General features: G+C 33.4%; 4 protein-coding genes, 2 long non-coding RNA genes and 1 pseudogene across 7 annotated transcripts; 3 read left to right on the top strand and 4 right to left on the bottom strand.

Moving 5' to 3' along the window:
• Positions 1–5,549: 5,549 nt before the first annotated feature.
• Positions 5,550–10,887, top strand: LOC114370042 (annotated as a pseudogene).
• Positions 10,888–15,627: 4,740 nt separating this feature from the next.
• On the bottom strand, positions 15,628–22,303 carry LOC114372217 (putative pentatricopeptide repeat-containing protein At3g11460, mitochondrial). Its single transcript, XM_028329674.1, has 5 exons — positions 19,648–22,303; positions 17,173–18,361; positions 17,016–17,078; positions 16,668–16,730; positions 15,628–15,960 (listed from the first exon to the last, which is right to left on the bottom strand). The coding sequence occupies exon 1, from the start codon at positions 21,971–21,973 to the stop codon at positions 20,081–20,083; it is 1,893 nt and encodes a 630-aa protein (XP_028185475.1). The 5' UTR covers positions 21,974–22,303; the 3' UTR covers positions 15,628–15,960; positions 16,668–16,730; positions 17,016–17,078; positions 17,173–18,361; positions 19,648–20,080.
• Positions 22,304–35,629: 13,326 nt separating this feature from the next.
• Positions 35,630–40,881, bottom strand: LOC114370611. The gene is made up of 3 exons (XR_003657884.1): positions 40,736–40,881; positions 38,972–39,107; positions 35,630–35,720 (listed from the first exon to the last, which is right to left on the bottom strand). It is a non-coding gene; the product is annotated as an uncharacterized LOC114370611 (long non-coding RNA).
• A 2,832-nt stretch (positions 40,882–43,713) lies between these two features.
• Positions 43,714–49,519, bottom strand: LOC114369298 (ABC transporter B family member 29, chloroplastic). 2 transcript variants are annotated; one of them, XM_028326504.1, is made up of 11 exons: positions 48,874–49,519; positions 47,211–47,297; positions 47,020–47,127; positions 46,768–46,899; positions 46,633–46,641; positions 46,475–46,558; positions 46,033–46,249; positions 45,829–45,914; positions 44,862–45,049; positions 44,523–44,652; positions 43,714–44,093 (listed from the first exon to the last, which is right to left on the bottom strand). In XM_028326504.1, the coding sequence occupies exons 1-11, from the start codon at positions 49,381–49,383 to the stop codon at positions 43,944–43,946; spliced, it is 1,701 nt and encodes a 566-aa protein (XP_028182305.1). In that variant the 5' UTR covers positions 49,384–49,519; the 3' UTR covers positions 43,714–43,943. The 2 variants fall into 2 exon arrangements, with proteins under 2 accessions (XP_028182305.1, XP_028182304.1); XM_028326503.1 differs by having other exon boundaries at positions 46,633–46,899; positions 48,874–49,518.
• Positions 49,520–50,063: 544 nt separating this feature from the next.
• On the bottom strand, positions 50,064–54,036 carry LOC114372012 (F-box/kelch-repeat protein At1g57790-like). The gene is made up of 3 exons (XM_028329379.1): positions 53,882–54,036; positions 51,906–53,022; positions 50,064–50,369 (listed from the first exon to the last, which is right to left on the bottom strand). Exons 1-2 carry the CDS (start codon positions 53,911–53,913, stop codon positions 51,924–51,926), a joined length of 1,131 nt encoding a protein of 376 aa, XP_028185180.1. The 5' UTR covers positions 53,914–54,036; the 3' UTR covers positions 50,064–50,369; positions 51,906–51,923.
• A 4,268-nt stretch (positions 54,037–58,304) lies between these two features.
• On the top strand, positions 58,305–59,332 carry LOC114370203. The gene is made up of 2 exons (XR_003657791.1): positions 58,305–58,354; positions 59,134–59,332. It is a non-coding gene; the product is annotated as an uncharacterized LOC114370203 (long non-coding RNA).
• A 7,242-nt stretch (positions 59,333–66,574) lies between these two features.
• Positions 66,575–67,255, top strand: LOC114371301. The gene has a single exon (XM_028328774.1). It carries the CDS (start codon positions 66,575–66,577, stop codon positions 67,253–67,255), a length of 681 nt encoding a protein of 226 aa, XP_028184575.1.
• Positions 67,256–72,089: the final 4,834 nt, after the last annotated feature.

Below are 72,089 nucleotides of genomic sequence, written 5' to 3'. Positions count from 1 at the left end.
TTTTATGATAGGAGGCTATTAAAGAGTTGGCATCATGCTTGGAAATTATATTGAAGCACCTAATGACTGCATTTGGGAAATATCAGGTGATTTTCCAACCTTAATAGTTAATAGTTAATACATAGTATTTGTTTATTTGTTTATTGTAAAATAAATCATGTTTGGATGACCTCTTTTGTTATGATATTGTGCTACATTTCTTATCATTATGTGTATGCTCATACATCTTTAATTGTAGTCTTTTGTTTTAAACTTTAGAGGCGAAACCTCGGAATTGTATATGATGCTATTGGAACTCTAGCTAAAGCGGTTGGAGGAGAGGTGAATCAGGTATGCTATTTTTTAAAATTAAGGAGTTAATTCTTTTTGGGGATGGAAGTAGGTTTTATGGATTATCTACAATATTCAATATGTCCATAATGTTTGCTTTTCAGTAATAAGAATAATTGTGAATTCATGTTTGGTGGTTTCATTTGCAAGATTGGAGGCATCAACCGTAGATTATTTCTTAGGTTCCAACATGATATTATCTTTTTCTCTATAAGACTTACTTCTTTGATGGAAATCATTGATAAACTAATTTTTTCAAACCCTGTTCTAAGATTTTCTCCGCAAGGTTGGAGGCATCAACCGTCAATTCTTTCTAAAATCAATCATGACTAAAGTTGTTCTAAGATTTTTTTAATGTTAGAGAAGTCCTTAATTTGGCTTTTAATTTAGTTTCTTTAGTTTTCAAAAATAATTGCAGCTAATGCTATCCATATCCCTTAAAGGCATATTTCCCTTGTCTCCAAATCTTCAATTCTTTTTTGTATATATAAAACCTGAAATGGACAACAATTTTGCATCTTCTGAACTTTCCTTTGTTATTTGACATATTGTTATCTGATTGAGATTAATTAAACCAGAAATTGTATGATTTCTTGAGATTATGTTGATCTACACTATTTCTGCATTGTTCTTTGAGGGGTTACACAATGTTCTTTGAGGGACCTACTTCTGCATTGTTGTGTGGATGATGCTCCTAATGTAAGACAAAGTGCCTTTGCCTTACTTGGATACCTTGCGTGAGTAAGTTGTATGTATACCTAAATACATTATACCCAAGCCCACATAGCCATAATTTGTTCCTTGCCCCTGGTGTCTTTTGAAAGTAAATCCACTTTTTGAAAGCAAAAATTTATTTATTTATTTATTTGGGGTTGGTGAGGGTAGGAGACTGGGTGGAAATAAGTTTGGGTTTACCCAAACATGTTATTTTTACATCTTTTTTAGGGGAACAAGGATTGTTCTGTGAACTGTATCTTTTAGTTGATGGAATTCTAACGATGGTAATTTGGCTAGGTGTGCCCGGTTCATTTGCACTCTCGTTTGTTTGATTTTCTTGAGGTTGCATCTAGGGGTGGGGTAAACGGGCCCAGGTCCATGGACTAGCCCACGGGGCCCGTGGTCTGCGCGGATTACAGACCAATTTTTTTAAATGCTCCATGGTTATGTCATATTTTTTGGCCCGCCCCGCTTAACTCGTGGACTATGCAGGTTTGACCCATGGGGTCCACGGGTTGCCCGCAGCCCGCATTAGGTTTGATTTGTGTGACCCTGACCCCATTATATTAGGATTGATTTTCTCTTTTTCACTTTAAACTTTTCTTTTAAGATAATAGATAAAGAAATATATTAGATAAGATAAAGATTTAAAGATAAAAATAAAAGATTTAAATTAAAAGATGATAAAGATAAAAAAGGATAAGATAAGAAAAATAAAAGATAACAAAAATAAAAGATTAAGATAAAAAAAATAAGTGATAACATGCTAAAAATATTCCTTTTTGATATTTTCTCGATCTTTTTTTCTTTTAATCTATCATTTTCATATCTGCAAGCCATAAATAATAAAAATATCAATTCTTATCATTTAAGCTAAAAATAATTGTTAAATGAATATTTTTAAAGATATTTCAATATATTTTTATTATAAAAAATAGTTCACATCATATTTAGCAGTTATCATTGTAGCAGACTAAGAACACTTTTTCTCCTCACGATTTTTCTCCACCAAGCAGTCACGCACGCGCGCAAGTCATACGACTCTTTCCTTTACAAGGAAAACAAAACGCGATTCACACTCATGCAGTCACGCGACACACCACAGTGGCACAGCCTCGGCCCACTACCGTGCCACCATGCAAAGTACATCTCTTCTCTCTCTAGAATTTGTTTTTATCCTATTTTTGTTGGGACTAATTCATTGTTGTTGTACGCTTAAATGTGGAGATGGAGAAGGCTCAAGCTACTTCAAATATGGAATCATTTGTTGTTGGAGATGTTTAAATTTCATATTTTAGATTTATTGCTTGAATTTTCTTTTGTTAAGACATTATTTATTTTATTGATGTAATTGACTAATTATTGAGATTTTATTTACATCTATATTGAACTTAATTTGATTGTATTGTATTTTTATTAAAATTGAAATTCTTTTAAAACTAGGCCTGTGGACCGGCCTGTTTGACCTGCGGGGTACGCGGGGCGGGAGTGGACCAATTTATTTGGTTCGTGTAAGAAGCGAGGCGAACTGGCCCAGTCTGTTGCCAATGTAGGTGGGCCTTACGCGGGGTGGGCTGACCCGCTTATCCACCCCTAGTTGCAGCCAAACAATTGGTATGTGTGTGCATGATATAAACTTATCCATTAAGGTTGCATTTATTTGGTCATTTTAGTCTTATATTGTGTCTGATGTATAGGAGATTTCTAAGGTAAATGAGGCTATTTAAGTAACAAATAATGCATGCTGGGCAATTGAAGAATTTGCGGTTAAGGTATGCAATTTTTAATGAAGCGGAAAAGGAGATCTTCTGTTGGTGTTGGTGTATGGGCTATATTAGTAACAAGGTCTTTATCCTTTGCTTTAGAATATTCATTTTTTTTCTTTACTGCTTGAGTTTGTAGCATTTGCTCCCTACTCAGTACATTATCATTAACATAATCTTTTTCCTTTTGTTATATATAGTTTTCTGCATTACTCACTTATCAATTAGGTTCTTATTTATTTTCTGTATCTATTGTGGACTTGGAATACAATTGGTTTGTTTGGGGGTGCCACACAAACTAATATTTTGTATAGTATTGATATATGGTTTGCTCACCATGCAATACTTTTGGTGGCACTAGTTGGTCAATTTCAGAATTCAGTTGAAACGTCTTACAAAGGTACCCTTTTAAGACGATTTTTAGCTAAGAATCATCTTAGGATTCTCTATGGAACCGTCGTAGAAAGTGCAAACTTTCTACAATGTTGATTATGATGACGGTTAATAGCTGACGTAGAATGTGCAAATTAACCGACATATAAAGTTTTTTTCGTTGTAGTGCATAGATATTACACATCTACAATTATAAAGCATACAAAATAAACTATGGTGAAATAGATTAAACGAGAGCAAGGTTTTTCTTGCTTAAAATCTAAATATATAACATTTGGGATAAATTGTTGCACGGTACTAATCGAGTAGTCCTTTTCAATTGAACTGAGAACTACAGTTAGGCAATTAATAATTAACTTTTTGATTAGTGATGCAGGAAGGGATGCCTAATGCTGCAATAGCGAGAAAAAGTTATTTAAAGTGAGATTGTATCTAAAAGGTTACATGTAAAGATATATTCACCCAAAAAATTTAGTGGTTCAAGATTACAGTATATATGAAATATGGTAAATACATTATCAGTTGCTTATTTTATAAATAATTCCATTTTAAAAAGTCTTGTCCACTAAAATGGGATAAGAGCCTAAATGCTTGCAGTTTTCAAAAACATGTAAAACCACAATATGTGTAGTGTAAGGTCGAAATCACAAGATATATAAAGGCATTTTACTATATTTTTTTTATAAAAGTTTAAGCAGTGTTAGTAACTTAGTAGTCTTATTTGCACAGGAAGAGCTAGCTGCAAACCATGTTCCATGTCTGATTCAAAGAACTACAATAGTTGACCTCCTTTAAAGTTGACTTTTTCTGTCAAGTGCAAAAAGTTGTGCTAGACATTATCTATTTTTCACTTTTTATTTTACTTGTTAATGTCTAACTTTGTGCAAAAAGATTATTGGAGCACTACAAAAAAGTCCATGAAAATGATTAGAACATTTCAGCAGTCATTGTGGTAGAAAAAGAGTTGGACAATTTATTGAAACTGGAGGAATTGATGTGGCCTAAAGATCATGACAATTTTTTTTCACAAGAAAGTCTTTCAAAGTAAAAAAAAAACACAATAGATAGAATAAAAGATGATGAAGTGGTGGTGTTTAATGATGAAGAGATAAAAGAGATGTGTTCACAAACTATTTTGCAAATCAATCTTTTTATTTCAAAATTCAAATCCCAAGTGGAGGAGGTGATTAAATTAGTTGAAGGGGGAAAATAAAGCTAGAAATGGTGTAGGTGCTAAATAATTTTTTTACAAGAAAGGAAGTATCAGAGAGTCAATCAAATGCATTCTACAAAGGCACCATGAGTAGGTGAAACACCTACTCTTTTCTATCTATAATTTTGTGGGTTGGTGGGTATAAATGTTACTAATTTGGTCCTTAGCATTCTCAATGCAAATGGTGATCCATTAATAAGATCCTGATAACTCTCGTACTTAAAAGTGAAAAGTCCATCACATGCCACCTATTGGTCTATGTAATGTGTTTCTTAAGTTTGTTACCAAGACAATTACGAACAAATTAGAAAGGATTCTTTCAATCAGTGTGGGTGAAATGCAAAGTACTTTTGTCCTTACTAGGCTGATTACAGATAATGGTCTTGTGGCCTTTATATGATTCCACATGAAAATCAAATCATCAAGCATAAATGAACATATAATTAAGGTTATCCTTGTTATGTTATATTGTTAAAATCTATTGTGAATGAAATTATATATGTCAAGATCTGACATAATAATTACATGATTCTCTTTCTCTTTGTAGCCATAAAACAATATAAAGTGATTATATTTAGACATTTATTATTTACAAACACCACAACAATACATCTCATTTCTCTCTATTTCTCTTCTTATCATATCATACCATTAATCTTATCACTAACTTATCTCTCATTTCTTCCTATCTTTCTCAAGGTGTCTACATAGCTAGGGTGTCTAAGAAACATTTTCCAATGGTAAAAGGACAAGACAACCAGGTGAAGCCCTAGTAAAGAAAGTGACATCTCACCCTCTAACTCCCATTTCTTCAATCAAACTCAACTCCACATTCACCTCGTTACAATCATGTGTAATTTACTCTTAAAATAACACAACATTAATAAACATCGACACACAACACAAACATTACTAGTACAACGTGTTCCAACACTTGCATATCAAAACAAAACAAGACATTATTATTACCGAAATGTTCCAAATCCAATCCCAATCTCACTTCCCTTCTTCACCCTCAAGCTCTTCCATTCAACGTGGCTACCCTAGTTCCCACACTAGTAGTCCCGCGTTGGAGGATGATGCATGCAAAAGAAGAAGAAGAAGAAGGAGACTTGAAAATGAATATTGAAAAGGACAAAGAGGGTGATGATCATGTGTCCATTTTGGCACTTTTGGTTGTTGCATTGAGAAAATCTTTGATTGGTTGCAGCAAATATAGTAGTAGTAGTTGTGACCCTTCTTCCATGGAGATTGGCTTGCCTTCCAATGTTAGACATGTTGCACATGTTACCTTTGATCGCTTCAATGGCTTTCTCGGCTTGCCTGTGGAGTTTGAACCTGAAGTCCCATAAGGGCTACTAGTCTCAACTCACTTCATGTGTTATGCCAAATATATTTTTTAGACTTATGTTTGAGATCTATGATATATATTTGATTTTTATTTTGAGTCTTTAATAAATTTTTTCGTTGTTGTGAGGTTTGATATATTAAAAGTTTTGTTTTGGGTTTTTGTTGTCATTTAAGTGATGATGTGGTACCATGCCAACAATTGACATATATTTGAAGAGTCATTAAGATGATGTCACATCACTGCTTAACTGATGATGATAAAAATTTAAAATAAAACTTTAAATATATTTAGGAGGCAGAACAATAATTTTTTTTTCAGAAACTCAAAACAAAAATGAATTATATTAAGAAATTAAAAGTTATTTAAGTCCTTTTTAATATGATTTAGTTTTATGTAATTTCGTTATAATTGTAGTTACTATAGTAGTCATGAAAACAAGACTTATAATGACTTGATAGTTGAAGGGAGAAAAACTAAAGAAAAAAGGTTAGGTATCGGTTCAAATCTCTTTCATTAACAAAAACTAACAAATTAACTACTAACATTTGATGATAAAAAAAAACTATTAGTGACCGAAAACTTTGGTCTTTCATTGACTTGCTAAGTGAGATGACTCAAATAAGGCTTTGTAGTTTTTAGTTACTGGTAGTGTTTAGTGCAGCTAGATTCTCTTCATGTTCTGTTTGCTATGCTAGTCATCTTGAGGTTCTTCTCCATGGCTATTTGCTGATCCACTTGTGTCACAGTGATGTTCAGAGCTGTTTTTCCAAAGTTACTATTTTAAACTTCTGATAAATGTACTAAAATAAAATTTTATTCTTTCAGAATTTTACACTTTTTAAAACAAATACATAATTAGAGTTTAATTTATATACAGTATAGAACATCATAGTAACATTATCTAATAGGAATAAACTGTATCAGGACTTCATATTAACTAACAGGATGACATAAGAAAATGGTCAAATCCTGTTGGATGTCAATGCAAAGATATATATATATAAATTAAACTGATTATAATATATTTAAGAAGCATTTTCTTTTTTTTTTTCAAAGAAAACACTAACAAATGGCTCTAACCTTACCACAGTGTTCGTTTATGCAATTTTAAAAATTAGTACTTATATACTTTGTTAAGATAAATTTTTCAATAAAAACAAAATAAAAAAGTAAAATGAAATAAATTCCTCCATATCCATAAGTTTATTTGCAGAAGTTTTCTCATTTAAATTTTTCAAAAAAAATGTTTTTAACTTACGTGTAAACTAATGTTAATCAAGAGATAAGTTTTATCCATTTTAACTTCTTATTTTTTTCTCATATAAATACTTACGGGGAAGTTTTTCCAAATTGAGCCATAAACTAATATCTCTTATCATGTGAATTTATGTTGTTCTGCATGGAGGTATGATCCCTTGTCATAGTTGTTATTACAAAAGTTTAATGCTGTGCCAAAAAAAAAAATTACCAAAGTATAACAGAAGCCAGATATTATATAAATAGACATGAAAATAGTAATCCTCTCTCTTCCCTATGTGGTTACGATCATAAAACATTTGATCATTTCTTGCAATTCTGCATCAGATTTGCCATTACACCCCTTGTTGATGCATGCACACTCCATTTTAGATGACAAACAATCCTATTTGTATTTTGTTCATCTACTTTTGGCACTGTTCTCCACTTGAATCATTAAATATCCTTGAGAATATTGAATCTCAGGTCTCAACTTATATCATCCAGTGAGTGTTGATATATTTTTCATTTTTTTTATCCATAGTGCAAATATTTTTGGGGTATCAACAGAATCAATGCAGCTTTCCTATGATGCCACCAGAGGAAATAGTGTACCTACATTACTCTTGTTAATGCAAAGACAGCTGTATGCACAAGGAGGTCTACAGGTATATTTCCCATGTTTATTTTTAGAACCTAAAGGTGATTAATTAGAATAATTACATTACTTTGCCAAATATTGCTAGTTAGTGGATGATCAATCTCAAAATTTTATTTGATTTTCATTTCTGATTTTACTAGAAAGCTTTTATATGATTTGCTTTTATGCCAGACTTGAAGTTGATATATTGATGTACATATTCAGGTTGAAGGAATCTTCAGAATTAATGCTGAAAATAGTCAAGAGGAGTTAGTAAGGGAACAATTAAATAGAGGGATTGTACCATATGGCATTGATGTGCACTGCTTAGCAGGTCTTATAAAGGCATTATACTGTTATTAAAAAATTTCTTTAGGATCACTTCCCCCTCCCCCCCTCAAAATACTAATTGTTTGGAGATTATTGCATTAGCAGAGACCATGAGTAAACTTTACTATTGGGATTATTGTATTAATTTGTATTCTTGTATCATTTTTAGGCCTGGTTCAGAGAACTTCTAACTGGGGTATTGGACCCTCTTTCACCAGAGCAGGTGATGCAGTCCCAATCAGAAGAAGAATGTGCTCAGCTTGTGAGGTTTCTTCCTCAGACAGAAGCTACTTTACTAGATTGGGGGATAAACCTTATGGCTGATGTTGCTCAACTGGAACATTTGAACAAGATGAATGCTCGTAATGTTGCAATGGTTTTTTGCACCAAACATGACTCAAGTAAGTCAAAATCTTGTTTTTATTGTAGTTTTTGTGATTGTCTCCCTCAAATCTTGGTTTTTGATTTGTTACCATTTTATTCAAGGCTTAATTACCAATTTGTTTCTCAAATTATTTAAAATAGGTCAATTTAGTTCCCAAATTTTAAAACGCTCCTATTAGGTCTTTCAATTGATAAAATTACATTAATTAAGTCATTTCCTTCATGTCCATTAATTTAAGTAACGGAATTGTCTTACGGGACACTCACTTGGAATTAGGGGTGGGTAAATGGGCCCAGGTCCATGGACTGATCCATAGGGCTCGCGGTCCGCGCGGGTTACGGACTAATTTTTTTAAACGGTCTGTGATTATGTCATATTTTTGGGCCCGCCCCGCTTAACCCGCGGACTATGCGGGTTTGGCCCGCGGGGTCCGCGAGTTGTCCGCAGCCCGCATTAGGTTTAATTTGTGTGATCTTGACCCAGTTATATTAGGGTTGATTTTCTCTTTTTCACTTTAAACTTTTATTTAAAAAATAACAGATAAAGAAATATATTAGATAAGATAAAGATATAAAGATAAAAATAAAAGATTTAAATTAAACGATGATAAAGATAAAAAATGATAAGATAAGAAAAATAAAAGATAACAAAAATAAAAGATTAAGATAAAAAAGATAAGTGATAACCGACTAAAAATATTCTTTTTTGATATTTTCTCGATCTTTTTCTCTTTTAATCAATCATTTTCATATCTGAAAGTCATAAATAATAAAAATATCAAATTTTATCATTTAAGCCAAAAGTAATTGTTGAATAAATATTTTTAAAGATATTTCAATATATTTTTATTATAAAAAATAACTCATATCATATTTAGTAGTTGTAGCAGGCTAAGAACACTTTTTCTCCTCACGTGTGCTTAACAAATATCGAACTAGGCTTCTTGTTGACAATATATACTAAAAATTGGTTACTAGTATTTGATATGCATGGTAAATAATATGTAATAATTATTGTCTTTTAATCACTTAACTTGATTTTATTCTAATATTTATTATTATTTCGAGTTTTAGGAAAAGAAGATGAAGATATGGAGATGGAGAAGACTCAAGCTACTTCAAATATAAAATCTTTTGTTGTTGGAGATGTTTAAATTTCATATTTTAGATTTATTGTTTGGATTTTATTTTGTTAAGACATTATTTATTTTATTGATGTAATTGACTAATTATTAAAATTTTATTTACATTTGTATTGAACTTAATTTGATTGTATTATATTTTTATTAAAATTAAAATTCTTTTAAAACTAGACCCGCGGACCGGTCCGTTTGACCCGCGGGGTCCGCGGGGCGGGGGCGGACCAATTTATTTGGTCCGTGTAAGCAACAGGGCGGATTGGACCGGTCCGCTACCAATACGGGCTTATGCGGGCGGGCCTTACGCGGAGCGGGCCGGCCTGCTTACCCGCCCCTACTTGGAATTGTCATGTCGCATGTCATGCTTACCAAATTATCGCTATTAACATCAAATTGACAAAAAAGACTTCATTGATGAAATTTTAACCATTGAAGGACTTAATTGGAAAGTTTTAAAATTTTGAAAAAAAATTAATGCATTTTAAATAATTTATGGACCAAATTGATAATTAAGTCTTTATTCAAAATTATGGTGTTTGGTTAGCGGTTATTGTTGATCTATGGTGCAATAACAATGTTTCTAATTATGTTAACTTTTGGTGAATATATGCGAGCGTGTGCCCCTTAAGTGCTAAAACTAAAATAAATGGTTTGCTTTCTTTTCTTCCTTTGATGGTGTTTTTTTAGTATGTCTTGCAAGACTATAGTATAGTATGTGGTACTGGTCTAAGGTTATCAATAAATATTAATCCACATTTCAATAACAACATTTCTGACCTGTATACTACAGATGGCAGATCCTTTGACGGCTTTGATGCATGTAGTACAAGTGATGAATTTTCTCAAGACCCTTGAGATGAAGACACTAAGAGAAAGAGAGGGGTCTACGGTAAAATCAAATACTGTTTCAGACTTAAATTCTTTTGGTGATGATAATCACCAGAGCTCTTCACAGCTGAAACTCAAGGATGGCAGTGAAAATGGAAGTGATTTTAGTGAAGAGGATAAGGTATTTGTCGCTGAAGAACCTTCTCAACCAAGCTACCCTAGTCATCTTATTGAATATTATGGCTATGAAACAAAAAGTGGATCCAAGGATTTGCATACACCTACTAAGAATATCATTCCTAGAGAAAATAGGTAATTGACTCTTGTCCTTGCAATGTTGTCTCTCAAATGTGCTCTTTGACAAATGAAATCTTCACTAGTGTAACTATAGGAGATCAAGCAAATATTTGCAAGAGCAAAAGCCTTGATTTTAGTAATTCCAACAATGTCAATGTTCCAAAAATGCGGTTGAGTTGCTAGTAGAAGGGCCTGCAGAGAAAAATAGAACTTCAATTACTAGGCTTATAAACCTTAGAAAAGATTTAGCTGAAGCTTGGCGTTGAAAGAATCTGATTCGTATTTGCATTTGAGATTTTTATGACTATGGACCTCGTGATTGGATGAGGGAATTAATGTTGTGTGAATATTCCAAATTTACAAGCTCTAGGCAACAAGTAAGGTGTGTTTGTGTGTTTCCACAATTGATAATATGCTTAGTAGTAGTTAGTCTTGGTTTCATGTGTGTAAATTGTGTTATTGTTTAGGGTTTGTTTCTTAACCATGTTTCTTCTTTAAATTTCATCAACCATGCTAAGTTCTAACACATTGTGTAGTACACAATTTAATGAATTCATAATTCCTATAGTTTCCTTTTTTACCCCAATACATTTTCAATTTCCAAGAGTGAATGGTTTCATCTTCATTACTTTCAAGTCGTGTGTATGTATTCAGTATTCCTTTGTCTCAATGATCTTGTTACATTAGAGATCGTGATGAAACATTATGCTGACACACTACACACAAGAAAAACTGCCATTTGGGGGCCAAAGTCAGCTGAAACATTACTTCGAATGCTGAAACTACATCCACTTTAGTTTTCTTTTTCTTTTTTTTTCTTTTTTTTTTCCTTTTTCAGCACCAAAGGCATTTTGTGATCGGTAAATTCCTTTGCAGCATAAAAGCTATTTAGGCTTAAACATGAACAAATTTTGATTTTAATTCCTATAAATTTTTTCTTTAGTTTTTGTGCCTTTAAAATTAGTCTATATCCCTGTGAAATGAATGAATTTTGATTTTTGTCACTGAAATGTATTTTTATTTTAAATTTTTTTTCCAAAATTTGAAATAACTACTCAGGACACACTGCATGGAGTGGGCCAATGGATAGGGGTGTTTATGGTCTAAGTCAACTCGTGTGATTCAATTCGATTAATCCAACTCAACTTAATCTATTTATATTGAATTTGATTCTTTAAATATTCAAGTTAAATTCGATAAATCCAATTAAGATCTGATCATATATGGTTGGTAATAAATTTTTTAATCTCAACCCAATCTGACTTAACTCATATCATATAATTAAATTTATTATTATATAAATTAAATATTAAATACAAAACACATTAATTTTATATAGTTTATCAAATTATTAAATTAAATCACTCATATTTTTTTGTTTTTTAAGTTGTTTTTATCTTTGTCTTGATTTTGTCTATATTTTTTCATGTTAATATAATACTTTATTTTAATATAAAATAAAAATATCATATTAACATTGAAATAATTAATATTTTAATCAAATATTGTCATAATTTGATTTTTTTTTATCTTTTTGAATGTATTTAGTCATCATATATTTAAAAAACTTTAAAAAAAGTAAGTTATTACTTAAAAAAAATTTACAAAATTTTTTTTTAAAAATATTAAAACTTATTAACTTGACCTGATCGGGTATGTAAAATTTTTTTTACATAAACCCAAATCTAACTCAACCTGAAAAAATTTAATCCCATTAAATAACCGATTTAGTCAAACTCAATTCTATTAAGCCGTGAACATCCTTAACAATGAGGTGTGTACAACAATGCAAACTCTTGTTAAAAAAAATTATAAAAAAAATTATTGATCACTAATTTGTTTCCCTCGATCTTAGACATAACTCACAAACCAACTCTCTTCCCGTCAATAATGAAAAACTAACACGTGTCCAGCTATGGTTTGTTGTAAATAAAAAGCACGTTAATGTTAAAAAAAAAAAACACTTACCTTAGCATAAAATAATTACTATAAATAAATAAATAAAATAAAGTTGACTTTAACATGAGTGCAAAATCCATTTATTTTCTTTCACTAAAAAACTTTACTTAAACTTAAATAATCCGGTGTCGTCCAGCAGTTAGGATATCTGCTTTCACCCGGAGACCCGCGTTCGATTTCCGGTAACAGAAAACTAAAGCCCTTTTATTTGATTCTCTTGCATAAAATTCATATACTAAATTAAATTGCAAAATGATCCTTCCATTTTGGTATTTGTAAATGATCCTTCCATTTTGCAAAATGATCCTTCGACGAATTGGTCTCAAACTCCCACCTTTTCCTTCAATTCACATCATATGCAAATTTATAAGTATATTGAACTTCAGCTTCAGGAGTTTATTAAATTATGGACTCTGAAGGTTAGTAGTAAGTATATTGAATGTTGCTATTGCTGTTAGGATTCCTATTTACAAGGTTAAGAGTCAGTTGAGAAACAAATGCAACTCTTTGAAGTTTGAACTATGATATTGAGAAAAATAGGTTACTTTTTTCTTTAGCTTCATATCCAATTTTCATTTTCTTTTAACATTATTAGAAAAGTAATGGGGCATTGGTGTACCAAACGAGTTAAAAGGTTCTACCTTATATTGGCTTTAAAGATATTGGTAATACATTTCCATATTATTATGAAACTGGAGTTACTTTAAAAACATCTTCTTACATTAATTGATGTTCAGGTTAAACCATAAAAATGTTGTTTGAACTTCTTCTCGACGGGTAAAGATGCAAGTTAATATAATATTTTTCAAAGTTGTCTACATGATTTGTTCCCTTTTTGTTAGCTCTAATAAAAATAACGTTTGTAGCTCTTGCCCATGGGAGATATACAAGATGCCTTTTTAAATTTTGATTTGTTTACAAGTGTTTTTTTCCCTGCAAAATATTCAAGTAGATGTCAAATATAGGGTCATATGCAGTTACGCACAAATCTCCTTTGAAGCTTATATGTTTTAAAACAATTATAAGCATAATATAGTTAGTCAGCATAACTTGTAGGTTGAAATTCAATCTGTTTTACGGTTCTGCTGCTGTCACTTACAGATACATTTCCCATTTATAGGAGGCTTATGTAAAAGCAATAGGGAGGGGCTTCTCAGCCTCACCTTTTAAGACTTTCACTATTCGATTAAGAGACCTTATGAAAGGAGACAACCATGCTCGAGATATGTCTCGCTCTTGCAAAGTTTCTTTGAACTTTGAAATATAGAGGGCTCCTAATTAGAATAATATTTGATAAGTTGATTTTTCCTCTAGAGTCAATTGCTGTCATATGGGCATGTGGTAAAATATATAAGCTAATATTCAGGTCACTACTGCAGTATAGTGTATGAACCCATGCTTCAGTATTAGCCTATTAAATTTTGGAAGGTGATATATTTGGCTTTGTCTACCTTTAGCATTTTACCCTGCTGACAGGCACCTGATGTTACTGTTGAGCCTTCGGATGATGTGAAGAATCCGTCAAGCAATTGGCAGTTTGTGGTTCTGGAGTTGGCTGGTTCTCATTACGCTGCCGTTTGTATAGAACAGGATGGTACCGATGCAGGTATCAAGTCTTGTGTTATAAGGAGTATACTGTATTAATGCTAGTAGCACAGTATTACGACATTATAACGTACGTGGTTGCATGTTTGCATATTAAACAGCCACATTCGTACTTGTGTCCATTTATGTCTCCAACAATTGTGTGAATAGCATAATTTGTGCTACTATTATGAGTTTGGATAGTTACTACAATATCATGTTTGTGGTTTGCAGGCAATGGGAGTATTCCAATAAATCTGACCCTAAGGAAAACAATCCCATATGTTGAGGATTAATGAAATGGAAATTTCTGCAATAGCTTTACATTCGACCTTCTTTTAGCATCTTGGAAGGTGGTTCCAATTTATTTTAGTGCTCCATTTGTTCTTGTTGCCTAGATTTGGTTTGGAGCATATTGCACTCCTGGATTTCGTGGTCTCTTTAGTTGTGGAACTCTAGTCAACAAAGTTGTAGTCCATGTAATTTATAGTGTTATGATTATGATTTATTTATACATTAAAATGTTTGAAAATTACCATTCATAGTGTGTTATTTTTTACAGACTTCCTTATTTTTATTAACCATAATATATATTTTTTTTAAATGCTATCCAGTCTAACATGTTATTTAATTTAAGTTGTTTTATAATTGTGAAGATTGAATGTCATTCTGAAATCCACTAGGGTCAAACCTGTAGTGGAAGTTTGGATAATTTGCTTGTAATTTCAAGTTCAAACTTCACTGTTACCGTTCTACACCAAAAAGAAAATTGAATGTCGTTATTAATCTTCAGTTTTATATAATTAGAAAATATAAAGAACATATTCATCTGGTAAGCATAACCCTCAATTTAAATTGATGGTTTTATTAACCAAGTTACATAAAGTGAATGCAAGCCCTACCTGAGAATTCTATTTGAGAAGCAAAAAAGCCTCCTTATGTTTTATCGTGTTATTGTTATTTTCTAGTTTGATTAAAAAAAAAAAGTATTTGTATGGTGATCTACATACACACCTAGCTCATTAAGAAAATTGTTTAAATTTTATTAATTTGTATGGTGACGATGCTTTTTTTGAAGAAAAAATATTCTTTTATCTTAAATCAAAACTGAAGAAAATTTGGTGTGAATATGAACGATAGTATTTTAAAAACAGTAAGTCCTAATAATTAACTTGTTCTAACATTCTTTGCAATGACAATTCTGAGATTATATATTAAAAAGAGTTATTCGTCCGAGTTGAGTGGAATAATTTACAAATCAATGAACTTACTAAGCCCTCAAAGAAATATTAGAAAATGATAAGGCGTTGTTGTTGTATGACAGCCACACTCTCTCCATAGAGTACTTAGAGCAGCTATATTTATTGCTATACCCACGCTTCATTGGGATAAAAACAAGATCATTTTCCACTTTCTCACAAAAGGCACTATTTAAAAAACTAAAAAAATAGAAGCGGTCTTGCTGAAGCTATATCAAGTGGACAATTTTGTTAATAGGTAACAAAAATAAATAAAACTTCATAATTCATTTATGTGCTCACATAAGAAATGAGTAAGAATGTATTTAATTTTCTGAAATGGTTTCAAAGAGATCCCCACATAAGTCGTTTTTAAAACTGCTGCAACTGGCACGTCAAGGAATTCAAAAAACACGACCAAAGTCCAAAGCAATGCTTCTATCCAAGCTTGTGTCATTTCGGTTGCAATACCGTATCAGTACACAAGACAAGAAAGACAGAGACACTGACTTAAGTCAAATGCTGTGCTGAAAGAATGAAAGTTATCTAGCCTTCAACCTGCCAGAGATTAAAAGCTTTTTCAAATAACACACTTACAGTTAAATCTGAGCAATCATGAACATCATAGTAAAAATTAAAACTAATTACAGCTTCTTCCAATTGCTAAATCAGATAATCAAAAATTGATATACAAATACAATACAAACAACTTGTTTATTAATTTGAAATTTTCCCTGAGGCACACACGCTTTACCAAGTGTACTCCTTGTCAAGGTTTTAAATTGTGGTACTCAACTACAATTGCAGCTGCAATATCTTACAGGGTACTGATAATGGATATCTGTTTAGTAGAATCACACGCTGAAACCTCAATTTGATTTTTGAACCACACTTCACAGTTATGCTCAACAAAGTGTAGCAAAAGTTCCCCAAGAGCTTGAGAAATTATTGATAAATTATACGCCGAAAGTACAAAATTTCCAATCAACTTAGTCATTTAACCACATAGTACCACATAGTAATACTGAATTTAGTCATAATTAGCTCTCCTTAGAAAACTAACAAGTAAATGCCACAAAACACAATTTTTTTTTTCAAAATTTTCAGCAGCAAAACTAGATGGAACTTATAACAGTTAAATATGAGCAATCATGAACATCATAGTAAGAATTAAAACTAATTGCAACAGGAAAATCTCTCTATACTCAAAATACCATCACAAAATAAGGTTGAGTCTATGATGGAAAAAACACATATGAACTTACCATGCACCTTTCTCTACTCTCCAGCATAGAATCTTCAAGCACAAGAATAGATAGTATTTCAATCTGCAAACACAAAAAAGAAGAAAACATAAGCACTTAAGCACTGATGCTTCAAGTGAAACAAAAGCAAGAATTGTCTAATAACTTGTGAAACTTGAGCTAAGAAGTTACTGAAAGGGGAAATCCCCAAGTCTCAGCGCTGCAAAGTACACACAGAAAGTTCACTAAATCTAAGAATTAACAATTTATTCATCCAGGAATCAAAGCATTCACAGATTTGAGATTTACTAGCAGACATGTAATTATGTTTGTCAACTACAAGATACTCATTATTGAAAGTAAGCTTACTTTAATCCTCATAAAGAATAGGATAGCTTGAGCTAACACCACCATCTTGAGGGAAGACCACTTCTGCAAAAAAATAAAAGGCATCCTATGAATATTATTTATCAAGTCATAATCAAATAAGTAATAACGTTCTATTAAATATATCTTTTTATCTCACCTTGCTCAATTTTGTCAATCTCTTCAATATTCTCTCTTTTGATGGCAATGGTGTAGGTGATCCTCTGAGTCAATCTTCTGTGCACCTGTCCTCCAACACTAAAGGCAGATTCAGATGGCACAGTGAAGGTGGGTATAAGCCAACACCTCTTTTGCAATGTTCCCAAGATTGGTAATTGAGTTGAATTCATCTTTCACCAGTTTAAGATATCAAAGTTAGGGTTCTAACCATTCTTTCTCTTCGTCCAAGTATTATTCAACTCAAATTTGGTGGTGCTTGACTTGGCAACCATTGTCATCGCCCACTCAAGTGCAGACATGGAATGAGTTCCATGATTAATCATATGAAGAAATACAAGATTAATCTGGACAGTGAAGTGAATAAGAAACTGAATCAATTTCCTTCCCAACAAGAAATGTTTCTTCCTCTTCACAAGACAAATTTAACAAGGAGGAATGTCGGAAAGCATTTGCGAAGATGGTTGTTGCCATGGAGCTTCCTGTTAAGTTTGTGGAGCATAAAACCTCCCGTGAATGTATGAGTGTTGTGCAACTGAAAATTTCGTCCTATCTCACGCCATACACTAACATGAGATGCTTTGTTATTGTAGGATATTGAAAGGTCTAAATTGAAGAACTATGTTTCTCAACATTGCCGATGTGTGTGCCTCACAACTGACTTTTAGACTTCTTGCCAAAACATGAGATACATGTGTATAACCCATCATTTTATAGTAAATAACGGAATGACATGAGATAGGACGGAATCTCGGTTGTACAACACTCGTACATTCACGGAAGGATTTATGCTCCACAAACTTAAAGGAAGCTCCATAGTAACAACCATCTTCGCAAACGCTTCCAACATTCCTCCTAGTCAAATTTGGCTTGTGAAGGGTAAGAAGCATTTGTTGTTGAGAAGGAAGTTGATTTCAGCTTCTTGTTCACTTCACTATTTGGATCAATCTTGCATTTCATGGAACTTGTTCCGTGACCACACTTGAGTGCAACGGCAATGGCTGCATATAGCCTTCTCTTTTGACTTAGGATCTAGCGTGAAGTAATTCCAAACATCAGATTGGTTTTTACACCCTCTTACTGTGACTACAAGTGAGGCTATGCCCAAAACCAGTATTCGATACAGCAGTATGCTCTATTACCAGAGTCCAAAACATGATCGTGATCAGTCACTGCAAAACAAAATAAATAAATAAAGTTAAACAAGTTATAGACTTGCAACAATGTCAAATACAAAACAGTACAACAATATCAGTAAAAAAAATGCCAACAAGTGTAAACAAGATTCCGGTAGTCCAAAATTCACACTGCAGAAGCAACAAGAATAATGTTAATAAATCAGATCACACTAGCCATGTTTTCCACAGATTTAGGATAATATCTTAGCTCTGGAATGAATTTGAAGGGGAAACAATGGATGTGCACCAAAATTCAGCTCTTGATACCATGTTAGATTTTAAGAACCAAAGAGAAAGTTTACATGAAAAGATTTGAGAGAAAGAGACTATTCTAGATCTGAAATCAAACTATATTTAGAAGTGTATCACTTCTGAATCGGTTACAATAGAGTGAACCCCTAACTGTCTCTAACTAGCAATTGTTGGCTCAGTTCTGACAGAATACACGTCAAACACGTACTATACAGAGAGTCTAACACAAATGATCAATTTAACACCTAAAAACACGGATTGGCCAGGGCAAGTAGGCCCCCTTACAGGGGAGGGGGGGATTTATCAGGAGTATAAAATAATTGAAAATGGAGTAAAAAGAATAGGGAGAGGAGAAAGTGTGGAAATAGAAAGAGAATAAATATATATATAAAGTTTAGACCTTCTAAACAGTAAATATGAGCATGTATTCATTATTATGCATGAGAGATCATGATAATTACAGATAAATTGTTCTATTCTCTCACTTGGAAATAGAAATATTTTAGGAGAATTGGTATAGCCAGGATTAATGCATCTTAGGAAGCAGTGGTATCTAAATTGTTCGCTTGTAAATTGTTTTGGCATTGATTACCTTTGCAATATTGTTGAATATAAATAGTTCACTCTGATGGGTAGAAAATACAGTCGAGCACATAAAAAAAATAGTTCATTAAAATATGAGAGAAATCAAAAGGAATTAAGTGCAAAGCACCTTCCTCTGTGAAAAAAGTCAACAAGTGTAAACAAGTTTCTAGCAGTCCAAAATTGTAGGAATAAGATTTGGTTCGAGTTCAGATTAAAAAGAGGGGAAAATGATAACAAGAAATATGCTAAAAATTTCTCTTTAGAGATTTTCACGGTGCAGAAGCAACAAGAATAACGCTAATAAATCAGATCATACTAGCTATGTAGCTATGCTGCAAAGATGAATTAAAAAGCAGCAGATAATAAATTTTAGTACATCTGTGAAATTTGGTAAAACTTAAATCCTTCATCTTTTCAACGTCAGCAAATGAAAGATGCCTTACACTTTGCACTAAAAATTGCACTTGACCAACCGGTGATTGATTTAAGTAGTACATGCTTGATTTTCTCTAAGTAGGGTCTCTGGTTGAGTCTTGTATACGAAAACAAAATCTTCATTGGAAGAGTTAGCCTCATCATGCTATAGATATTCTTACCCAAATAGGATTGTCTCTCACGGAGACAGGTATATAATCGAAAGTAAAAAACCATTGTACATCTTGCACCATAGTGGCGACCTTTTCCAAGCTGTAAAGTCTCACATGTTTTTCTTTTTTTTCCTAAATGACTGTGTCATGCATATTTATAGAATTTCTCAACATGGATGCATTGTCCTCAGTCCTCCTCACTCACCAACAGCAACAACCACCAAGGTGAGGTCAGACATCATTGTGCTGTATTGAAAGCCAATGTTTAAGAAATAGTGTTGTATTGGTTTCACCAGTAGTCCTTGCAAGAGCAGATTCCATCTCTGAAATGGTGAAAGCGTGTGGCATCTCTGACAATAAATTGACGATTGACAATCTTGCTGACCAACTTAATAAACAAATGACAATCAACACACACTCTCAAGTTTTTCATGACAGTAATCTCTGTTCCACTCTTAGTGTTCAAGAGAGCAAATGCAATTGCCAATTTTTCACTGTGCACCCCTGTACCAATTAAGAGCTCTTCACTCCGTCCTTGACATTTCTCATTTGGTGGATGAACCTCCTTCACAAGACTTTCCAATTCATCTAGCATCCTATATATTTGCTTAGTTTGGGGATGGCTCAAATCCCCCGAGTAAAAAAGGTTCATTTTTCCTTTATATTCCACATAGCTGTATCCAGGATCCTTCCTAAGCTTGCGTTCCCTCATCATGACCCTAACTCTTGAAACCCCCTCTAAGTTGTTAGCATCGGTGTATATATTCGATAGCAAAACATAGTAACCTATATTTGTGGGTTCAAGCTCAACAACATGCTGAAAGGCCAATTCTGCTATCTCCGCATTCTTATGAATCTTGCAAGCACCCAAAAGGGCACCCCAAACAGCACCATCAGGTTTCACCTTCATTGACTTTATAAGATTCACAGCTTCCTCCAATCTCCCGGCCCGGCCTAAAAGATCCACCACACAAGAATAGTGCTCTGGACCAGGCTGCAAACCATACTTCCTCTCCATTTCCTTAAAGTACTCCAAGCCCCTATCAGTCAACCCAGCATGGCTGCACGCTGAAAGAACACTCACAAAAACCGTCTTATCTGGCCTAACAGCCGACTCAACCATCTCATCAAAAAGCTCCAATGCAACCTCCCCATGGCCATGGATGCCATACCCACCAATGATCGCCGTCCACGAAACCACACTCTTCTCCCCCGAGCGATCAAAAACCTCGCGCGCCCGAGTCAAATTCCCACACCTAGCATACATATTCACAAGCGCATTCCTCAGAAATGGATTACAACCAAATCCACGCCGCTCAATCTCACGCTCCACCTCGCGACCAATCCCTTGTGCACCAAGGTTTGCACAAGCCGACATAACCCCAAGAAGGGTAACAGCATCGGCACTCACCCCACTCAACTTCATCTCACTATAAACCTCCAAAACACACCTAGCATGCCCATTTTGTGCATACCCAGAAATCATAGCATTCCACGTAATCAAATCCCTAACAAGCATTTCATCAAACACTTTACGCGCAAGTTCAACCTCCCCACACTTAACATACATGGTGACCAGACTATTGGCCACAGCCAAATCAGTCACAAACCCGAACCTAACACAGCAACCGTGAAGGCACACGCCAATGGTCAAATGGGTAGCGACGGAACACCCAGAAACCAAACTCAGCAGTGTAACGGCATTAACATTAACGTCAACGTCCAGGCCGTCTTCTTCCTCTCTCCGCATTTTACGGAACAAGCAAACGGCGTGCAGGGGCTTGGAGTTGAAGGAATAGCCTGAGATCATTGCGTTGTAGCAGATGGTGGGGTTTGGCATTTCGTCGAACACCTTGCGGGCGTGGTGGTGGAGGGAGCATTTCGCGTAGGTATTGATCAGGGAGGAGCGGGTATACGGGTCGGGTTGGGACCCGGTTCGGATGACGTGGGCGTGGAGTTGTGATGCGGCGAGAGGGAGAGAGAGAAAGGCGCAAGATTTGAGGAGGAAGGGGAAGGTGAAGGTGTTGGGGAAAAAGGAGGAACGGAGCATGTGGCGGTATAGGGTTAGGGCTTCTCTGTATTGGCGTTGCTTCGATAGCTGCCGGAGCTGGTTGTTCCACGCCGTCGTTGGGTTCCAGCGCGGTGGCGCCGCCGCACTCTCGCGGAGTTGATCGGCGCTCATCGGTAAGCATATGTTACCCACACCTTACAACCCACCTAACTTATAAAGTTAATATTTCGTGGCCTGAGAATATAAATACAATTAACTAATTTGAATAATCGGGTTATTTTTTTTATATCAGAAAATATGTTTATTATTTTCAAAGTTTACCACCTTTATTTTCAAGTAGTTCTTCTTATAAGCAAAATTTGTGTACTTAATTACTATTGCAACAAGGGAGTTAGAAGAAATTTGAAGCAACGTGGCTCTAAAAACACTAAAAAGATGTTGAATCCAACCATAAGGAGTTTCATATATAATGTTGATAAGAGTCAAATATAACTACATCCATCCCAATACTATTTCCTTGTGTGTTTATAAAGAATGGTGTATAACTGAGCATGTGGATGAGACAACCATTTCAGCTTCAGCAATAAAAGGCAGGCTTTCATTTCCAACAACATTAATCATTGATATATGTCCTTGGACATATCATGATGCATTATCAAACTGGATAGACTTTAAAAGCATGTCCTTAGCATTTGTATAAAATGAAAATGATAGAATTCAGCGGGATGATCTAAAGATTTTTTCAGAACCATCACAATTTGAGGTAATATAAATATTTGGAAGCCAAGTTATGGACAATTAAGATTAAAAAGGAAAAAAGTATTCGTAGGAGATTCAAAAAATTTGACTTTATACCATAATTAAATTATTTATTATAAATATAAAATACAATTTATATAATTAAATTATTTATTTATTATATATTTTAATTATAATATAATTTATTTAATATAAAATTTAATTATTTTAAAATATTAATTTTATACCATAAAAATAGTACTAAAATACTGATTTTAATGATGTGTATTATCATGTTTCTTTCTTTAAAAAAAAAAAAGTAGAACTAATAAAACACAATATAAAGTCATGCTATTATTTATCAGTAACACACAACACACAAAATAGAGGAGGCTCTCTTTGGATCACTATGATTTAATAAAAATAATATTTTTTTAAGAGACTCTCTTTGACTTTTATTATTAATGTGTCTCAATGATATAACAAAAATAATTTTGAAGTTGTACTCCTAGAAAAAGAGACTTTTACTATGCACATTTTTACATCGGTCTTTCGAAATCGTCTTAAAAGAATTTGTGATGACATTTTTGTAATTATGACATGTGTAAACAACGACGATTACATGGACGGTTCCTATTATGACCATCGTAAAAATGAGAAATCCATGACATTTTTGGAGACACCATTGTGCTATGCGCTGTCAATTAAATGACTCTCAGACATTCATTTTACGTTTTTTCCCTCTCACTCATACCCTCATTAGTTTCATCTTGACCTAGCCCCTCACTGTCGCTCTTGCGGTGTCCCTCATTATTGCTTTTGCGGTCTCCCTCGTCGTCACTCCCGTGATTGTTGTCGATGTTGTACTCGACTTCGACGTTGATGGTGAGTGAGGGTGTTGACTCCGTCGAGCGCCGCCTTGGCCAACCATATTTGGATTTTGGGGTTTTGATGAGGTTGTCTTTGTTGCGCACCGCCACTGCTTGAGAAGTGAGGTTTCCTTGTCTGATAGCGGTGGTTGAGATGAGCACGAATAAAATGACATTGCACAAAAGGTAATAACTTTTGCAGACTCGCTGATACTATCCATCTCTCAAACATGGAATCGAAAGGTAATAACCCTTTATTTTTGCTACTCTCTGGTTGAATTGATTTTATTTTGGGTTATTAAACCTATAACACAATATTTTGTTTTAGGGCAAAAGGGTACAGTGAACTCGTCCACGATGTTAGCGTCTCTGCTTAGTAGGAGAGCCAAACTTCACGAAGAGCTTCACAACATTGAAAAACACGTATATTTTTCAGCGTTGGCATTTGGGTTCCCTTCGAAAGGGGCGGAAACTTTCTCTCACTGTGTATGCACAGTTACAATGTCTTTAAGACTTAATTGGGCATGTAGTGATGAACTTCTGGTGTGATTTATAGCGAGCAGTTGTTGATCTTTTTCCCACTTAACACAGGTGTATGATATGGAGACAAGTTACTTACTGTAGGATCTTGGACAATGTGGGAATGCATTAAAAGGATTCGAAGCCTTCCTATCTTCATCAAAGAACATGCACTATATGGATTTCTTCTCTCTAGCCTTCTTTCTTTATTTTATCTAATATAATTTATTCCATATTTTCATTTTTGGGTTTGTAACTTCACTCGGTGAATTTCTTAATCACTGTCTCCACCTACCACTTCCAGAGTAGGAAATTTTTGTCATCGATCACATTGAAATTGGATGTGAGTATCAAACAGGAACACAAGAGTGGGTTGAAGTGGAAAATCCATTAAATGATGTTGGTGTGGGGGATCTGAAGACTGAAAAGGATTAAGTGATGAAGCCATGTGACATAGCTTCATGTGGAGCTTGTAGGCCTTAGATCTTCTTCATCAATGGAGTCATTTGCTTCTTGAAGATCATGGCAGCGGAATGGAGAAGGAAGAAAGATGATTGGAGATGCCACTTCAAGGAGAAGATGAGTCAAGAAGAAGTTCACCATCATAGGAAGCCATGGATAAGAGCTTGAAGGTAGGAGAAGATGAGTAAAGGGAGAGGGAGAGAAGGGGCACGCAATTTTGTGCCTCAAATGGGGTATGAATTTTGAAGTGTAATTCTCAAATGATCAAAGTTAAAAAAATGCACACACAAGGCCTCTATTTATAGTCTAAGTGTCACACAAAATTGGAAGAAAATTTGAATTTCTATTCAAATTTTACTTGAATTTGAATTGGTGGAGCCAAAATTTCACTAATTATGATTAGTGAATTTTAGCTATGGTTCAGCCCATTAATCCAAGATCAAGTCCAAGATTCTCCATTAAGTGTGCTTAGGTGTCATGAGACATGTAAAGCATGAAGAACATACACAAAATGTGACTATATGATGTGGCAATGGGGTGTAGCAAGCAAATGCTCACCTCCCCCTTAAGATGGTCCAAAATTTAATTGGATTGGGCTTCTCCCAATTTAATTAAATTTATCTCCCAACACACACACATCAAATAGTACACTTAATGCATGTGAAATTACAAAACTACCCCTAATACAAAAACTAGTCTAGGTGCCCTAAAATACAAGGGCTGAAAAATCCTAGATTACTAGGGTACCCTCCTACACTATGGAGCCCTAAATACAAGGCCCAAAAATAATGAAACTTTAATATAATATATACAAAGATAAGTGGGCTCATACTTAGCCCATGGGTCCGAAATCTATCCTAAGGCTTATGAGAACCCTAGGATCTTATCTTGCATCTCTGGCCAATCTTCTATCCAATGCCCTTGGGGGGTAGGATTGCATCACCATGGAGTGGAATCAGATTCAAGAAAAAAGATAGTGGAACTCAATCCAAATTCCTTGTGCGTGGAAGTATGAATAGAAGCAGAAGAAGTTAACTTTCTACACTTTGTTTATGGAGTTGTATTTATGTGAAAGTCATTCATTTTTTTTAACTTTCTAAACTCTCAATGAATCTTTTTGGTCATTGTTAGAGGTTCTCAATTATGTTAGATATTTGTGTTTCTCTTGAACCTCAATGCTTTTTACTCTGAATCATTCATTTTTTTTTTATCTTTGTATATACTCTGAATGAATTTTACTCTTTGTTTATGGAGCTGTATTTAGGTGGAGGTTGTGACACCCTCTACCCCGACATATATATAAATAAACAAAATATATAAAAATATTGGTAACCAAATTCACACAGGTAAAAGGTTCACATTCACTTCACTATTATCAATTAAAACTTATTAAAACATATTCGGCTCAAAATAAGGCCGTCAAAATTTACATAGATATTTTATTAAATCAGTGAAATAAAATAAAATAGACTAACATCATACAACCAATATAAAAACTTATGTCCCACTGTCACATTCTATCAGAGCGTTGTGTCTCGATGTCCTTCAGCATAATGTTCCTTAAAGCAATTCACCTAGTCATCTGCTCCCCCGAACACAAAGTTCAAGATCATCACAGGATCCAAACACAAACAACACATAGGGAATGAGTTATCACATTCCTAACTAATAGAGAAACAAGACAGTTAGATATACATATCATATAAACCAAATAAAACTTACTTACACGTAATTCACGTAATTCCACCACTTTGTCATTCAAAGTTCACTTTCCATCCATCAATCACACTTTTCAATCATCAATCACATTACACAAGAATCACACGCTCTGATCAAGACATAATAACACATCAATTTCATAATAAACAATTAGCAAACGCATGAAATAGTTATGCTAAGACTCAATTCTATATGCAATGTGGTACCATGTCAGTGAAAAACCTCGTCGAGCGCCTAGGAGTACATGACAAGACAAACCACACACTAGCAAGTCAAGTCACTCTCACTAGGTAATATCATAGGGAGACCAGTCAGGGTCACAGTGTTTTGCGAGAATGCTCCAACCATATGGGATCAACATAGGATTAAAGGAGCACTCAAACCGTGTGACCCCCAAGGCCTACACTTTGAAGAGTCCGTCAGGGTCTCTCCCTCCTGATTCAGGTCCAACCCAGAAAATATTTTAGCACACAGACTTTATCTATGAATTGTACAAAACACACGGCTCCTCAATTGTTCTCAAAATAATTTTAACTCGTCGCCCTTTAAGGGTCTTATCATTAACTCGTTGCCCTTAAAGGGACTTAACATTAACTCGTCGCCCAAAAATGGACTTAGCATCAACTCGTTGCCCTAAAAGGGACTTAGCATTAACTCGTCGCCCTTGAAGGGACTTATGATCGTGTGATTGTACAATTCATAGTTCACAACTCAATGCACACAACACCTCAATGCACATATATATCTCAATCATATACATACTCAATTTATCACATACACTTAATCCCAATCACAATGGTACAATCTCAATTTAACATGTTATCACACCTCATGAATCATATACACTTTACCTATGAACTATGCAATACACACATTTACTCAATTGTTTTCAAAATCATTTTAACTCGTTGGGTTTCCACAGTGGATCCCATAACAATACTCGTCGCCCTTAAAGGTTCTTACAATTGTGTGATTGCACAGTTCATAGTTCACAATTCAATACACACATCTCATCTCAATATACATGTATTTCATTATCCGTCACATGTTCAATTTATCACATACTCACAGTTCGAATCATCATTTCATAATCTCAACATAACAATTTATACAAAAGATTTTATCACAACATGGGATGTAAAACCTCTAAAATAGTTTCTCACAATTGTATCAAAATCAATTAATCAAAATCATGGGTTAAACACAAGGACATCAAGAGCACTCAAGTTTATCAATTAATTCTAATCAGGAAATCAATTGGTGCATATAACACAATAATATTGTATTCATAATCATAAAGAAAAATTATAATTCAATAAACATCCCAAAATAAACCCAAATTTAGTTCTCTAAGGATCCCAACACATGTTCTCACTAACCCCCAATTGTGAATAACTCATCCCTTACCTCTAAGCGTACTCACGTGTCTTCCGACAATGATAGCGATATCTCTAGCGGTTCCTTGAGATTCCTCCAGTTTTTCCTCCGACTGCTCCGATAGAATTCTCGAACGTTAGAGAGACGGAGAAGAGATCGAAGCCTCCACTTGTACTATCTTCATGCGATTCCTTTTTCTCCCACCAAGAATATTATCTCCCAAATCCCAACGGTGAGACTGTGCGAAATTGAATTTTTAACAACATATCCAAATTTCATGAAAATCCAACGGTTAACGAAACCGGGATCATAGTTTTACCGAGACAGTTTTGGGTTTCTGCGGGAAAATAAAAGGCTACATTTCGAAGGGTTTTCCTCTAAGCTCAGACATGATTTTGCAATTCCCAACGGTGAGAATGCTCGAAATTTGGTTGCGAACGTCATACTCAAATTTCACAAAGATCCAACGGTGCATGAGTCTGAAATCATCATTTTTTCTGAGACAGGTTTTGTGGGCTGCGGGAAAAAGAAAGAGTCTTGAGAGGAGAAGGGAAAAAACGAAAATGAGAGGCAGAGGAGGCTGAGGAGTCAGTTTGAAAAACCTAGCATGTTGCTATTTATAGCTAGAGGCATTTACGACCTATTATTTACTCTATTTATTTATTTTTATTATTTTTACTAAAAAACTTTTTAAATTTATTTATGAAAAAAATGGGATGTTACAGAGGTGATTCATTTTTTAACTTCCTATACTCTGAATGAATCTTTTTGGTCATTGTTAGAGCTTCTCACTTATGTTAGATTTATTCATTTTTTTCCGCCTCACTTATGTTAGATATGTGTTTCTGTTGACCCCTGAATTCATTTTACTTTGAATGATTCATTTTTAACTGCCCTCATCTCTAAAATTTACTACTTCCATCACTAAAAATGAATCATTGTTTCAATTTCATTTTCAATGTGGATTTTTTTTGTGTCTAAATCAAATTGTTTAAAAATCATAATTCTCCATGAAGCTAACTAGACTATAATTTGCTATTATCGACATAATCAATTAGTAAAAATACAACATTAGTGAATCACAACAGAAAGTGAGACCCATTAAGGTAATTTAGTTTTATGTTAATGCTAGCTAGTTTGCTTTTTCAATTTTAGAAACTTTTTGTATTGACTTCTGTCCCCTTCAAATGATAGAAACTGATAAATATGTTTTGCTTGAGAATTAACCATAAAATTTATCCTTAATTTAGTAGTTGCTTTTGGTCTGATTATAGCATATTTCTTATTTATTTGGTAGAAAGCAAGTTTTATCAATGAAGATAGAATTCAAACATTTGCTTTTGGTACAAGGATTCCTGCTGCTTGTCAGGTGCAAGGATTATGTCAAAGCATGGAAACGCCTTACTGTGAAATGCGCTCCAAATATTCTTACAATTGCCTTAAAAAGATTCCAGGTCTTGGTAATTTGATCTAGACTGTCTAGAAAAGTTGTCATGCTATAAGTTGTTTAAACTTTAGATATCAATTGTATGATTTCTAGTACTTTCCCATCATGTGCTTCATGTGATATGAATTGTATGGATATGGATTTAGCATGATTATATACCATACTTGATTTTAATCCCCACTAGTATATAAAACCATGAAAGGCTTGTACGCATTGTTATATTCACTCTTTACATTGTGCTTTGTTACTGCAGGACAGTGTTGAGGAAATTATCGAAGTTTCAAAGACTTTCAATGAAAAAATTAGAAAGTGCTCTGACATGACACTACTTTCATGTGCCTATGCTGGAATTGGAAATGTTCTCAAGGTACAATCTTGTGATGAACTAGTTATGAATTTTTTTTTAAAAAATGAAACTTTTGCTGCACCTTTCTATGTTTATAATTGCTGATTGCGGATGCATCTTTTTATTTTAATATTTTGTTGGTGCTTCTTTCTTGCAAGTTCAAAATTTGTTGGGTCATTGTTCACAACATCTTAATAAAGGTGAAACTCACCAAGGTCTTGTTGTGCTTGGAATTGCTATGGTAGCTATGGCTGAAGAATTGGGACTTGAGATGGCAATTTGATCATTAGAACATCTTGTACAATATGGAAAGCAGAATATTCGCCGAGCAATTCCTTTGGCCCTTGGTTTACTCTGTATATCAAATCCAAAGGTAAAATGGACTTGCTTCCCTACAGTTTTATCACTTTGGCAGTGTTATTATTGAACAGTGTGAAACACATTACCTTGCTCTTAAAAAATGACATATAGTTGTAGGGCTACAAGATGCCACTAACTTTTGCTAACTTTTCTCTAAACATTTGAGACTATGAGAAGGTGCAATTTCAGTTCGTAATGTCTTGCTACTTTCTTGCCCAAAAATAATATCTGGTGTCAACAACTCATTATGTTTCTTGCTTTTGTTCTGCAATGTAGGTTGGAAAAAATATAGAGCAAACTAGTTATCAATAAGTTCTCGTCAAGGGTTATTTTTCCAACATGTAGGCCATAGGTATGAAACTACTATTTTCCTAGTACTCTTAACTATACTTTTGTCAGTTATTTGAGTAATACATCTTTTTTTTTATTATTCCATTTCTTCTTTCTTAAGCTCTTTCCTCTATTCCATTTGTTAGACAAGTGACCTCAATATCTTAAGAATTGGGGTTGAATTAAGATACAAAACTTTGCATAATTAAAATTTAATTCTCTTTTTGTATTAAATTTTAATTAGGCAAAGTTTTGTATCTTAATTTAACCCCCCCTTCTTAAGATACTGAGGTCACTTGTCTAACAAGTGGTATCAGAGCATGATTATTGTCTAAAGTTTAAAAATTTCAAGAATAGATATGACTTCATTTAAATTTCCATTTCCTGAGGGAAATTCTATTAATAGGCCTCTTGTTTTCAATGGCGAGGGTTATCATTATTGGAAAACCCGCATGCAAATTTTTATAGAGGTTATAGATCTGAATATCTGGGAAGCCATAGAAATTGGATCTTACATCCCCACTATGATGGTAGGAAATAAAACCATAGAAAAACCTAGGGATCAATGGAGCGAGGAGGAAAAGAGGTTAGTTCAATACAATTTAAAAGCCAAAAATATAATTACATCTGTATTAGGAATGGATGAATACTTTAGGGTGTCAAATTGCAAAAATGCAAAAGATATGTGGGATACCTTACAAGTAACCCATGAAGGGACAACAAATGTGAAAAGATCTAGGATAAATACTTTAACTCATGAATACGAATTACTTAGAATGAATCCTAATGAAACCATACAAGACATGCAAAAGAGATTCACACACATAGTAAATCATCTTACATCCTTAGGAAAAATATTTCCAAATGAAGATCTTGTCAATAAAGTTTTGAGATGCTTAAGCAGGGAATGACAACCAAAGGTAACAACCATTACTGAATCAAGATATCTTTCTAACATGTCTCTTGCAACATTGTTTAGAAAGTTATAGGAACATGAAATGGAGTTGAAGAGATTGAATCAACATGAGGAGAATGATAAGAAGAAGAAAGGAATTGCTCTTAAAGTTTCATCTTCAATCCAAGAAGAAAGTGATAAGGAGGATTCAATTGAAATAGACAAAGATGATGATCTTAGTCTTTTTGTAAAAAGATTCAACAAATTTCTAAGAGTTAGAGGAAATCAAAGAAGATCAAATTTTAAATAAAAAAGAAGGGCAGAAGATTCATTCTCTACTTTAAAATGCTATGAATGCAATCAACCTAGACATCTGAGGGTTGATTACCCAATATTCAAGAAAAGAATAGAGAAATATGAAAAGAAAATTGTTAATGAAAAAAAGGCAAAGAAGGCCTGCATTACATGGGATGACAATGATAAGGACTCATCTGAAGATTCAGAAAACGAAATTGTAAACCTGAGTCTAATGTCCAAGAGTTATGAAAGCGATGAAGAGGTATCCTTGAAGAAGAATTGGTACATAGATAGCGGATGCTCTAAACATATGACGGGAGATGCATCAAAGTTCACTCATATCTCTCCCAAGAAAAGAGGACATGTGACTTATGGCGACAACATGCGCCAAAATGTTTTTTCCAAATAGTGGCTGGACACTAGACTCCTTCACTTGTGCTCCTTGCTCCTATTCGTCTTGCCTTAGTGCTTGGTATGATGTTTGTCTGAAAGGGTGTACCTATGAGAGGCAATCCGATGTTCAAGTAAGGTCTTGACTTTAAATAAATAAGATAATAAATGTGAATTGAACAATGGTCTTTACTTTGAGGACATCAACTCTATATATTCAAACCTTTTTGGGCCTTGAACTTGAGGCCTTTGTGAGCAAATATATGATAATTTGTCTTTAAGTATGATTAAGGAGCCTAATCCTTTGGTTGATTACGATCACCTTTGCCTTATAAAGGACCAAATAGATATTCTTCTGTCTTAATTAAATACCTATCCGGTATAATTAATATATATATATATATATATATATATATATACATATATATACATATAGATGAAATCAAGGCCCCCTCCCTCGTGACTTTCATGATTAATTAAACATATAGCTTTCATGTTTCCCCGTACAACATACATAGCTTAATACCATTTGCGTTTCTTATCAATGCTCACAACAATTCTATTTTAGTCAATAACAAAATGGCAAAAAAATAAAATACTTTACACACTTATTTTGTTTCATTTACTACTACTATTTTAATAAATTGAAAAATAATAAACAAATTAGTAAATAGATAAAATATATGTATAAACTACTCAATTATAGATTTGTATTAAACAATTATTATACTATTCAATAATTTTTAGGTTGAATTGTAATTTTATTTCCCCTATTTTTCTAAATCTATGATTTTGGTCCCCTTGATTTTTAATTGTAATATTTGGTCTTTCTAACTTTATAAATTTGTGATTTTGGCCCCCGATAGATTACTAACTAATAATTGTAATCATTAGAGATATTAAATTAATTATAAATTAAATTATTAATCATTAAAAAACTTTAATAAAAGACTATTAACCATAATATGGTGTTATTGTCGGTAGAGTCTCGTGCAGCAGTGGAGATAGAAGAGAGAGGAGGAGCACAATATTATAGAAAATTACACTACTAGAAAAATTGGATTTTAATTCGGTTCTTATGCCCATGTCACGATGGTTTTCAACCGTCGTTAATGCCAACGTCGTAAAATGTATCAGCTATTTTACGACAGTTATGAGAACCGTCGTTGTAAGTTTTACATACTACGACGGTTAAGAATAACCGTCTTAGTATGTGTTAAAAATTACAACGTTTCTTAAATAACCGTTTTAAAGTCTACAAATAATTTTGGGATATTAAGACGGTTACAAAGACCGTCTTAGTAGGTGCACATTGTTTACGACGATTATCGGAAAACCGTCTTAATTCTAATAATCATAATTTTCATTTTAAGACGGTTTTGATGACCGTCTTTGTATGAACATAAGTTTATGACGGTCACAGGGAACCGTCGTAGATGGCATGTCAAGATTGCATACTAAGACGTTTTACGGGAAACGTATTTGTATGTTATGCTAATTTACGACGGTTACGGGAACCGTCTTTGTAGGTCTACATTATGTTGTCATTTTACGATATTTGTGGGAACCGTCTTTGTATGTCTAATTTTTTTTTTCGTTTTATTGATGCATTTTTTTTTTTACATTGATCTCTGGTACCTATAAATTAAATCAGACGCACATTATGTCAACCAAAAGCATCATTATGATTTTCAATATTTATAAAATCATTTATGTACATATGACAAGTGTGAAAATATTGGACCATTAATTATAGAAATAGATTATACGGTATTGCAGAAATAGATTTCAAATGTATCCTTACTAACATACAAATAAAATTCATCTTACAAGTAAATAAATGGGATCAAGATTCCTGGTATACATTTAAAATCTAAATGTTTATACAGAATCAAATTTTTACCACTATGAATTCTTACATGCATTTCAATTACCACTAGGAATCATAGACACTTTTTTTTTTTGCCTTAGGAGCATTTTTTTAACTTGTAAGATAAGGATTACCTTTTAACAAGATCAGCAGGTAGAGCTTGCTCAGTCAAAACACAATCCTTGTCAAGTTGATGCACAAGAGAAATTGACAAATTGAGAAAGAGACACATGAACCTGGTAAGCTGAAGTTGATGCACCAAACACAAAACCAGGAAGTACGAAGATCATATCTAATCAAATGTATCCTAATTACACGATACTAGGAATGAAATTTGAACAATAGCATCAAATGACATGCATCCTACATATATAAGTCCATGCAAATTGAATACCCTTTTTTGAATTAATGATCCTCTAATGTATCCAACATACAAAGTTGCAGACATAATTGTTCTAATTCTTTGATGAAACCACAGGAAAAATGTACTTGTACATAATACAAATCAAATTTAGCAACTGCTTTTCCTAAAAGTTAAAAAGTAAGTTGCCCATTTCTGTCGAACTGTTGTGATGGCCTCCACGTCTAACGATGAGCCATCAAAAAACCACTACAAAATTAACATTAGATAAAATTATTAGCAACTTAAGAAATATTAACCAAAGTTACAATTGTAACTCCATGCATTATGTTTACCTTGTGTCAGTCATCCTTCAAACCGGCAGTCACGATGCACCACATCCAGTGCATGACATAATATCCGCACTCAAACCCTCCACTTTGCACATTACCGATTCAGAGTTAGATATGTCTTCAATCATGGGGGGAAAATGCATGTCACTTAAACAAAGTTACCGATTCATAGTTAGATATGTCTTCAATCATGGGGGAAAATGCATGCCACTTAAACAAAGTTGCCAATTCAGAGTTAGATATGTCTTGAGCTGCAAAATACAGTTCCTATCAGATTAAGCTAAGGACGGTACCAAAATAAAAGAATACAAGAAGTGATAAAGTTATTTTATTTTTTTAATTTATTAACAAATATTAATTATTAAAATAATTTTTATTAACAAATAAATTAAACTTGCGATTTTTCCTTTCTTTCATTCATCCTTAACCATCTAATTCAGCTTATATATCTCTCTAAACTACTTTATCCTAATATTCAGAGCCAATTACATTAAGATAGGTAATGTGAATATGTAGGTGTGGCAATATAATTTAAGTAGGAGCACAACAGGGGCTAAATAGGTAGAACCTCGAGGGTTTGGGTTTCAGATAGAATTTTTCAACAGCGCCAAATTTAACTAAAAGTTAGTTTAAATAATGACTAATTTGACTAATGACTAGTTGTTTAGTTTTAACAATGACTAATTTAAAGTTTGAATCATGGCTAATTTAACTAACATCATTACATTACATAGATTCATAGTTTTAACAATGGATAATTTGTAGTTGTTTCTTCGTATCTTGATTATATCCTTGATGATGGATTTTCTCAACAATCGAGTTTGATCGAGTTCCGACCCAAAATTGCCCACCCAACCACAATAATTCCATACCTAGCTATTGGCCTTCAACTAAGGCAAGTTTCAAATCAAATCTTTTGAGTTGTGTGGGTTAGTTGATTTGGTTCAAAAACAAGTTGGACCTTTATTGGGTTAGGATTATCGGGCCTAAAACAGTTTTTAACAGCTTCTGATGTTTTTGTTTACTTTTTTCAAAGTTCATTTAATTTTACACACACTTTGTTCTTGTTTAAAGACCACGCGAGACAAATTTTTTTGATAAGCTTAATAGAAACTCAGCCCAAATCATAAGCTTGATAGCAACAATCTAAAATTCATCAAGATCAAATTGAACTGAAAACATGCGCAACTGAGAGACAATTTTCTGGCATAAATGTATCCTTATTTGCTTTTATTTTTCTCCATAATTAATAAGTCAGCAATAAAAGGAACATAATGGATTTTACCAATTGAAATTGAAATTAAAATATGCAATGCAATGATTAAGCTCATAAGGACATTATCACACGATTAACAGTAAAGATTTTATGAAATGATTTGGCCAAACAATGTTTTCCAACACTAACTATCTTCGTAGTAACAATGGTTTTATGGAGTACTGCATAGAAAAGTGCAATGAAGAAAAGTGAAGCATAAAACATAACTAATCGTGCTTACAGTTGTTGTTTGTTCAGTGATTGTCAATGAGTTCTCTGAAGGCCTCCAGTATTCTCAGGTTCTGATAGTCCAAATGTGTAAAATCTTGAATTTAAAGGGTATGAACTCTCCTGCACATATAAAAATGGAAAAAATTTATGCTTTTTACTTGAATACAATGAATCTTTCTAGTAGCCTTCCATTAAAAATGAAGGGACAAAAACAAAGTTTCTGATCAAATAATGAAACACAACTACAAGATATATGTACATTGAAAAAGAAAGAAAATAAACAGAACAATTTGTATCAAATAAAGGCTTATCTAAAAAAAATTTAAACAATGTATAGATGACACTCTTTTTGTCAAAAACCTGAGCATGTGAAGCACAAAAAAAAATGAAGTTGAACGTTCCTAGACTAGGTGAGACCTTAAAAATATTCAATAAAGCTTCCTACTGTATTATAAGGATAGTTATTAGTTAATGCTGTTGTAGTGAAACTCAATATGTAGGTTCCAACTCTCACTTTGATTCCATTCTATCAAACAATTGAACAAGCTACTCTAGAGTCTGCATAGTGAGTTGAAAGCAAATTAAATAACAAGAATCAGTGCAAAGTCGATGAAGCACACAAACACAAAACACAAGCTTCTCGACACTAATATCAATCTACATACAAATCTTTTTAAATCTCAAGAGAACTTTGGATCCAAACTTCAACAGAGCTCATTGTTCCTCCATAATTATGAACACTGATAAAAATAAAGCATAATAACTTACAAGTTTAAGTTTGGGTTTGGATTAATATTAAACAACTTGTCTTAATGCCAATCGAATTTAAGATAGAATTCAACACCTGGCTTTTCTGACTTGTCATTTCTGCATAATATATAAGTTTGCGACTTTTGCTGAATTTTATCAAATAGTCTTGACAATTTTATGTTATTTTTTTATGTTTTTACATTCATTTCTCTTATATATCTTTTTCATTCTTTTTATATCATTCTCATCTTTTTCTATCACATAATGCATCATGATTTTAACTTTTTTTTTTCTTCTTTTTCTATTGGGATGTGACAAAAATCATAACTCCAAATTCACTTGGGACCAAATTAGGGATCCCCAAAAAAATTGTGCTAGTGGATCTGAAGGCAATGGGTTGTGGGTGCTGTACGATTCTTTAAAAGCTTTCTATTTTCTACCCTTCCTATGGATACCTATCTCTACCGGGGAAATCCTAATTTCCATCCTAAAGCACATGTGAAGTCTGATATTGTATTAGATCTTATGGACCTACCTGCTACATAGATATATTAGATAGCGAGATCATAAACAATTTAAGAAAGCAATGAGCGAGACAAAAAACAAGTAAGGAGAGAACAAGTTCTCTATATACTCTAAAGAAACTCCCTTCTTTTTTCTTCATAAGCAACATCTGAATCTCAACTGTATATGTGATTTCTCATTTATCACCATCAAGTGAAGTGCATGACAGTGATAGGGGTGTCTTAATTTGGGTGCACGTGCTTAACATGGACTTCTCGGCCTAGTCGGTAAGATTGTTAGATCAATACATCTTCCAATTCCTTTTCTCAGTTTGTGTCCCCTTACCCCGTACTTTTGTTTTTCTTGGTCTCCTCGTGTTACTTGCATATAGTTAGTGACATATAATAGTATAATACTAATACGATTATAGTATATGACATGTGTGATATGGCTTAATTTTCTACCTACAATTAATATATAAGTGTGTGTCTTCACTCCCAATGGCATTGTCAATGGCACTAATTAATCCAACCACGTGAACCCATTTGAACAAGAGGCGAATCCGGTTTCTCAAAGTCACAAGTAAAGGAAGGGCATATATATATATATATATATATGCAGAAAAAGCGGTTCTGAGAGTGACATGATGTTGTAGTTTTGATTCTTGGGAAAGTTGTGCGCTTTACCAACTACTATCAAATTTATGTTGATGCGGTGCTTTATGTTTAATTAATTAGTAGTTTTGAGTGACACACACTTAATTTATTTGAGCATTATTATAAGAATGATAAATGGGATTTGGAGAGTGGTCGTTTTGATGATTGTGACCTTAGAGCTAGAGCAAAGAATGACAATGGTTGTGGGTGGTGAATGCAAATGATTTGGTGCTACTTCTAAATGATTGAGAGCACTGTTTCAGCAGTATTATTGAACAGCTAGCTTACATTCAAAGAAAGAAGGGAAGTTGAATCTCTAATCTATCCCTAATTTAATTTTCCAACCCTTATAATATATAATATAAGGAGAATAAAAAGTTTAGCCTTTGGATCATGACTGCAGGGTCAATTGCTAGAAATTTAACTGCAAGCAATTTAGGTCCCTATTTTAGAGAATGTTTTACATAATCATTGTTCTCAACCAAAACAAATATTTTTCTATATATATATATATATATATATATATAGATAGATAGATAGATCTAATGTCAGCTTTACCAGTGAGATTTTCAATCAAAGACCAAAAAATACAGCTCAGAGTGAACCAATCTATGCAAATTTATGTTTCGATATGGAATTGAAAGCAAGTTCAGTTGCATTCCCTAGAGATGGATGTTTCAATAATGCCAAGGCCCTATCAGGCTATGATGTTGATCTTTAAATTATACAGAAAATCACAAGAAAACGGGAAAAAATATAAAAAAAAAAATTGTAACTGAATTTGAATCAGTCGCTGCAATTTCTTATAGCATCAAAAAGATTACAACAAAACTACCACGATCGCCTTTAGTATCTTCATGTCATTGGTAAATTTATAATTCAAACTAAATTATTATTTTTTTATCAGCAAAATAACATATATTAAAAGGAGTATAAGGTTCATACTATCCAGAAGGTTCTCTCTAGTACTATTGAACACTCTTTTTTCTCCTGCCAAATGATACATTCCCCATGAAACGGATTTAAGTTTAATTGAAGACAATTCAAAATGTTCTAACCAACACAAACAAAACCAGTTTTATTAATCATTATCCTAAAAACAACAATTAAGGAATTCAAAGTAAAATAATTTAGACTTAATAGTTAATTACAGTTTTCATCCCTTGTTATCATTATTTCTCAAATTTGTCCCCGGGTCATTTTCAATGTATTTAGTCTCCTAATTCTTTAATTGTAATTTTAGTTCATTTTAAACTTAATATTCAATATTTGACAGAAATTACAACTTGACCCTCTATTACACATCCACATCACCATTCGGCTGTTACATCAACAGTTCCATTAAATATAACATAGTAAAGAGAGATCAAAATGAAATTAAACCAAAATACTATTAATTACTTAATTACTTGTGAGAACAATAAATACTAGTAGTCAAATGCAGAGTAGAGACAAACTTACGAGTGGCCTAAGATGGTTAGAGGAAAATGGTTATGGTCTTTTGTGGTCAGCAAAAAAGATGTTCTAACTTCAATCTCTGCTACCTGATGGTTCCTTCTCCCTTCATCATCCTCATCAAAATGTTGTTAAGAAAGCCCTATATATCAGTGTACGAACTTGTAATTATCCTCATCAAAATGTTGAATACAAACAGATAAAGATAAGCGAAACACAATATTTGGAAGACAATACAAATTAATTAAATGGAGTCTAATGCAAACAATTCAATTAAAGGATTGCATCCATTATCTATTAGTTTAAATTAAATTTTTTTACATTCTCTAATAACTATGGAGAGCTTCACAGCATAGTCACAAAAAGGTTTGGTTCAAATAGCTGCATACAGGGAACCAAAATCAACACAAGGCAAAATTCATGAGTCTTTAATCAGTTGTACCTTTTACTTTTAATTTAATAAGTAATCATTCCATGATATATTGACATCATTAAAAAAATCATAAACCATTTTAGCAACTCTAACGACAGGTTTGCTATATAAGTTAACGATGATGTTGAGTTGGACTAATGGTCTTCAGTTCAAGTCTTGTTATTGAGAAGAGTTTCTTTCACATGGTAATTTTAGCAGCTTCAACATCATTACTTCTTGCATGTAAACATATGAAGAACCACACCACGAAGGGTGTGAGGTGAACCACAGAACTGGACAAACCAAAAGACTATGTTTTTGAGATAAGGGTCAACTTATACTTATCCTTAATTGACTGAAACAAAAATTACAAAGCATCACATGGCAAGAGGTGCAGGCACTACTAGAAAATACATGTGTAATTCTTTCACTGAACAAGTGATGATTATTTGGGAAGCACTGAAGCACACTACCATTTATTGAAGCACATTGAAGCATTGAAGCACTGAAGCAAATAAAAATTACTCAAAATTCATGACATTCATAATTAACAATAAAAGGTCACAAGTGTCTCAAACAAAACATACAAGTAAATACCAACAAAAGTTAAATACAAGTTTCCTAGATAGGTATCATCAATCATCTTCTAAATCTGTGTCTATCATTTTCACTACATACATTTGCAGATTTCATTTTTTGGAAATTGAAATCCCAAAAATAGCCCATCCAAAAAACCATAACCTCTGTTTAGACTTTAGAGGACTTTTGTAGAATCAATACATCACCACTATCTTGTTCGCTATGGCTACTATTCAAACGTAGAGTGTAGTTATGACCAGATACATTGCCCTTGTAGCAACCAGTGGCCACTAAGCTACTATGACCCACCATTTAAAGTTATACCTTTTTTTTCTAAGGAGAGAAAAATGTCCAAGTCCTAACAAAACAACACAGCTATATATTCTCATTAAGTGGGTAGAATTAGCAAATCCTAGTAAATTGATTATTGTTGTTATTTCTTCGTCTCATTTTTGTACTCAAAAGCTGTTCTCTTTATGTTCCCATTGTTTTTAGTTTACTCCTTAAATGGGTTAGAGATAAATAAAATTAGTGAGTTGCCATCTGCAGTTCAAAAGCTGTGAAAGCAAATAAGATGCAGCATAGAAATTTGACTTTTGGAACTTTCTTATTGAAATTTTCAAAACCATGGCATTGAACGAGAAATTAGGTTTGGGGAGAAATCGAACAAGACAGAGGATGATTTTGAAAGTGAAGTGAGGCTTGTGTGCAAAATGTTCCCTAATTTCTGAGTAAGAAGAACATTTAGGGGCAAGTGGTAACGAGAAAGAACAACTCACCAGTGACGACGACGTTGGGGTGATACTCCGGCGAAAGGCGGCGAGAGAGCTGAGGCTACGGTTCCACGGCGGCGGCGGGGGAGGTTCTTTGAACCTTTAAAAGGTTATGTCAGTCACTTTGCGGTGCTGACAGGGCAAGAGGTGCTGACAGCTTAGAAGCTAGAGGTAAGCAACATGTGCTGACAGCTAGAGGTTCGAAAGAGTTTGAAGCGAGACTAGGGTGAAAGGGCAAGAGGTGCGAAAGGGTTACAAGCGAGAGAGTTAGAGAGAGTTCAGCGCGAAAGGGGAAAGAGGAGGAAGCGCGAAAGGATTTATTAACCCAAACAGATTAAGACGGTTTTTATATTAAACCCGTCGTAAAATTAATTGAAAAAGCACATTCTAAGGTGGTTTTAATAACCGTCTTAGATTTAATATCGTAAAATCCTATTATTGTTCAAATAATTACAAAAAAGCCACCGCACATCTTTTTAAGGCGGTTCCCCAATAACCGTCGTAGTGTCCACATCGTAAAACACCATTTTTCTAGTAGTGTTAGGATTAATAATTTTTTATTCAATTTTTAAGAATTAATAGTTTTGATTAATTTATAATTAACTTAATAAATCAATATATCAGAATTATTTGTTAATAATATGTCAAGAGGACCAAAATCACTAGGGGATCAAATGTTATAATTAAAATTCAAGGAGACTAAAATTATGGATTTGAGAAACTAGAGAGACTAAAATTATAATTTAGCCTAATTTTTAAATAAATAACTATTATATTTCCTTTCTTTTATAATAATAATATTCTGATAATTAAAGAAATTTTATTGTTTGAAATATAATTTCAGTGATATAAATATTTATTACTTTTTTCTATTTTTATCATTTGAAATAAAAAATCAGTTTATGTATGGAATGAGTAGTTGCCTCTTTATATATATATATATATATATATATATATATATATATATATATATATATATATATATATATGTATGAGATAACCATTTTAAGAATACTTTTTTATATGAGAATGAACAATTTTTCAACTATTAAATAATTTCAGTTTAAAATTAATTCTTCAACACGAGATTACATTAACTAACTAACTGATATTTTAACTTAATTTTCAATCACTTAATGTAAAACCAAATACACATTTTAAACTAAGGAAGTCTAACTTAATTGGTTAATTAAGGTATATGTATTATAAATCTCTTCATATTCAATCCCTACAAATAAAAAAGTACACATTTTAGATAGCTTTTGCTTTAGATCTAAATTTTACTAGTAACTTACTTTCAAATTAAAAAATATTTAAACATAAAATACTTTACTTCAAAATCAATTTTACAGGAAAAAGGCTTATACGAGGCAAGCAACCCTTTGTTCGGTTTTATTACCAACGGAAGTGGAAACAAAGTGAGAATTTCTTTCTTTTGCCTTCTTAAATACGCTGATTTTCTTTTGGTTGTTTTTTTAGTTATTTTCTTATTACCGAAAGTTTAGCCAAGTCTGAACAAGTATATCGGCAAGTTTGAGAACAAGAAGGCAGCATCATTGACACCCACAAAGCTATAACAACCTCAGCATTTGCAACAGTCACACGTGTCAAATTACAATGAAAAACCTTTTTGGCATTGGTTCTGTTAATCCTTGATAATGTTGGGAGTTATCCCTCTCTTCTCTTTTCCTTCGTACGGTTATTCCATAACAAAGTTAGAGTATATACCATTGTTTGAAAGCTAGCTAGAACAGCATGGCAAGCCCACCTCAGAACTCAGACCTAACATTCCCAGCAGCAGATATTGCTGGAGAACTGAATCCTGGGAGAAACACACACGTTCATGTTGATTCTAAATCTTCTGAGGTGGCTGCCTCCAAGGTAATGATGGTACCTACATGCATATTTTCATTTTCATATTCATGTGAACGTATAATAACATCCTTTCCAAATACGAGAAATTATCAGGCAGTCCTATATGCATCGTATCTATGGTCCCGATCAATCTCTTTGTGATATGTAGCAAAAAAAATCAATTTACAATAAAATATTAATAATACTTAATTATATGTTACGTAAAAATTAATCAGAGATGTCTGAACCATGTAATAATTTCTCATTGGAATACCCTTTTTTCTCATGCCATATTTTAGGTGGAATTATGAGACCTCATATAGCTTATCTGTCGTATTATTCTATATCATGTACTGATGCGGTGTTATGTATATACTTGCTTGGTTGGTTTAAGGAACAAGCCGAGGCCAAACAGAAGAAAAATGAAAGGCAAAAGAAGGATGCATTGCAAACAATAAAATCAGCCATTTTAATTTCAGGCATAGTTGTTGCTGTGTCAGGAGCTGCATTTGCCATAACCAAGAAATTAAGAGAGAAATGACCTCACCTTCTCCAATAGAGATATAGAATATTTAAAGAGATTTTTGTTATAGTTTTGTTTTCAGGTCCCTTTCTTTATATATATATATATATATATATATATATATATATATATATATATATATATATATATATGAATTATTTTCCATAATTTTGGGCTCTCAAATAAGTCCTAAGGACCCCCGAAACTATTCTTAAAATGATAATCATGTAAGATTTTCCCAATACCTTGACAATTGACATCTGAGTGCAAGTTATACGAGTTTACATTCTTTTTTTAATTCTTACTCTCTTAGATTTCATTTCTTTTTCTTCTCAACTACCAATTGCTATGGTCACCAATGGCCATCTGTTAAGCGTTCAATTTGGCATATAAATAAAAAGTGGGTTGATTATGTAACTATACAAACACAATATTTGTATTGCAGCAAGTAAGCATGTGAACTTACCCCAAGCGAATGATCAATAATCAATAAAACAGTAGTTTCATAGTTTTGTTTTCTATTTGACAAGTACTAAAACCAGTGAATTTTCCCAACTGCTTGGGCATGGTACCAAGTTGGGAAATAAGGTGAACATAACCACATTGATTGTAGAATGGAGCATGAATTAAAAAACACCATGACCCTTCAATAAAAATTAACATGTGATTACAAAAGAATGTACAGGGAATGGAAAGAGAAGGATGCACCTTTACACGCACATTCGCACGCATTGTTGTGAAATAAAATGAATATATCACCATTACCATAAATATTTTAATAGAATCCATTTATGTGAAACTATATATACATATCGTCCTTGCATTTGCAGGAAATACTCAAATAACAAGCCCAGATGATAGCAATGAATCCTTGTGATGACCATCCAACAAAGTTGATTGAGGCAGCTCTTTTAGCTTCCCGTTGTCTAAAAGGAATACTCGTTTAGCCATCATAACTGTTTCCAAGCGATGGGAAATCACAAGCACCTATGAACATAGGAAGAGTGTTGGAATACTTCATAGGGAAGAAGAATGTATATAAATTACCAACAGAATGCAAAAGATTAACCAATAAATCCAAGAAAAATACATAGAGTAGTTAATGTCTAAGTCAATCATATTTGTTGACAAACTTATTGAAAACTAAAAGTAACAAAATAAGATGCACACATAAGACGAAATGGAAAAATAGTTCTAGAAGCCAAAAGTTAAACCCTAACACAATGTTTCTGTGATTTAAACTGAGACCTGAATGTATGAAACATATAAGATAAACTTCAGAAAAAGAAATACAGCATAGGCACACCAAATATTTAGCTAGACCACGCAATTCTTATAGCTGGTACCCATGCTTCTGCATGCACTTTAAGGAAAGAAAAGTAGCAAGTCAAGGGCAGAAAGAGCTAGTTGGCTTACTGTGCGATTTTGCATCAAACGCTCTACAGCTTGTCTCACTAATAACTCAGATTTACTATCCAAGGACGAAGTTGCCTCATCCAGAATTAATATAGAAGAATTTTGATAGAAAGCCCTTGCAATAGCCAGCCTGTAATTTTGAGAAAGGAAGCAATAGATCAATGAAGAAGCCATAGATCAATGAGACAATGATTAACTATTATGAATATCCACCAATCCTTCGAATTCGGTCTTTACATTAACCACACCTTCCGAATGCTCCCTTAAACAGGAAACAAAATTTTCTGTTCATTCATGGCTTATAGGAGAACAGAATGAAATTTGGATTTGAAGTTTTACCTTTGCCTCTGGCCTCCACTTAAAGTTGATCCCCTTGGTCCAATATTGGTTTTGTATCCTTCTGGAAGTTTTTTAATAAACTCGTCTGCATGAGCAGTTTGAGCTGCATGCTTCACCCTGTCCATGTCAATTTTTGTTGTCAGATCCCTATAACCAATGTTTTCAGCAACTGTACCTGAAAAAAGTGTCTAGAGTATATATATATATATATATATATATCAGTAATTACCATAAATATTGTTAGTTGAACCATGAGAAGTTTGCATGACACATATATCTATGAAAGATCATAAAGATACCAGTAAATGTAAACTATTCATGCTAGCAATCAAGGATGACCAAAATTGCTGAATTAACATATAGCAGAAAAATCAAACAATTGATATAAAGGAAGGGAAAAAAGAAGATAAAAGGCTGTTTGGTAACTAAAAAAAACAGATATCTAAGTGCAAATGACCAGTTTTTAAACATGGTGTTTTGCAACTACGTACATTTTTTTTAACTTGTTCTTATAGAAACCAATTTTGAGATAAAACCAGTTCTTAAAATCATTTTAAAGTTAGTTTTCTGTCCAGTCCAACTTCTTCCAATTGTCTGTAATCCTTTCATTCTCTCTGCCTCTTCTTCAGTTAGTTGTAACTTGTAAGGGCTTGGGCTAGTTATTGGGTAAGACATAATTGTAAACCAATGGTTCGTAAGCATGCTAAGTTTCTTGACAAGAGCTAGTTTAAAATAAATTTCATCCAAAATTTTAGTAAAACTAGTTACAAAATAACCTGAACTTATATGACTAGTTTATCTAAAACTGTTTAAAATCAGTTTTGAAAGTGAAATGCAGCCCTAAATGCTTGTAAACAATAGTACAAATCATTCAAGCTGGCAAATCAAGCTTGTTTTAAATTCTTGTTATCAACATCATGAACTGAAGGACAAACTCTGCAACAATACAGAGGCATGAATAACTTACTATATCTTGAGAAACAACGCTAACATGTCTTCTCAAACTTGCCAACCGAATGTTTTGGATGTTATGGTTATCAATCAGTATACAACCTACAGGCATAAAAAGATTGACAAAAATGAGTGTAAAATAAAACCCATTGCCATTGGTATAGTAAATGCATTTGACAAATCACAATCACCATACTGAGATTTATTTTAAATGACTCACCAGATATAGGATCATAAAGCCGAAGCAACAGTTTTACAAGTGTTGTTTTCCCTCCACCAGAAGGACCCACAATAGCAACTATCTCTCCAGATTTAATGTGAAGATTTAATGCATTTAAAACAAGTGCCATGTCATCGTTATACCCAAAGGAGACATCACAGAATTTCAGGTCCCCTGTAACACGGTCCAAATCAGCAGCATCTGGTTTCTCAACCACCTATTATGGAGGAAAAATGATCTATTATTGGAGTGCAACATATTACCTTGACTGAATTGTTTAAGAAAACTGAACAGTGGATACTGTGTGCTCAAGAACCATTTTGCATTTTCTTATTATCAGAATTTCTTCAATTTCAAACAAAATTTTCAATCCAATTTAAAAGCATACATTACAAAAAGAAGAAAATTAAATACATATTCAGATCACACGTTATACATTTACCTTATTTTTGAACCTGGTCATGGCAAGCAAGCGTTCAGCAGCTGGTTCTCCCTGCCTCCATTCATTATAAGCTTTCCCTACATCCTGCGTGATTCTTTATTTTCAGATTGATGATAACCAAAGATAGCTCCTCAAAAGCTGAACCTTGATAACAATACCTGGATTGGCTGAATCAAGAAAAGCAATGAAGTCACGAATGAAACCAAGCTATAGCGATCCAATGAACCTCTTGAAATCATCAGCGAACCAGCGCAAAGTATGGAAAGGACTCCAAAATAAATAGCTTGTATAACCTGAGGAATCAATGCTTTCATCTTTTTTTTCTTCAGCCTTGCATTATAGTCCATCAGAGCCAATCTCTTAAACCTGGTATTCTCACATGACTGTGCATTGTTTGCTTTCACAAAGAGAATTGCAGGAAGCACCTTAATTAAGAAAAAAAAAAAAACAAAAAGAACCAATAAAATTGACACACAAGGTCGAACAGCAAATTGAGCAAACAATGCATGACCTTTAAGATTATTTCTGGTGAAAGTTCAAGTTACCTCATTTAGATAGGCCGAGAGAGCAGCAATACTAACATGTGCCTCTTTGGATATCTTGCGAAGTTCTTGACCAAGAAAGGTAACAACTAGCACCATGCAAGGAACAATCTGCAATTTGCAATCACACCATACAAAATCAAATTTTCCCTGAACCAGCATGAAACAAGCATAAGCCCCTGATTGTGACTCACCATGGCTGAAATCAAAGAAAGTGTAGGACTTATGACTAACATCTGCATCATCATTGCCGACAACTGCAGAGTACTAGGTACTATGGTCTGTAAGCAAAAAAACAAACTGATCGTCAGATACAAGTAAATACACTTTTTATCGGCAAATGTTAATTTTGTTAGAAATATCGGTTGGAAGATTCAAACCCGCGACCTCTCCCCCCTCTCCTTCTCCCTTCTCCAACCACTCGACCAACCTTATATCTCCACAAGTAATTACACAAATGACGAAAAAAAACTGTTATCAATGCAATTTCCCCGCAATGTTCTCAAAATGACAAGCAAAGCCACCTGTTCAAGTAAGGAAAATGCAGGGTACACATACACTGTACAACAAGGATTGGCGGGACAAGAAAGCAATCAAATGTAATAAAGTGACTTGCGAAAGTTTGAGTAACTAGTGTCATAAAAAGTATACTGTACTAACTATGGCCATGTTACAGGGTGAACAAAAAATCCGCAACTTTGCAACGAAACAGCATTAAATTCCCTGTCTTTAAACTCATCAAAAGTTAAAACTCCATTTGGCTAGAAAGAGAAAAAAATTGGCTGAAAAACTTGTGTCTTAAACAACCGTTGGAACAACCCCACTTATGGTCTCATGGTCTACATTCAAGTTTTTTAAATGAATTAAATTAAAGTACACTTTTTTTAGATGAAATTAAAGTACACTTAAATTACTATTTTTGGTAAAATTCTTGTTTTTTAATAATTATTTTAAAAGTTAAACTTAAAGTGATTTCTAATTAGTTATTAATGTAAACATTAATAATGTATCAAATTCAAATTCTTTACTAACAAGTGGTTAGTAAATTACAAGCTGTCAATCTGATTTTCAGCCCACTAAATTAGCTAAACTGTCATATATACATTTATTGTAGATTATCCTAATTAAAAGAATAACAGTAACAAATACAATCAATGTGCAATTAAATATAATTTGCTTTTGCCATTAATTCTGTTGACAGATGAAAAAAATGTGGTTGAGAGAGGAACTGATCTTAAACAAGGTCTTAAATTCTCAAGTTCTAGAGCCAATGTCATGGTAACTCAAAAATATTCAAATTCTTTGTGAAAAAAGAAATTTTAAAGCTCAATGTTTTAAAAACTAAATCGATAATTGAGCCGGTAAAAACATTGATTCATCCGTGTTAGATCGAACAGCTAAAAGTTAAATTTATATAATTTAATATTACATAATATTTAAATACTTATTGAATTTATAGCTGTTCTTAAATGAGTCGATTTTTTTTTTTTTTTTGCAACTAACAAACTAGTAAAGACTTACTGAACCAGCTAGTCTAGCTGTCTAGTCCATTTTTTTTTATATGGGTCTAGTCCAATTTTCAAAACAATGTTAAAATTATAATATTTGAGATTAATTTTAATGCATTCTGATTTTAACAGTATCAATTAATTAAAAAAATTAAATAATATATTTTTTTACGATAAAAAAACATTAAATAACAATTTTTAGAATAACAATTAGTATTATAAAACTATATATTTGCTTTCACTGTTATTCATTCTTAACGGTGATGGGATGAAAGAATAACCTAGTAAGCAAGAGCATGAAACTATGTGTGGGGTAATATACAGAGGGTTATGAAAGAGTGGTACCGACGTTGAGAAGAGTGTACAAGGTAACGGCGAGGTCGGAGGCTTCGGCGGTGATTCGGTACGCTAAGTCACCGGCGGAGACGCCCTCGAAGTACGCGAGCTCGCGGTGGAGGACGCGGTCGAAGACGTGAAGGCGGAGGTCGTAGACGGCGCCGAGCGCGGCCTCCCAGAGGAGCGCGCGCTGCGCGTAGCCGGCGGCGAGGCGCGCGACGAGGAGGAGCGCGGCGATGGGGGCGGCGTCGGCGGCGGTGGCGCTAAGGATGGGGAGTTTGGGGAGCTTGGAGAGGAGAGCGGAGAGGGAGTAGACGGAGACGGCGCTGCAGAGCCAGCCGCAGAGGATGGGCTTGTGTTGGGAGAGGAGGTAGGGTTTGAGGAATTGGAGGGTGGGGTTGGTTTTGGCGCGGATTTGGAGGGGTTTTGGCGGGTGGTGGTGGTTGTGGCGGTTGGGGGAGTGGAGGTGGAGGAAAGAGGGTGAGGGTGGGGGTGGGTTTAGAAAAATGGATGATAGTGACATTGGGATTCTGTTTGTTCTTCGAATGGAACATTTGATCGTTAAACGATCATGTGGATTGTGGATTCAATTCCCACCGCCACGTTCACCCTCCCAATATGAACTATTTTTCTAACCTAGTGTTTATGGAAACGGGGTTAGTTAAATATTTAATTATTTACAGAATGAGAAATGCCCACTAACACTCCGTCTATCTTTCTAATAATAAAATTTATTTACTAATTTTGATAAATCTTACTTCTCATTTGATAATTCTCTCCTTGTTTAAAAGTGAGAATAATCTAAATTAACGATTTTTAATAAACTTTAATCAACTAAAAAAATTATTATAAAAAGAGCTTCAGATTGAACGTCGCCAACATTTCTCTTGTAAAATACAAAGTACTCTTGTTTTGATTGTACAAGACAGAAGTAAAATCTGTCTCTCCTTCATTGCACTAGGATCATCCTTTAAAGATAGTGTCAAAAAATGAGTTATTTTTTATATCCTTAATTTGTTAGAAAATCCATTAATAAGATGCTCACTCATTCTTCATGTAAGTAGATGCATTTATTAGCCTATTGTTTTAGTAAAATAAACATACATCCTAATCAAATAATAATCCGCATATACAGACCCCAGACTATTGATATGTACTTCGTGCGCAGCTTCTTTGAGAATTCACTAAAACAACTTCCGGTTGCTAAAGACAGGTAAAATTGAATTATTTGATGATCCGACTAAAAGTTAAAGACGAATAACAATCATAATAACAAAATCATATGCCCAAATAAATGTGTCAATAAATCTGTAGGTAATTCTAGTACGAACTCCAATTATTCTGCATAAGCACTACATCACAATTGTGTTGGGAGAAATCTTAAAAAATTCTAGATCAGAAGAGAGACTAGATAATCAAAGGGGTTAAGTCTAAGCCTTCCCCAACAGATGTGATTCTTCACATAAATAGTAGCCTTCGGCATGCTTCGAAATGAGCTTCACTAATGAACTGCAACAGCACAACAGAATGATTAATAGGAACTCTGAAACTGCGGTATCGAAAATTGTCATGCTCTGGATGAAGAATCACATAAATGCAGTAAGGAAATTGTATGAAAATGCCACTTCTTGTTATATGCTCAACACGACAGATTGAGCCAACAAGTTCAATTGTTAAAACAGGGAACCTAGTCACAACTCACAATGTTGGCAGTTCGCACGCAGAACACAACCATCTTTGACAAACAGCTTAGTAAACATTTTACCCATCAGTCACAGGTTCAGAACAGTTAGTCTCAAACCAAATTTGCTGAGTAGGGGAGATAATTTTTCAGGATTTCTGATATATGTTTTAATTTTTTTACATGAGCTATCTTCAGAAAAATTTCTTATTCACAATGCCCTTAAAATCACTCCCTAACTTGTGATTTTGTTATGCTTTCTCTTATTTTTGGGCACTTGGGCTTCATATTCATAATTTGTCTCTTGCTTTGTAATCCCCACCCCTCCCCAAATAACAAGAATAAGATATTTATTGCTTAATCAATGTATGTTGATTTGTGTTTAAGAAAAGCAACACGGACTGCTTCTGCCTACAACTTTACAATTTTCACTACACAAATTCTCCGGTTCTCCCCTAATAGTTATTCTTTTTCTTTTACTTTTTCTCCCTCCCTAATAAGCAAGTTACTCAAAACTTTATACATTGGAAATTTTATAAAAGCTGATTGCTGAATGCAAATGAATGAACTTGTAAGAGATTTTTAATAACTAACTAAATCATAAATTCCAATGCACACACACATGCAAATCAAGTCTTTAATCGTAACCATTCACATAAGATCAAATTGTGGATTCACTCCTCTCATCCTTCAAAGTCATAATAAACTAGTGATCTCACTTGTTTGGATGTATGTTATATAAAATACACATAGATGTAGACAATTATGTTTCACAATTTAACCTCTAACGGTCTAACCCCTTTTCTCTTTTCCAAAGCCAATAATGACCATAGGCACCTTTAAAACATTGACAATAAACCATACCATTTTAAAAAGATTTCATAGCAATTAAATGAATTTTATGTAAAAATGTGCAGTAAATGCAAAGAGTCATTTATTTTTGTGACTAAAACTATACTATACACGTGTAGCCATTTAGAAAAATCCCTTCAAGAATCAGATGAAACTTATCGAGTTTAGCTTTGATTTACTTTCATAGTTTTTATACTATCATCCAATCATGTGTGACACATCAATAGAAAAGTGTCTTTTTAAATAGCTATTGTTGTAGTAAAACTATTTCAGTTTGAGCAACTTGGACTACTTTGTAATTTGCACGTAGCACACATCAATAATTAAGTAACATAAACATCAAAAACATTGATGAAAAATTCAAGTATACATAGTTACATAATAAAGAAGGGCAACAAGCTTATCATGCCTTGTTCTTTTGCAACGAAAGCATATATCCTGCAGTTATAATAATAGTTAAAAAATAGGTCATAACAAATAGCTCTATACATTAGTGATTTGGGAATGCTTACTTGTTTCACTAAAATTCTTCATGTGAACCCAGAGAAATCTTTTGGTGGTTCAATCCATATGTTTTCAAAAGGGTCTTGTTCTCCCCAGTCATGCCACTGCTTACGAGGATAGTATCTACAGTCATCAAGAGAGAATGATATGCAGCGCTTTCCATAAAAACGAACTTTAGAGAAGTAGACACTATTTCTCATTATTCCGGGGAGATCAATCCTTGCATGAGAAGACAAGAAACTAGCAAAAAGAGTTACTCCATCCAGTGTTGTCATCTCTTCCCATTCCATTAACATCTGATCTAGCTTAAAAATAATGGGATTTTCACTAGAACATGTATAAATTACTATTATATCTCCCTCATGCTCTGTCATGAATTTTCCCTTCCACCAATTTTTGGCAAAAAAATTCTCTGGGCACTTGGGTGGAGGTACTGAAAGAACACTCCAAGTGCGTTCAGATGAGTTAAACACCCCTAGCCAACCTGTGAGACTCAAGCAATAGAAGAGTCCATTACAAAACACAAGCTTATTCCAGATGCTACTGACAAAGGGCAAGCGGTTTTGGTAACTAAGAGTGGTCCATTCTGTTGCCCCGGGGTAACATGTGCTGATGGCCACAACAGTAGGACTAACATGCTTAACAGTAAACAGAACACAGTCAGGTGATGTTGGAGCACAAGAGAAGGCAACTATTTGGTATGACATCTCAAACCTTGGCAGCTTGATAATCTCCATAGTAAAGGGATTGAAGAAGAACACACGGTGAGTTCTGGGTCGGTATAGCAGTAACCAACCATCTTTGGTGTAACAAACTCTAGATCCCCTCAACTCTGGCAACTCGATGGAATAGGTTTTGCGGTGCGCGGGGTCATAGAATTCATACCAGTCACCAAATTTCGGAAAATACATTAGCCATGGTGATTGGTTTACCACACATACAGAAGTGGCAACAGAATGCCATCTCTTACAAACAACCGAAGCTCGAACATTATCATCTAGACTTAAACGGGATAGTATTAATTCCAAGAGTTCAGTAGGGAGATCAGACCAAGTTTGCAGCTCTAAATATTCATTTTCCACCTCCACTGATGCCCGTCTGCTGTCGGTAATTGTATCACTCAACCTAAAAAGTTAAGAGATACAAAGATAAGTGGAACAAATTCACTTGAATGTGCTTAATATACTACAGAAAAGGTAAAAGAAACTAGAACTTGGTGACCTGAACAGGCCTTTATAACCAATCTCACTTTTTTCAACCACTTAAAGGTTTGTAAAACATAAAATTAGATGCTTATATCATGATCAGAACATAATATAAATAAAAAAATACACATCACTAAGAATACTTAAAAATTTGATGGCACGGGGTTACTGAAGCATACCAACAAGTCAGGCTGAAAATCAATTAATTAAATAAATAAAAGAATAAAGAATTGAAAAAACAAAATACCCGAGTTAATCTTTCTTTTAAAATCAAAGTCAACTACAGTACAATGCTCCAATTCACAATAAAAGGGACAAGAACCAGTGTACAATTCTCCAATTCACACTGCAGAAACCCAATTTTCAACAATTCACACTGCAGAAACCCAATTTTCAACAATTCACAGTGGAGTAACCCAATTTTCAACAAATCACAACAATTCACACTGGAGTAACCCAATTTTCAACAAAGTTATAAAACATCGGACTCTGATCCGATCCATAAACCCTAGTGCATTCACAATCATAAACTAACTCCATTTTTAGACACAGACCAATTTTTTTATTGAAATTGAGAATTCAGACTCAAAATCAACACAGAAACCAAATAAAACAACTTCAATTCCGTACAAACACGCACTGATCCAGCGTTGAAGGCCAATTTTCCACACATTTCCAAAAAAAATTAAAAATTGTAAAAAAAAAAAAAAAAAAGAAGTGAAACAGTGATGAGCATGCAAAAAATTGACATTTGTGGATCAGACAGAAGAGGAGCTTACGATTTCAACTTCCTTCTCCTTCTCCCGGGCATTATTTATGGGAACAGAAATTGCATCAATGATGTTGTTGTTGGCTCGTGGAAAGAGAAGAAGGAATTTCACTAGTTGAGGATAGACAGTCAAGAAGAGAAGAAAAATAAAAAAGAGAGATAAAGAAAAAACATGAATATATGAATACGAAGGAGTGAAGTGGTGGCAGTAACACGTGCGAGGCGGCTACACGACATGTCCCCGAAACACGTGTAAGGACTTCCAACAAGACACCATCATCATATCTATTGTCAACCGTAGATCAGCTGATTACCGCGTTATCTATTTTTTTTTTATTTCATCACCCGAATTATTTTTTATATTTGATTTTAATATATATTATCGAGGGTTCATCACATGATCATGATAATGATATAATATTTTGTTAGTCTATCTCTTTATTACTTAACTCTATGTTAATATATTACGATAAATATTAAAATTAAACATAAAAAATTGAAATATTGCAAAGATTGAAGATATGTTGAAATAGATAAATTAACAATCTAACATCAATCCTAGGAAGAAATTTATAAACATTCATGTAGAAATCAATATGGGAAGGAAGTGTGTATCGTAAATAAAGGTGTTAGGCCACACTTTACATTTGGAGTACAAAGGTCTCCACTCAATTTGATTCACATGTATAGGTATGGGCACAAAAAAGATCATTGTTTGGAAACTCGGGTGGCCAGTGACTACGGATGTCTGTTGTAAAGAGATTATTCATTTATTCTCTCTGATCTTAAATATATATATATATATATATATATATATATATATATATATATATATATATATATAATCAAAAGAATTAATTAAAGAGTATTTTTTTTAATTTATTTCTTATTGAAACTTAGTATAAATATAAGAAAAAATACGTCAATGAATTTAAAGAAAAACAAAAATAATTATTAAAACTAGCATATCAATTCAATAAAAAGTATTTTAAAAATCATAACAATAAATAAGATAAAGTTGATTAAAATTTTATTATATTTAAAAAATAAATCTTTTTATATTTGATACAGGGAGTATAAGAGAAACGGCAACGGGTCCAAGCAACGACAACTATTTGATTCATGATGTCCACGTGACAGAAGGTGCGCCTAATAAGGAAACTGTTATGAATGATCAATTGAAGCCTAATAATTATGCAACATCGAATTAATATGGCCTGTGGATGTTGGTAAAGAGAGAAAATCGTAAATCCAATAAGATTTTGAATGGCACAAAATGAGGCCAAAAATGTGCATGTGGTATCAATAAGGATGTGGGAATGAAAGGAAAGCATGGCTCAAGATCATGTTTTGATTTATTATCTAATGACAAGTAGGATATTTTGGTTTCAAATAAGGAATTTATCGAAAAATAGTGATGCTGAGAATTTAAATGGTAGCAACACAATAATCACAACCAAAGTAAAAAACCCAAATGTGGGACGTAATAAACATTTTCCAAGGGGTAAGGAAAATCGTGGGGTACCAGAGGAGATATCTAAAAAGGGTATTTACATTTAAAAGGTTGCACAGTTGATACTTCGTAAACAACAAGGCCAAAAAATACCCTCATCCATGCAGACTCCATTGGGAACGATAAAGGTTTTCTAAAAGCTAAAAATTACCGAGATCAATGTATATTTTATTAAGAGTAATGATAAATTGTCATTTATTTTAAATATCTTATTCACATCTCTTCTTTTTTTTTCTTTTTTTTTTCTTATCATATTATAAATTCTATCATTTTTATTTTTATTTCCTTTTTATCTTTCTCTCTAGATGTATGATAACATATGAGATGTTTCTCAAACATTCTCCTTTTATTAAATGCTAAATTTCAAGCTTAGATATTCCGTTTCGTCCTACTTTCAAGATCAATGTTGATGTTATCTGAGTTCTACTGACCAAGCAACTTGTGGTGGTATTATAAGATATTCTGTTGGTAGACTAATTAAGAGTTTTTGTGCCAATCTAGGCTCTTGCAACACTTTTTGGGCTGAGTTATGAGGTCTTAAGCTGGGAATTAAATTAGCTAGAGATTTATCTATTTAGGTTAAAGCTTTCTGGATCCACACAAAAAATCAACAAACACCCCTTTTACATTCTTGATTTGCCTTTTTGAAATGTGAAGGGATGCGCTGGGTAAATTAGTACTGGGGTTTTGATAGTCTTTTATCATGGAATTTATTTCATGATATGTGATTAAGTCTTGATTTAATGTGTGTTTTTGAATTGAACTTTATTTGATTCAATTTTATTTGAGATGAATTATCCAACTGTGTGTTGGTGATTTTTTTTAGTGTGATGTTAAAATTAATTAAATTAGCATGGTGATGTGTTTTTATAGATAATATGAATTTAATTATTTAAAATAGTACTCACTCTGTTTTATTATAATTGTGTTAATTTTTTATCTATGTGTGTGCAACGGTAATATGATTTTGTTGTACATTGTGTAATGGAATCGTATTTTTATTACTTTATTTTTTCACCCCCAAATAATATCAAAAATACAATTCAATTATACAAGTGTATAAAGGAATCATGTTTTCGTTGTTATTTTTTTTATCCCATATTGACATCAAAAATACGATTTCGTTGTATATTCATCCAAGGGATAATTTCCGAATACAACTAAGGCATCCACCTCGATAGTGTCATTAGCAATTGTGGTAGTGCCAATAGCAACACCCAAAACAAAATCATTTTACGAAAGTGCTATTCTAAATTTTGAGAACCACTCATCGGGAATTGAATCCTGCACTCCCACAAGTGTATCTTGTACCCCCCCCCCCCCCCTCTATTATGTTGAAATTAACATATTGCCCTTAATGAATTAGTACCACCTTCCCCAACCCACCCGCAACGTCTCCTTCCCAGGAAGGCTTCTCTTTTCCCCCTTTGTCTCGAAGTCACACATCCTCGTTCCTTTCCTCCTTTGTCATCGAAGGTAAGCTTCTTCCTTTTTGGTGTGGGTTTGGGTTCTGATGGGGTTGGGTTATGGTGGGGGTGGGGTTGCATTTCAAAATTCCAATTCTGTAACAAAAAAAATGCTTCTGCAATACTCTTTCCATAAGCAAAAAAATCTTTCGGAATGACCTTTTGTTAAGTCAAAAGACATTTATGTCTTAAAGACGAATCAAGACTCATAATTATTTTAATTAGATGCAAATAAATACAAATAATAAAAGCTTCATTTGATATACTATCAGATCATGATTTATCTTTGTGGGTTTGAAGTTTTCAGACGATGTACTCATAAAACGATCTAATATAGCATTTAAGTAGTGTATTTAAGACCTTCATTTAATACTCTATGTATAAGATTCTTTCATGCAAAAAAAATTCTCCTAGGATCTGTCAAAGTCTTATGAAGAATAAAAGAAGCTCATAGTCTGAAAGACGTTGATCCTCATCAAAAGATGCTCTATGCTGTTATAGGCTTGCTATGATGAAAGAAATAATTGTCCTGCTGAAGTACAAGACACGTTATCCTATTAGCATGAACTTTGTATGAAGAAGGGACATGCATTTATTAATATTAGCATTAAATGCCCCAACAGACTCAAGACGTCAGACGAAAAACAAAGTGAAGAATCCAACAATTGAGAAACAACGAATACTTGGAGATGAAGGCTATATATAGAAGAAGCTTTGAAGAAAAAAATACGAATTATCTATCTGAATCATTCTTTCATTCTTTCTTGTAAATTTTTTTGTGAATTCTTTTGAAGATACAAAACTCTCAAAAAAACTTATGTACCTTGAGAGAAAAGACTAAAAATGTCACTACAAAAAAAATGTTAAATAATGGAGGTTATTTTGCGGAGGTTTTAAAAACCTCCTTACTTTATTAAAAACTACAATTTTTTGTGCTTAATTTGTGGAGGTTTATAACCTCTGCTAATTAAATATTATTTTTCCACTTTTTTCTCTTTAAAATAAAATAAATCATGTTTTCTTTCTGGCAAAAAAAAAATTCACTCTCAAAAAAATCACAAAACCCCTCAAAAAAAAATTCCCTCTCAAAAAAATCAGAAAACCCCTCAAAAAAAAAATTCCCTCTCAAAAGAATTACAAAACCCCTCTTTCAGTCACAGCTTCCTATTTCTCTTCATTAAAGATTTCCAAAACCCCTCTCTTCAGATTACCCCCAAAATTTCTCTCGGTTTCTCGTTCCAGGCTTTGATTTTTCTTTTCTTCTCTCGCTTCCCAAATCCCCTCTCTTCAAAGGTACTTCCTCTCTTTGTTCAAAGGTTCGTTGCTCTTTTCTTATTTTTGTTTTAATTAATCGAATCATCATCTTTGTTTTTTTTTCTTTTTTTTATGTATATATTCGGACAAAATCAATACACACTTGATGCAAGCATGTGTTTTGCTTGCTATTACAGAGGGCAGTTATCTTCGGAGAGATTCGAAGGATTCAAAGAGAAAATAAGGCCAGGTATTGCGCAGTTATCTTCGAAAGCACTATTTTTATTTTATTTTAATATATCTTATCTTCTGGCATGTGTATTGTCTGGGCACTATTTTTATTTTACTCTGGTATTTCTTTTCCTTGTTTTGCAATGTGTATGCGAGAGAAATCATGGATGTTTGTGTAGTGCGGTGCGGTGCAGAGAAAAAATACTTCATTTAGATTTTGACCTCGTGATAGAGATTATATCCTTCATTTTTCGGTGCAGAACATTCTTGTTATAATTGGGGCCCCTTAATTTTTTATTTATTATTAATTGATATGCTAGTTTACAAGCCTTGATATTCTTTTCTCTCTCTAGCTCTATACTATATACGATAAATTCCATGCGCCATTTTCAGAATAGAAGAATCAATTCCACCAGATGATGTTAATTGTTAACCACCCTAAATTGTGCACTCCAGTTAGGGGATAATGCATTGACATTCAACCAATGGGATAAGACATCTTTTTGATATGATTGTTTCCTTATTTACATTATTGATTTAGTTTCCTACTTACTATTTGTATGTAATTGATTTATCTTGATTATTATCCCTACAATTAAGGGATTAGGTTATTACTGTAATTAAACATTGATATACAATGACGGGAATTATCCCTACAATTAAGGGATTAGGTTATTATTGTAATTAAACATTAGATTATTATCCCTGCAATTAAGGGATTAGATTACTGTAATTAAACATTGATACACCCTTGTATATAATATATGTGACTAAGTGTTTTTTCTTTTCTTATTTCAGCCAAATGATGCTTCAAGTGTTCCTAATACACCTTTGGATGCAAGAGGATCTTCTGGTGCTAGCAACCCTTAGTTTGCTTATAATGTATTTTGGATTTAAAGTTTAGTACAATACTAATATTACTTTGTTATGGATTTTATGTCATACTTTGATTTACAATAGAAATTTGAATTATAAATCTTTGAACTATATGCTATTATTTTGGTTATTGAAATATAATTTCTACGTCCTCATTATGAGTTTTTTTATTACATTTTTTTTATCGATATCATAAGAAAATGAAAAATTATAATACATGTAGATTATGAAACTAAAATGAGTATACAAAATCATTATATACAAGAAAATAAGGAGAATTAGAAAATCAATTGTAAAACATCTATTGCTAGCATGATTTAAAAAAAACCCCTCCATAGTATAGTTTTAAAACCTCTTTTAATAAACCTCCGCATTTAGCATAGGTTTAAAACCTCTTAAAAAAAAATCTCCATATTTAGTGTAGGTATAAAAACCTCTTCCAATAAACCTCCACAGTTAGCGTAGGTTTAAAACCTCTACAAAAAAAACCTCTGCAAAATGTTCTCGATACCAGAGGTTTTCGAAAACCGCCACTAATTGCTTGTGGCGAATCTAATTGCGGAGGTTTTTGAAAACCTTCGTAATTTATTTTGCGGAGGGTAAAAACCTCCACTAAACGAAAAAATAACCTCCATTATTTAACAGATTTGTTGTAGTGTGTTAAGTAACGTATTCGTCTATTAGATGATCATACTTTAGTCAATGAACAATCTTCCAACACATCTTGTTGATTTGTTTAGAGCCAACAGTGACTTAGTAGGACAAAGAATATTAGGGTTAAGTCAAGCTTAAGATAGAGTTTACAAGTGTAAGAGCTAAAAGTGAAAGTGAACAATACTTGTAACTTTGATAAGTTAGTGAAAACTTGATGGTTACCAAGAATTGAACGTCTTGAGATTGAGATGAACCAATATAAATTCTTTGTGTGCTTTCTTGTTTAACCGACAAAGGGATTTTGAATTAGTTTGTAGATATCACACCTTCTTTTTAAAGAAAATTGTTTTTCTTATCGTCTGGTCTCTTTATATTCATTTGACGATAAAAGTGTTTTATATTTATAGTCTAAAGAAAAACTATAAATTTCTAAAAACAAAATTTGTAACACTCTATTTTTCGTAAAATAAATTAAAAAAAGTGTTGTATTTAAAAAAGAAATAGATTTTTAGAAAAATAATGAGGTATTTGTAAGTAAACAAATAAAGAGAAATAGTTTTATTAATTAAAATAATTGTTTTAAGGTAAATAAAATAAACATGTATTTTTAAAAAATAAAAAGAATGTTATATTTATTCATTTGATAAGGAGAAAATAGAGTTCATTTTTATAAAACAATAAAATAAATAATAAACTTAGAGTACCCTAGCTATAACTATAAATAGAGAGATATTAAGTCAATTTTTACATTAAAATATGTTTCTACACTCTCTCTTCCTCCCAAATTCGTTCTCTATTCTTCCTCTCCCAAAATCACTTCTTTTCCCCGCATAAACTCAAGCAAGTCTTGGTAAAACTATAATCCTGGACTGATTAACCGTTGGATCATCTTGAAATTTAGACACCAAGTTTGGAACTCATTTTCAGATATTCACACCGTTAGGATTTCCAAAATAATGTTTGTAGAGAGAGAAACTCCCCTCAAGTGGAGACAATGAAATTGAGGCTTCAATCTCTTCTTTTTCCCTCTAATGCTTGGAAACCCCAGTAGAGTAACCAGAGGAAAAACTTGAGGAATCTTAGGGAATCACTAGAGTCACCTTTATCACTGTCGAACTACGCACGTGAGCCCGCTTAGAGGTAAGAGATGAGTTATTCGCAGTTGGAGAATAGTAAGAACATGTGTAGGGATCCTTAGAGGATCAATTGAGATAGGTTTTGGGGTGTTTCTAAAATTTTGATTCTATCTTTACAACTACAATTATGATCTATATATGTTTGACGAGCCAATTGATGTCTCAATGCGAAATTGTTGTGAAATTGATGTGTTCTTGTGTTGAGTATGAACCCTAGAAATTGAGTATTTTTTCTAATTAGCGTGAATTGATGAAATTAAGTAGGGAGAGATTTACCGTAAGAATGACTCAAATATTGATTTTGTATTTTTCCCCTTTTCGTGCTTTTTAGATTTTTTTTATATATAGTTTGGAACTAATATTTTGATTTAGAATTAGAATAGGCTAACAAAATGACATTCTCGATTATTGTTTTAGTTTTAATATTTAGTATGAGTTTATATATTGTTTCATATTGTTATTCTTTAAAATTGGTTAAAGTCTAATTGACTATAAGGTTCTTTAAAAGTTTTAGTGAATCTTTGGTGTAGTTTTGTTTGATTATATTTCACTTTGTAAATTCATGATTAGAATAATTGTGTGTTTAGTTATTTATATAATGTGTGTGTTTATATGTATAATACTATTTGTACATTATGAATTGTGATTGAGATTGAGTATAAGTGACAAGCTGAGCATGTGTTAATTTATGAGATACACGTGAACATGTGATAGCGGATTGTGACGTTGGGAGGTATTAAATTGTGGACATGGGATATGGTTGTGAATAAGTGTGTGGTTAATACTTGATGTGATATCACTTGTGTTTGGAGTTGTGAATTATACAATAACATAATTGGTGTTTACCTTGAGAAAAGTGTTTATGCGCGAAGTGTTAAAAGAAAAGTGTAGGGTTCCAAGTTAGAAACTCGAGGTGTTAAATTGTAGCGCAATATGCGGGGTCTTGAAAGCAAAGTGTAAGGTTCCAAGTTAGGAACCTGAGGTGTTAAATTATAGGTGTTAAAAGGAAAGTGTAGGATTCCAAGTTAAGAACATGAAGTGTCAAATTATAACGCATTGTGTTAAACGTGTTTTGAAAATAAGTGTGAGGTCATGAGTATTATATAATTCATGAGCAATGTTTGCATTCAAAAGTTATTTTAGGGGTTGAACTTGAATCAGGAAGGTAAGACCCTAACAGATTCTTTGGAGTCTAGGCCTTGGGGGGTAAATACACTCAGTTTGAGTGCTCCTTTAAGCCTATTTTGATCTCATATGGTTAGAGCATTCTTGCAAAACAAGGTGACTCTAACTGATCACCTTATGATTTCACTTAGTAAGAGTGACCTAGCATATCCATTGTGTGATGTATCTTGTTGATAGAGGATTATCCAAAGAGAATAAGAAGTGGAGCTCATAAATTGTAGCCAACTTTTAAAATAAGATTTATTTTCGTTTTTAATTATATTTTGGGCCTATTTTTGGACTTGTAATGAGTTGTTACCTTTTTATTGTTATTTTTAAGTCTTTTACTTATTATATTAGTTATTGGGCCTTGGGCCTAATTTAGGGTTATTAGTAGGAGTTGTAAATAGACTCCTTAAACACTTTGTTGGTAGTTTTGGATGAAATTTCATATTAGACACAGTTAAGAAAGTGTCTATCTTGGTTCTTGTGCGGAACTTTAGGTTCTTATCAAATAATTCTATTCGTTGTGGCGAATCATCCTCAACTTATCAATCTTTCAAGATTGTGGCGTTGTTCTTTCCATCTCCTTTTCTAATTCCATTTTTTTCTTTTTATTTTCCCCAATTTCAGAGAGTCTCAAATAGGTTCCCCAATTTGTTGATGTGAAAAATTAGATCCGCAAATTAGGTTTTCATCACTTGTTATGTACTCATAGGTGCCCTAGTGTTGTTTTTCATTGACATGGTACCACATTGCATATAGGATTAAGTCTTAGTGTATTTATTGCATAACGCTTGTGTAATGATCATTGTGACTTGTTCATGATAGTGGGTAATGAATTGTGTGAGTGTGAGATGTTGTGTTGTACTAGAGATGTGATGTTCTAAACACATGATTAATGTGAAAGTGTGGAATGTGATTTGAGATTAAATCCTTGGGGACAAGTGACATTATGCAATGAGTGGTAAAATGATGTGAATTGTGCTAAGTTGAGCTTATTATACTTATATTATATGTATATATGTTCTTTCATTTATCTCTACTTGTTTAGGAATGTGATAACTCACTCCCTCTGTGTTGTTTGTGTTTGGATCCTATGATGATCTCGAACCTTGTGTTCGTGGGAGCAAATGATCAGGTGGATTACTTTAAGGAACCTTGTGCTGGAGGACGTCAAGACAAAATGCTCTAATAGGATGTGATATTGGGGCATAGGTTTTTATTTTAATTACATGATGTTCCAAACATGTTATTTTACTTTATTTTATTCTACTGCTTAACTTGAGTTCTTTTGTAAAATTGAACGACCTTGTTTTGAGCCAAAAATGTTTCTGATAAGTTTTATTTGGTAATAATGAAGCGACTGTGAACCTTTTACCCACGTGAACTCTTCTATGCTTAGAAAATAAAATCTCAATTTATGTAATTTCGTATTTCCATGTACTTTATTATATAAATGTGTATATCGGAGTAGAAGGTTTCAAACAATCTAACCCTGTTGATGGATTGACAAGTGCACCAATTCATCCCAAGTAATAAAGTTAAAATGAAAGTTCGAGTGTCGAATCCACAGGGACTTTGTTTGTACTTAGGTAGATGAATATTTAATTAAGAAAAGATTTGAAAAGGTTGTAGAAAATAATAAATTAAATTGTTGAAAATTAAATCAAACAACAAAAAGAATTAAACATGAATTTAAATTAATTAATTAAAGATAAAAAAGATGAGAAAATCCAATAATATTGTAGAAGGAAATTCAAAAGATGAGAATGTTGAGAACTTAGCCTACCAAAACTACTCTTTGATGTAATGTTAATAATTTTTCTCTATTTATAATTATTCAAGTTTACACCTGCATCTACTAGTATACTCTAACTTTGGTCCCCCGCACGAAAAAACCTAATTTATCTATTTTCTCTCCCAAATCTCTTCGTAGAGCTAAAATAATAAATTACATTAAGAGCATAGATGTATAATAGGCTAAACAAATATCAACCTATCCCTAGTGATAACTTTATTTAGATATTATTTCTCAGTTCTATTAGAAAATAATGTTTCACAACGTTACCCCTAAAACTTACCATACAAATGGGTGATCAAGCCACAAACAATAATATTAAGCACAAGAAAGGATAATGCAAATGTAATAGTATAAATAGACAGGAAAAAAATTACATCAAGAGTAGCTGGCTGCCAAGTTCCCAACAAAGGGGATTTAGCCTCTCATTGTCATGAAGACTTTACAATTGCAAGAAGAGAATATTTAGTAAAGGGGGAAAAGATAAGAAAGGAAATGGAGGGAAGGAATGATTCTCATTGCTTGTTTCTCCTTCTTTTAGCATTTGTCTTCTATAAGGAATTGTATTCTGTTGGAATTTCTCTGTGTTTTCTCTTTCTTCTCTCTTCTTCTTTTATAGGTGCAGATTAGCGAGGCTTTTGAATTAGTCTGATTTCCTTAATTAGTCTTTCTTTCCTTAATTATTCTGTTTTCCTTAATTAGCTATGCTTTCCTCATTTAGTTTTCTTTCCTTAATTAGTCCTTCTTTCCTCGATTAGTTTGTTTTCCTTAATTATTCTTGCATTTCTGGGCTTTATTTTACTCACTAAGTTTCATAAATTCATCACTTTTAATATTCTCTGCACAAAAACTTAAATGATGTTAATTTAACAATTATTTGCTCAAAAAGGAAAATTTAAAAGAGAAAAATTACAAATTTTTATATAATTTAACCTCCAAAATATGCTCATAATTAGCAGTTATCAAACCCCCCTTTCTTACTTTTTCATAAGCAAAAAAACCTTCAAGAATGAGTTTTCCATGAGCAAAAAACATTTATGAAATGGCCTTTTGGTAAGCCAAAAAAACTTTTGGAATGACTGTTCTTGAAGTATTAGCTTAAGGAACACTATTTCGGAAGCAAATGTGTAAATCCAGAACATCCTTTTTAGAAGTGTATGTTATATATTTCAGAAAAGGGGTTCTGGAAATCAATATTGAGCTTACGAAAAACCCATTTCGGAAGCAACAACTGCAATTTGGAGTAACCTTTCTTGAAGTGTATTTTGCGTCTTTCAGAAAGACCATTCTAAAAAGTATGATTTTGGCTTATGGAAGGACCATTCTGGAAGCAAAAATTGCAATCTGAAATAGCCTTTCTAGAAGTACATTTTGTATCTTCTAGAATGATCATTTTGGATAACATTATTTTTTCTTACAAAAAGGTGTTTCATAAGACTTTTCCTTATGGAATGGTCATTCTGTAAGTAAATTTATTTCCTTACGGAAAGCCTGTTTCAAAAACAGGCCACATTGTGAATGTGAATGCGTTAAAACGTACCTGCGAAGTGGAGAGTTGGAGAAGGAGAGGAACTTTTGCGGTGTTGAGTTGAACTTGCTTTGTACCTTTGATGACTACAAAAAGAAGAGTTGGAGAAGAACAAGAGAATAGGAAAGGGGTCTAGACTTGCGTTGCAGGAAGAAAAGAAGAACGAGAACGGGTTGCAGCTGTGAAAAAAAGAAAAAGAAGAAAAACCAAGGAAAAGGATAGAAGAAATAGGTTGAGGTTTCTTACAAAATGAGAGATGCATGATTGTTAGAACAAAGGATGAAAGTTTGAAAAAAAAAAGAAAGGAAAAAAAAGAAGAAAAAAGGCTTCAAGTCCCACATCGCTCAGGATAAACATAGTGTTTCACTCTCTATATATAGAGAGCTCATTTATTCATTTTTCCTTGTCCCAGTTGAGAAACATTTTCTCAACTTTTCTTTCTCCCTCCCATTTTTCAGCCGATGCATTTCCGGCAAACTTCTCCCTCTTTCTTTCTGTCGCTCTATAATTTCGGTTGGCTATAAGAGTGACTTTTTAAGTCATAATTTCGATTGACTATAAGAGTGACTTTTTAAGTCATAATTTCGGTTGGCTATAAGAGTGACTTTTTAAGTCATATTTTCGGTTGGCTATAATAGTGACTTTTCAAGTCATATTTTCGGGTGGTTTTAGAGTGACTTTTCAAGTCATACAAGAGGGTGTAATTCTAAAAACATTCCCTCAGTGCAGTGGGAATCTTATACAGTGATTTGGACTGTTTTATCCTGGGGACTTCGTGGTTGATAGTCTGCTTGCACAATTTTTGGCAATGCCACGAAACGTCTTAAAGAAAGCGACATTGTCCGCGACTCAGCCAATAATTTTTTTGGTTTGCCATAAACTATTGTTACAACAATTTTAAGATGGTTTCGGTTCTGCTATGGCTACCGTAGATATTACTGGCTCAAACAACAATGACCTCAACAAACCTTTTAGGTTTGAAGGGTATCATTTCAAACATTGGCAACAAAAGTTGTCTATGTTTTGAACACTGATATTCCGGTGGTACTTGAGGATGCTGAGAAGGAAGTGAAGGATAAAATGACTATGAAATTAGCTCTCTGGAATGAAAATGATTACCTATGCAAGAATTTCATTCTGAATGGGTTAGCTGATAATCTATATGATTATTATAGCCCATATAAGTCTGCCAAATTAGTTTGGCTGGCTTTGGAAAAGAAGTATGATACTGAGGAAGCTGAGACTAAAAAGTATGTTGTTAGCCGCTACCTCAAGTATCAAATGACTGATGATAAATCAGTAGAGTCTCAATCCCATGAGACACAGAAAATTGCTTATGATATCATATCAGATGGTATGGCATTGGATGAGCAATTTCAGGTTGCTGTCATCATAGACAAATTGCCTCCTGGCTGGAAGGATTTCAAAAACCTTCTCAGACACAAGACCAAAGAATTCTCTTTGGATTCTCTGATCACACGTCTGCGCATTGAGGAAGAGGCACGCAGACAAGATCAGAAAGATGAAGTGTTGGTTGTGTCTCACAACAACACTAAAAGGAAGAACACAGGTGTAGTTCTGAAGCCTATTGGCAAAAACTTTAAGAATCAGAACCGCAATGTGAGCAATACCTCCAACCGCAACAAGAACCCCCCAAGGGTCCAACATGCTAGACAACATCCACCTACCAAGAATAATCCCGGTGAGTCATTCCTCTGCTACAATTATGGCAAACCAGGACATATGGCACGTAAATGCTGAAATCCTTCAATTAATGGTGCTCCCCAAGCTAACATGACTCAAGAGCCATACATAGCTATGATAACTGAGATCAATATGATTAGAGGATCAGATAGATGATGGGTAGACACTGGCGCCTCCCGCCATGTCTGCTATGATCGTGCTATGTTTAAAACATACACGAATGTTGAAAATAAGAAAGTGTTACTGGGTGATTCCCACACCACTAATGTTGCTGGAACTGGAGATGTTGAACTGAAGTTTACCTCTGCAAAGACTTTGATTCTCAAAGATGTGATGCATACTCCAGAGATGAGAAAGAATTTGGTTTCTGGTTTTCTTTTAAACAAGGCTGGGTTTACTCAGACCATAGGTGCAGATTTATTTACTTTGACCAAGAATGGGGTATTTGTAGGGAAAGGGTATGCCACTGATGGCATGTTCAAATTGAATCTTGATATTAATAAAGTTTCTTCTTCTGCTTACATGCTGTGTGATTTTAATATTTGGCATTCTAGACTTTGTCATATAAATAGTCGTTGCATATCTAACATGAGTAACTTAGGTTTTATTCCAAAGCTATCTTCAAATCACTTTGAAAAATGTGTTTTTTGCAGTCAATCTAAAATAACTAAGAAATCACATAAATCAGTAGTTAAAGAATCTGAGCCATTGGATTTAATACATTTTGATATATGTGAATTTGATGGAACGTTGACCAGAAATGGAAAACGATATTTTATCACTTTTATTGATGACTGCTCTGATTATACATATGTATATCTTATGAAAAATAAAAGTGAAGCGCTTGACATGTTTAAGTTATTTGTAATAGAAATTGAAAATCAATTCAATAAGAAAATTAAGAAACTTCGAACTGATAGAGGCACAGAGTATGATTCCAGTTTGTTTAATGAGTTTTATAATTTGCATGGAATCATACATGAGACGACTGCTCCATATTCACCTCAAATGAACGGTAAAGCTGAAAGAAAGAACATAACTTTTACAGAATTAGTTGTAGCTACTATGTTGAGTTCTAGTGCAACATCTTTTTGGTGGGGCAAAATTTTGTTAACTGTTTGTTATGTGCTAAATATAATCCCCAAATCAAAAAGCAAGACATCTCCCTATGAGATATTAAAGAAAAGACAACCAAATTTGTCTTGTTTGAGAACTTGGGGATGCCTGGCCTATGTAAGGATCCCTGACCCTAAAAGGGTTAAACTTGCAAGTAGAGCCTATGAATGTGTGTTCATTGGTTATGCTATTAATAGCAAAGCGTATAGGTTTTATGACCTAAACGCAAAAGTGATCATAGAGTCAAATGATGCTGATTTTTATGAAAATAAATTTCCTTTTAAATTAAGGGATAGTTGGGGACTTCATCTAGTTACCTTCCTGCTATTAGTAGTAAAAATCTTGCATAACCAAAACCAGATATAGAGCCTCGAAGAGGTAAGAGAGCAAGAATTGCTAATGATTATGGGCTCGATTATATGGCCTATACATTAGAGGAGGATCCATCAAACCTCCAAGAAGTTTTGTCTTCTTTGGATGCTGACTTGTGGTAAGAAGTCATTAATGATGAGATGGATTCTTTAGAATCTAACAAGACATGACATTTAGTAGACTTGCCTCTTGGTTGCAAACCAATTGGTTGTAAATGGATCTTGAAAAAGAAACTAAAACCTGATGGTACTGTGGATAAATACAAGGCTCGCCTTGTAGCCAAGGGTTTTAGGCAAAGAGAGAATGTGGATTTCTTCGACACCTTTTCACTAGTCACTAGAATAACATCTATTCGGGTGCTAATATCTCTTGTTGCTATTCACAGTCTAGTGGTACACCAAATGGATGTTAAAACTGCTTTTTTAAATGGTGAATTAGAAGAGGAAATTTATATGGAACAACTTGAAGGGTTTGTGATTCATGGACAAGAAGTAAAGTCTGCAAGTTAGATAAATCTTTGTATGGTCTAAAACAAGCACCTAAGCAGTGGCATGAAAAGTTTGATAACTTAATAGTCTCGAATGGGTTTAAGGTGAATGAAAGTGACAAATGCATTTACTATAAATTTGTAAATAATATTTGCACTATCATATGTGTATATGTCGATGACCTTCTCATATTTGGTTCAAATATTCATGTAGTGAACGAAGTGAAATCATTGTTGTGTAACAACTTTGATATGAAAGACCTCGGAGAAGTAGGTGTAATCCTTGGTATTAAGATTACTAGGTCAAAAGAGGGAATTTCTCTGGATCAATCTCACTACATTGAGAAGATCTTAAAGAAATATGACTACTTTGACTGTAAACCTGCTAGTACACCATATGATGCAAGTTTAAAACTGTTTAAGAACACTGGTGAAGGTATACGACAAACTGAGTACGCAAGTATCATTAGCAGCCTTAGGTATGCCACTGATTGTACTAGACCCGACATAGCCTATGTTGTGGGATTATTATGCAGGTTTACCAGTAGACCTAGTATGGAGCACTGGCACGCTATTGAAAGGGTGATGAGGTACCTTAAAAGAACCATAAACCTTGGATTACATTATAAAAGGTTTCTCGTTGTACTTGAAGGATACAACGATGCAGATTGGAACACTCTTTCAGATGATTTCAAAGCAACCAGTGGCTATATATTTAGCATAGCTGGTGGGGCTGTTTCTTGGAAGTCAAAGAAACAGACTATCTTAGCTTAGTCCACTATGGAATCTGAGATGATAGCACTAGCAACTGCTAGTGAGGAAGCAAGTTGGCTGAGAAACTTACTTGCAGAGATTCCATTATGGGAAAGACCGATACCAGTTGTGTTGATCCATTGCGATAGTACTGCGGCTATTGGAAAAATTGAGAACCGTTATTACAATGGTAAGAAACAACAAATACGTCGTAAGCACAACACTGTTAGAGAATTACTCTCAACAGGAAATGTTAGAGTGGATCACGTATGCACTGATGATAATTTAGCAGATCCTTTGACGAAAGGATTAGCTAGAGAGAAAGTCCATAACACTTCTAAAAGAATGGGACTATTGCCCTTACTGTGATGATCATTCATGATGGTAACCCGACCTAAATGACTGGAGATCCCAAGAACTAGGTTCAATGGGTAATAACAAGTTATGAAGTGATATGAGATGAGCATGTTGTTATAAGTGAAAGCAACATGATTCCTGAAGTAACAAGATGATGAGTTATGAAAAAAAAATCATAATTCTTAATGAGATCTATACTCTACGTTGAGTGGAGTACCTAGGCTACATGAGTACTCTTGATAGACTCACCTATGTGAATGTTGAAGTGGGGGCTGCTTCATATGAAATTTTGGACAAAAATTTCTAGAGCGTTCACTATACCGGGATAGACGTGCATGACCTTTAACGCACGAGCTTTATAGAATACACCTATGAAAAGGTTGTGTGTGGTTTGATGTCAGAGATAGAGTTCAAGACTTCGAGTCACTCTAGTAAAATCTGAATCTTACTCACTATGCAAAGGTTCAAGTTATATGACACCTTTGTTTATGCACAATTTTATGAAATCCTCAAAAATCTTCTTTTCAAATTTCAAGTGGGGGATTGTTAGAACAAATGATGAAAGTTTGAAAAACAAAGAAAGGAAAAAAAAAAAGAAAAAAAAGCTTCAAGTCCCACATCGCTCAAGATAAACACTTGAATAGTGTTTCACTCCTTATATATAGAGAGCTCATTTCTTCATTTTTCCTTGTCCCAGTCGAGAAGCATTTCCTCAACTTTTCTTTCTCCCTCCCATTTTTCAGTCGATGCATTTTCGACAAACTTCTCCCTCTTTCTTTCTGTCGCTCTATAATTTCGGTTGGCTATAAGAGTGACTTTTTAAGTCATAATTTCGGTTGGCTATAAGAGTGACTTTTTAAGTCATATTTTCGGTTGGCTATAATAGTGACTTTTCAAGTCATATTTTCGGGTGGTTTTAGAGTGACTTTTCAAGTCATACAAGAGGGTGTAATTCTAAAAACATTCCCTCAGTGCAGTGGGAATCTTATACAGTGATTTAGACTGTTTTATCCTGGGGACTTTGTGGTTGATAGTCTGCTTGCACAATTTTTGGCAGTGCCACGAAACGTCTTAAAGAAAGTGACATTGTCCACGACTCAGCCAGTAATTTTTTCAGTTTGCCATAAACTATTGTTACAACAATGATACATTTAAAAAGGTGCAGAATTCAATAGCCACTCTCACCTTAGGTTCTTACTGAAATGTGTCACTTTATACTACATGCGTTCACGTTCTTGAGCTGTTGGCACGTTGCCACCATGTTTTGTTGCATGAAAGGAATTGGTTTGTGATTTGATGATGTTGAGGTGTTGTTGATGCCAATTTATTTCCAGCGTAAAATAATGAGGATTGGGTACTTGAAGTAACGTGAATGGATGTTATAAATGGGCCTTAGTGTGACTAATTTGCTAGAAGAAAAATTAGGTAAAGTAAAAATAAAATGTGAAAATAGGGAGGAAGTATATACTAAACAAAGTTGCTAGAAGACTTAATTTTTCACAAAATTGAGAAAAGTATATATACTAATATATTTTAGTGAGAAAAGGTTATATTATATATTTTTACTGCTACTAAACTGAGTTGTTCATATAGTTGTTGTTACTTAATCTAACCGTATCCAATATATAACTATAAGGGAACTTGAAATATATTTAAGTGAGCCAGATTTAAAACTTGAACTTGGTTTAATTAAACATTTAAAACTTGAACTTGATTTATTAACTTATTTATGGTTTACTTGTTCTATTTCATCAATTTTCTCTCTAAGTAATTTTTTATTTATTAATTTAGTATTTACAAATACAG

This window comes from Glycine soja, chromosome 10, assembly GCF_004193775.1.
Source record: "Glycine soja cultivar W05 chromosome 10, ASM419377v2, whole genome shotgun sequence".
NCBI classification, from domain to species: Eukaryota; Viridiplantae; Streptophyta; class Magnoliopsida; order Fabales; family Fabaceae; genus Glycine; species Glycine soja.
The sequence above is the reverse complement of the archived record's forward strand: the minus strand, read 5'-3'. Positions and strand labels throughout refer to the sequence as shown.

Coding starts and splice junctions, on each gene's coding strand:
- LOC114372217 (XM_028329674.1), bottom strand. CDS start 21,973: ATGAGCGCCGATCAACTCCGCGAGAGTGCGGCGGCGCCACCGCGCTGG.
- LOC114369298 (XM_028326503.1), bottom strand. CDS start 49,383: ATGTCACTATCATCCATTTTTCTAAACCCACCCCCACCCTCACCCTCT. Junction 46,559..46,632: donor TCTTGATTCAGCCAATCCAG/GTATTGTTATCA, acceptor AGAATCACGCAG/GATGTAGGGAAAGCTTATAA. Junction 46,250..46,474: donor TGACCAGGTTCAAAAATAAG/GTAAATGTATAA, acceptor CCTCCATAATAG/GTGGTTGAGAAACCAGATGC.
- LOC114372012 (XM_028329379.1), bottom strand. CDS start 53,913: ATGCCCGGGAGAAGGAGAAGGAAGTTGAAATC. Junction 53,023..53,881: donor AGGAGAAGGAAGTTGAAATC/GTAAGCTCCTCT, acceptor TTAACTTTTTAG/GTTGAGTGATACAATTACCG.
- LOC114371301 (XM_028328774.1), top strand. CDS start 66,575: ATGACTATGAAATTAGCTCTCTGGAATGAAAATGATTACCTATGCAAG.